This window comes from Triticum aestivum, chromosome 5A (assembly GCF_018294505.1).
Source record: "Triticum aestivum cultivar Chinese Spring chromosome 5A, IWGSC CS RefSeq v2.1, whole genome shotgun sequence".
In the NCBI taxonomy this organism is placed as follows: Eukaryota; Viridiplantae; Streptophyta; class Magnoliopsida; order Poales; family Poaceae; genus Triticum; species Triticum aestivum.
This window is the reverse complement of record NC_057806.1, coordinates 40,360,747-40,432,835: the sequence shown is the minus strand read 5'-3', so window position 1 is coordinate 40,432,835 and position 72,089 is coordinate 40,360,747. Positions and strand designations below refer to the sequence as shown.

Sequence of the window (72,089 nt, the reverse complement as noted above, 5' to 3'; positions counted from 1 at the left end):
GGGCAGGAGTAAGAAAGAATGGGCGCCCACATGAAAAATGGCTAAGGACTCAAAGCATAAACATAGCTTAAGCCGGCTTTCCAGCCGTTCCTCACCAAACCGACTCCTGACTAGCCGGCCTGCAGTCTTCTATCTGACTTGCTAAGAAAACTCTAGAATGGCTAAGTACTTGCCTTCCCAAAATAGCCAAGTATTTGGTCCAGTGGCAGTCCGCAGAGCGGCTGTCCGACTGGCAAAGACGGCATCTAAGGGAAGGCGGCAAAGGAAAAAGCCAAAAGAGCAGTAAGCAAGAAATGATAAGACTTAGATAAATATTTATATAACATAGGCCCTTGGCCGAATCCTCGAACAGAAGTTCAAAATACACCCCGTGGGTGGAATTGTGCGAATTAACAAAGTTCTTCGAGAAACTACTAAGGCAGATAGATAAAGACAAGGCGGCGGCCTACGAAGCAGCAGATGGGCGTGGAGGCTCAGAGGAGATGGCGGTGTCGGACGTTGGGGCGGCCGGCTGAGCAGTCTCGGCTTGACCGCCTCCGGCGGCAGTCGGCTCGGTTGGGCACGGCTCGTTGCTGGAGGCGCGGTCGAGCTGAGGCTGATCGCCCGCTCCGTCCTCTGGCGCCTCCATCTTGCCTTCGACCTCCGCCTCGTCTCCTTCCTCGGCACTGGAGCCGATCAACTCCGCCGAGTCCTTGTCATAGTCCGGGTTCATCCCAAACCACTCCGGCGGAGCTTCCTCGCCGTTCTCAGCTCGCTCAGGAACAAAGACGTTGGTATCGGCGTACTCGGCAATCGCCGCGGCGCGCTTGGCAAGGGCGTCCTCCATGGCTGCCAGCTTTGGCTGGGCCTCGGCCCGGAGCGTGGCCAGCTGGTCCAGGTTCAGGTCTGGATACCACGCCTTGACAAACTCCAAGGCTTGACGCGCTCCAGCCCGTGCCGAGGAGCCCTTCCAAGCCTCCAGACGGCCTGTTGCGACCTCCAGCCAGTCGACAGTCCGGCTGGGAGTGCGCAGAATCAGCATGTCTGGCCACAAGGCAGCAATCGCCTGGGCGCCAACGCGTTGAAGCCGGCGCAGCATCCAGTGAGCCGGCCGCAGGCGAGCCTCGACGCTTAGAAGCTGCTCATCAAGGGTCCGGGGGGCATTGGCGGCAACCTCCTCGCCAACTGCCCTCCGTGCCTCACGACCGGCCTCGATGGCTTGAGTGGCAGCCTGCGTATGGCCCAGGAAGAAGTTTGCCAAGACAAAAAAGAAGTAAGTTAGAAAAAGCAAGAGTCGGCCCGACCTGCAGTCGGCGGCTCAAAGAAAGAGAGTAAAGGAAACTCACCATCAACGATATCCTTAATCTCGTGGAAGCCGGAGGTCAGCATTGCCTCCTTATCGGTCCAGGAGGAGTGCTCGGTCTCGAACTCGGCCATGAGTTCAGTCTCCTTCCCCTTCGCCTCCTCCTGCGCCTTCTTGAGCAGCTCCTTCTGCTCCGCCAGTTGCGCAGCCAGCAGGTCGCGCTCTGTGATGAGCTTGCTGCACTCCACCTCCTTGGCACGCAAGGCGGTGTTGGCCGCGCCCAGCTGCTCCTGAAGAACGGCGTTGGACTCTGAAGAAAAAGAAAAAAGATGTAAGTCGTCAAACAAGAAGGTCGCCAGGAAGATCCAGCCCGACTGCGCAGCAGTCGGCCCGAATCTCGGGGACTACAGCCCGCGGGTGCGCCAGCGCGCCCCCACGAAGAAGGAAACTCACTCCGACTCTCCGAAAAATCGGCGGTCCACTTGCCCAGCTCCTCAACGTTGCGGTTGAAGACGGTGACCCGGAGGTTGTGGTAATCCTGTGATAAGCATTTCAAAACAAGAATAAGCATTTGGAACTCGCCAATAGAGTTCCAACCCGCCTGCTCAGCAGCCGGCCCGGAACTCGGGGACTACACCCAGTGGGTGCGCTGGCGCGCCCCCACAGAGAAGAACAAGAAAAAACAAGTTAGAAGAAGACATACCCGGACGGCCGCTCGCGATGCCAGATGCGCCTTGGTGCAGTTCTGGATGGCGTCGCCTTCGGCCCGCAACTTCGCCTGGACGTCCAGGAGCGCCTGGTTCAGCGGGCCTGTGCCGCCTCCTTGCACCCACCCGATGGGCGCAGCGCTTGTCGCCTCGACGTCTAGGATGGCCGAGCTAGCTGCGCCAGTCTCCAGAGGGCATGGCGCTGAGATTGCCTTCTCCAGACGGCGGCGCGTTGGCGAGGCGACTTGGAGGAGTAGGTTCGCCATGGCTTCGTCTGTGGTCGGCGGCACCGGCGGTCCGCCGGCTGTTCGCCTCGCACGCTCCCAGACGGCGGCGGAGGCGGTGGTGGCGGCACGGCCGTGTCCGGCACGGGGGCCTTGCCGCCCTCCCTCTTCATGATGGGATGCTCGCCGCCGACCTCCCCAGTCCGCTCCGTGAAATCTGGAGGCGGCCGCGCCGAGTTCAGTGGGATGACAAGCAGGGCCGACTGGCGGCGCGCGGCTTCCTCTGCTTGCCGCCTTGCCGCGATGGCAGCCTCAGAGTCATCCAGCTTCTTTTGGGCGGAGGCGGCCGCCTTGTCGGCCTCCGCCTTCTCTTGGCGGGCGGCTTCGTCCTCGTCGCGCTTCTCCTGCGCGTTCCGCTCTGTCGCCTCCCGGAGGTCGGCGGCGGGGTCGATGCGCCGAGTGGTGGCGGACGACTCTGCCGACCCCCTGATGGAGGCGGCGGTGACCCTCCCAAGGGTGAGGGGGGCTCTGGAGCAAGGAAAGCGTGTAAAAGATTTGGACAAAATCCACCAGATGATAAAACAAGACAAAGATAGAAGCGCTTACCCAGAGGATAGCGGCAGCTTCTTCACCTCCTTGCGGTAGCGGTTGGCGTTCGTGACCGCCCCTTCCCGCTTGGTCGCCGCGGCCGCCCCCTTGAACTTCTTCTCCCGGCCACCAAGAGAACTCGGCCCGGCCCGGCGCTTCCTCGCGCCGCCTAGCCCGCCCAAGGCGGCGGACGAGATCGCTCCGTGATGGCCGGCTCTTGATTGGCGGCGCGGGGCGACTTCCCCGTCATCATCGACGAGCCAGTCGGCGAAGGTGGCCGAGGGCCTGAGGCCGCCTTCCTCCCCTCCGCCGCCTCCGTCGGCATTGGCCTCCATAGCCGCCGCCCCCAAGTCGGGGTCGTCGACGTCGCTCTCCGCTCGGTCGGGGACGAACAGGCGGGGCGGCCCCGCGGTGCCGGCCGAGGGCTGGACGAGAGGGTTCTGATTCGAAAAAACAAGAAAAGATTAGCAGTCGGATTCGATTGCCAAGGAAACAGAAGAAAAAGAAGACAACTTACAACCGGTGGGGGGTTGGCGCGTGAGTATTGCTCCATGCCGAACTGCCGATCCTCCGAGAGGCCGCAGTTCGCGATGAAATTCACCGTGTCCGCCACCTCCGCGTGGGGCATGTACTTGGTGCACATCCGACTGGGGTCCCGGTGGCCGCTCATCTGACAGATCAGATGAGGCCGGCCTTGGAGCGGGAGGACTCGGCGCGCCACGAAGGCGGCCAGCAAGTCGGCCCCAGTCAGACCCTCCGACTGCGTCAGCACTCGGAGTCGTGCGACGGCAGCGACACCAGCCGGAGTCAACGTCTTGGCTCGGTAGGACCAGCTGGGTTGCCTCCCGGCCGGTGCGCCGACTTTGTAAGCCGGTAGATTGACCCAGTCGCCCTCCAGGGCGACGCTCTTCACATAGAACTAAGAGCGCTGCCACATCTTCACCAACTTGATTAGTTGAATGGCGGGGAATGGATTGTCGGCCGTCGTTCTCCGCATCGCGATGAAGGCGCCGCACTGGGCCGGCACACCAGCGACGTGCGTGCCGAGCTTGGACTGAAAGAATTCCCCCCACAGCTCGATGGTGGGGAGAACGCCGAGGAAACCCTCGCACAAAGTGGTGAAGGCCGCCAGCAGCACCACCGTGTTTGGGGTGAGGTGGTGCGGCTGGAGGCCGTGGAACTCCAAAAACGAGCGGAAGAACCTGCTCACTGGCAGCCCCAGGCCACGCATGAGGTGCGAGCGGAACATGAGCTGCTCGTCCTCCTCCGGCGCTGGCGTCACCTCCTTCGCCGACGGAGCTCAGGCCCGCACGAGGTTCGCGCCGGGAAGGCGGCGCGTCTTGCGGAGGAAGTCAATGATGTCGTCATCAATCTCAGAGCCGTCTCACACGCCGGAGCGAACGGCGGCGGGCGCGGCGGCAGAGGATGAGCTCATCGCTGCAAGCGAGGACGCCCCACCATTGGCGTCGCCCCTCGGAGTTGAGGCGGCCGCGGGGCTCGACGCCGTTCATGGAGGCGACCTGGTCGGCGTGGCGGTGGCTAAAGTACGCCGTCCATATGTGTGGCTGTCGGGGGCGTACCTCGGATGCTGCTGCGCCTGCTCCGGCAGCGACGATCAGATGCAAGTGATCTCGACGCGCCAATCAGCACCGGCGGGCAGCAGTGGCACCGGGACACCATCGGTGCTGAGCCTCTAGGAGCTCGACACCCACATGTCCGGCGGCACCGGGTAGTCTGCCTCGTGTAGGTGGCGGCGGTCGTAGCCATTGGCCGCCGCTCCATTGCCGGGGTAGCGCTCGGCCATGGTCGTCGGATGAGGGGCATCGGCTGGGAGAGAGGGGAGAGGGGCATCAGCGACGAGAGGGCGAGAGGGACGTCTTCGAGAGAATGGGGAAAGGGGCTGTGTGTGCGGCCACCAGCGAGGGAGGGGGCGGCTTTTATAGCGGCAGGTGGGCGGCAAGCGGGAGGCTGCCGTGTGTACGCGTGGCGGGAGGGGGCGCGATGCGCGTCAGTGCACCTTCACTGCGCCGCCCGTGAGGAATCAATGGAAGGCTGACCGGTGACAGCCTTCGATTGATTCCCCGTGGAAAAACGAGGCGATGAGGACGATGAACGCGCCTAGTCGCTGCTCAGTGGGTCCACCAGGCTTTCGCGCCAAAAATGTTTCCCCCGGCGCCTGGGCGGCCCTAGCACGCCAGGTTCGGCCTGGGTCCGCCGGCGCCAAATTCGGCCCTAACGGGCAAAAAGTAGGCTTCCGGGGGTGCGACTGAGCCGTTTTTTGCACGCCGGCGATAAGAAAGGGCCTTGGAGGCCTATTGGGAGGGGGGGCGAGTGGAGATGCTCTTACAACGACGCGGCTCGGCTGCACACTACAAACATATCCTAAGTGCATGCTGTGCCACTTAGGATGTGTTTGTAGTCTGCGTGGATTAGTCAAGGTAGGCAAAAAAAAAGTTAGGCTCTGCACGTACTTAGTTTGTCTGCATCTCATTCACCTTCAATCTGATTGAGCAAACACACATCCCAGGGTGTTTGGTTGCAAGACTGTCCTATGCAAACACATAGTGTCGCTGTTTGGTTACATAAAAAATACATGTGGTCTAGCTACCTCTTATTGAAGTGGTGAGGTTATCATCACACGCAGGCGCAATATATGAACATACACAACATAGTCATAGTCGCCAAGGCCTGCTAGACTTATAGGGTGTGTTTGGTAGCTATTCCCACCCTAGCATAGTTGTTCCCCTTTAAGACATGCTTATTCTAGACATGCTGAGTACATGCAACTGCAAATGTTTGGTAGCAATGTATGTACTGATGCATGCTGAGCTGAGACTGTGTTTCTCTGTACAGCAACAAGGGCTCTTCCCTGTTCAAGGTCGGGAGCTGAGGCAGGAAGGACAGGGGTAGGGGAAGGAAGAGAGGAGGAAGGCGGGGGAAGGGAAGGAAGGGGCGGATCTGCTACCTCTCCCGTGTCAGGATCTACTCTTGCGGCGGCAGCGAGTTGAGGACGGCGAGGAGCAGGGGTGGGCTGGCGATGAGTGGAGGACCGGCCAGGCGCAGGGGCGGGGCGGCAGCGAGGTAGACACCTTCAGCACGTCGAAGGGGGATTGAAGAAGGAGGGGACCGGCGGCGGGGTAGCGTGAGGGGACTGACGGTGGGCGGGCGCTGGCGGCAGGTCAGGATGGGGTCGCGCGAGGGGAGGGGGGAGGGGGTCGCGAGAGGGCAGGGGCGGGGTGGTCGTTCGAGGAAAGTGGGTCGGGAGGAGATTTTTCTCCTGTGTGGTCTCAGCCTCGCTCGACCCAACAGGCCTGTGTGGGGTGCTTCGACTCAGCTATACGGAGGCCCTTTTTTGCATCAGTTCGACTTTGCCCGAGGGAGCCCATACAGTCTATCAATCAAAGAAAAGTGGTTCAGATAGGGAACTTTTGGGCCTATACACTCTCCATGCCTGCTACCAAACACACCCATACTGTATTGGTCAGCGCCGCCGGAGAACAAAACAACTCTATCAGAGGACGGTTCATTTTCGGCGCTTGATGGCATGGCAGCTACATGTATGGTATTAAGGAGACATGACGGGATTGTCATTTTTGCAGCTTACAAATTCTTGTTCTGATGTCTACTACACAACCTTCTTCTTGTAGATGTTGTTGGGCCTCCAAGTGCAGAGGTTTGTAGGACAGTAGCAAATTTCCCTCAAGTGGATGACCTAAGGTTTATCAATCCGTGGGAGGCGTAGGATGAAGATGGTCTCTCTCAAGCAACCCTGCAACCAAATAGCAAAGAGTCTCTTGTGTCCCCAACACACCCAATACAATGGCAAATTGTATAGGTGCACTAGTTCGGCGAAGAGATGGTGATACAAGTGCAATATGGATGGTAGATATAGGTTTTTGTAATCTGAAAATATAAAAACAGCAAGGTAACTAATGATAAAAGTGAGCGTAAACGGTATTGCAATGCGTGGAAACAAGGCCTAGGGTTCATACTTTCACTAGTGCAAGTTCTCTCAACAATAATAACATAATTGGATCATATAACTATCCCTTAACATGCAACAAAGAGTCACTCCGAAGACACTAATAGCAGAGAACAAACAAAGAGATTATGGTAGGGTACGAAACCACCTCAAAGTTATTCTTTTCAATCAATCTATTGGGCTATTCCTATAAGTGTCACAAACAACCCTAGAGTTCGTACTAGAATAACACCTTAAGACACAAATCAACCAAAACCCTAATGTCACCTAGATACTCCATTGTCACCTCAAGTATCCGTGGGTATGATTATACGATATGCATCACACAATCTCAGATTCATCTATTCAACCAACACATAGAACCTCAAAGAGTGCCCCAAAGTTTCTACCGGAGAATCACGACGAAAACGTGTGCCAACCCCTATGCATAGGTTCATGGGCGGAACCCGCAAGTTGATCACCAAAACATACATCAAGTGAATCACGTGATATCCCATTGTCACCACAGATACGCACGGCAAGACATACATCAAGTGTTCTCAAATCTTTAAAGACTCAATCCGATAAGATAACTTCAAAGGGAAAACTCAATCCATTTCAAGAGAGTAGAGGGGGAGAAGAAACATAAGATCCAACTATAATAGCAAAGCTCGCGATACATCAAGATCGTGCCAAATCAAGAACACGAGAGAGAGAGAGAGAGATCAAACACATAGCTACTGGTACATACCCTCAGCCACGAGGGTGAACTACTCCTTCCTCGTCATGGAGAGCGCCGGGATGATGAAGATGGCCACCGGTGGGGGCTCCCCCCTCCGGCAGGGTGCCGGAACAGGGCCCTAATTGGGTTTTGGTGGCTACAGAGGCTTGTAGTGGCGGAACTCCCGATCTCTTCTCGTCTTCGGAAGTTTTAGGGTACGTGGGTATATATGGGTGAAAGGAGTACGTCGGTGGACCTTCGGGGGGCCCACGAGGCAGGGGGCGCGCCCTAGGGGGGGCGCCCCCACCCTCGTGGCCACCTCCCTCCTTTCCTGACGTGCACTCCAAGATTTTCCGGTAGCTTTCCTTCCAAAAATAACTTCTCCAGTTGATTTCATTCCGTTTCGACTCCTTTTGATATTCCTTTTCTTTGAAACACTGAAATAGGCAAAAAAACAGCAATTCTGGGCTGGGCGTCCGGTTAATAGGTTAGTCCCAAAAGTAATATAAAAGTGGAAAATAAAGCCCAATATTGCCCAAAACAGTAGATAATATAGCATGGAGCAATCAAAAATTATAGATACGTTGGAGACGTATCATGTTCCACTGCAATGACGCTCTCGAAGCATAAATGCATGCAATGGTGCAAGGGATGGCCCTTGCAATCCAACACACTGACCTCCCTATAATCGTCCAGTCGGATTCGTCGACGACTCTTTCTATATTTTCCGGAGATTCACTGGATCGCTCTGCCTGCATATGGACACTTGGCTTTGGAGGTCAAGTCTTTACTGGTAGATCCAGAGTTTATTCCCCAGAAAGTTCACCGACACCAAAATAGAGTTGCATATTGTTTGGCAAGATATAGTCGTACTGAAAGTAGCACAGTTGTTTGGCTACATAGAGGGCCCCATGTATGGAGGATTTATTTCCTCTTGGCTATAACTCTATAATTTTCGAATAAAACTCCCTTTTTACACCGCATTTTTTTAACAAGCATAACATAATCCGGAGTCTTAAAAAGTAGTTACGGACAGTTAAACCAACACACACTTGCAGACAAAGTGTTTTAACCATAGTCTTAAACCAACCATCCACACACAAAAAATTAAACTAACAAGCCGTGTGATGACCCACATGTATAAGGAACCAATCATAGTCCTTTCGATAAGTAAGAGTGTCGAAGCCAACGAGGAGCAGAAGGAAATGACAATCGGTTTTTAGCAAGATATTTTCTGCAAACACTGAAATTATCGGTAACAGATAGTTTGGTGGCAATGTAATTTGTAACGGGTAACAAGTAACAAGTGTAACAAAGGTGAAGCAAGGTGGCTCAATCCTTTTTATAGCAAAGGACAATCCTGGACAAACTCTTATATGAAGTAAAGCGCTCCCAAGGACACATGAGATTTATCGCCAAGTTAGTTTTCATCACGCTCATATGATTCACGGTTGCTACTTTGATAATTTGATATGTGGGTGGACAGGTGCTTGGCTGCTGCCCTACTTGGACAAGCCTCCCACTTACGATTAACCCCTCTCGCAAGCATCCGCAACTATGAAAGAAGAATTAAGATAAATCTAACCATAGCATTAAACATGTTGATCCAAATCAGCCCCTTGCGAAGCAACGCATAAACTAGGGGTTAAGCTTCTGTCACTCAAGCAACCCATCATCTACTTGCTACTTCCCCATGCCTTCCCCTAGGTCCAAATCATGGTGAAGTGTCATGTAGTCGACGTTCACATAACACCACTAGAGGAAAGACAACATACATCTCATCAAAACATCAAATGAATACCAAATTCACATAATTACTTATAACAAGACTTCTCCCATGTCCTCAGGAACAAAAGTAACTACTCACAAATCATATTCATGTTCATGATCAGAGGGATAATAAATATCATTAAGGACATGAACATATGATATTCCAGCAAGTAAACCAACTAGCATCAACTACAAAGAGTAATCAACACTACTAGCAACCTACAGGTACCAATCCGAGGTTTTGAGGCAAAGATTGAATACAAGAGATGAACTAGGGTTTGAGATGAGATGGTGTTATTGAAGATGTTGATGAAGATTGATCCTCCCATGATGATAGGATTGTTTGTGATGACGATGGCTTCAATTTCCCCCTCCCGGAGGGAAGTTTCCCCGGCAGAATTGCTCTGCCGGAGCCCTAGATTGCTTCTGTCCAGGTTCCGCCTCGAGACGGTGGAGTTTCATCCCAAAAGCCTCCTTATGATTTTTTTCTAGGTCAAAACACTTCATATAGCAGAAGATGGGCACCAGACACTGGCCAGGGGGCCCACAAACTCGGGAGGCGCGCCTTGGGAGGGTAGGGAGCGCCCCAGGCTTGTGGCCACCTGGTGGGTCCCCTCCTGGTATTTCTTCGCCCAATATTTTATATATATTCCAAAATAATTCTCCATAAAATTCTAGGACATTTGGAGTTGTGCAGAATAGGTATCTCAAATTTGTTCGTTTCCGGTCCAGAATTCCAGTTGCCGGCATTGTCCCTCTTGTGATAAACGGTGAGGGGCCCAACCCTTATCGAGGGTGAGCATATTTTTCACCCGGACTGTACCCTCCAGAGGCATCCGGTGTACGCCCTCGGCATAAATTCCGATGAGATGATAGTCAAGCAATCTGGTGTTCGGCCTTGGCACAAATTCCAGTGAGATGATGGTCAAATTACTTAGTGATGTGACTGTATAAGGTACAACACAAAAAGATTAGAACCTTTTATATGTCTAACAAATGTTGAAGAAGGAAGCACCGATGAAGAAGAAGAAGTAGAAGGCAAGGCCACCGACGATGGGGAATAACCCCACTATCTATCTATCTTAGCGTGACGGGTGTAGATTCATCGAAGAAGCAAACTCACTATCTATCTTAGGGTGGCGGGTGGGGTGCTGCTTCGCCGGAGATTTTTTTTGGGTGGTCGTCAGGCTTAGAGGGATGGTCGGGGGGCGGCAACAAGACTGACGATGGGGGGAGTGATACGTCTCCAACGTATCTATAATTTTTGATTGCTCCATGCTATATTATCTACTGTTTTGAACCACACTGGGCTTTATTTTCCACTTTTATATTACTTTTGGGACTAACCTATTAACCGGAGGCCCAGCCCAGAATTGCTGTTTTTTTGGCCTATTTTAGTGTTTGGAAGAAACAAAATATCAAACGGAATGAAACCTTCGGGAACGTGATATTCTCACCGAACATGATCCAGGAGACTTGGACCCCACGTCAAGAAAGAAGGGAGGTGGCCACGAGGGTGGGGAGCGCGCCCACCCCCCTAGGGTGTGCCCCCTACCTCGTGGGTCCCCCGTTGCTCCACCGACGTACTCCTTCCTCCTATATATACCTACGTACCCCCAAACGATCAGATACAGAGCCAAAAACCTAATTCTACCGCTGCAACCTTATGTACCCACGAGATCCCATCTTGGGGCCTGTTCCGGAGCTCCGCCGGAATGGGAATCCACCACAGAGGGCTTCTAGATCATCACCATAGCCCCTTCGATGAAGTGTGAGTAGTTTACCTCAGACCTTCAGGTCCATAGTTAGTAGCTAGATGGCTTCTTCTCTCTTTTTGGAGCTCAATACAATGTTCTCCCCCTCTCTCGTGGAGATCTATTCGATGTAATCTTCTTTTTGTGGTGTGTTTGTTGAGACCGATGAATTGTGGGTTTATGATCAACATTATCTATGAACAATATTTGAATCTTCTCTGAATTCTTTTATGTATGATTGGTTATCTTTGCAAGTCTCTTCGAATTATCAGTTTGGTTTGGCCTACTAGATTGGTTTTTCTTGCAATGGGAGAAGTGCTTATCTTTGGGTTCAATCTTGCGGTGTCCTTTCCCAGTGACAGTAGGGGCCGCAAGGAACGTATAGTATTGTTGCCATTGAGGATAACAAGATGGTTTTTTTATCATATTGCATGAATTTATCCCTCTACATCAAGTCATCTTGCTTAAGGCGTTACTCTGTTTTCTTGAACTTAATACTCTAGATGCATGCTGGATAGCGGTCGATGAGTGGAGTAATAGTAGTAGATGAAGGCATGAGTCGGTCTACTTGTCTCGGACGTGATGCCTATATACATGATCATACCTAGATATTCTCATAACTATGCTCAATTCTATCAATTGTTCAACAGTAATTTGTTCACCCACCGTAAAATACTTATGCTCTTGAGAGAAGCCACTAGTGAAATCTATGGCCCTCATGTCTATTCTCATCATATTAATCTTCCTACGCTTTATTATTGCTTTGCTTTTACTTTAGCTTTTATTTTACTTTGCATCTTTATCACAAAAATACCAAAAATATTATCTATCATATCTATCAGATCTCACTCTCGTAAGCGACCGTGAAGGGATTGACAACCCCTATTCGCGTTGGTTGCGAGGAGTTATTTTCTTTATGTAGGTACAAGGGACTCACGCGTAGCCTCCTACTGGATTGATACCTTGGTTCTAAAAAACAAAGGGAAATACTTACGCTACTTTGCTGCATCATCCTCTCCTCTTCGGGGAAATCCAACGCAAGCTCAAGAGGTAGCGAGAATAATTTCTGGCGCCGTTGCCGGGGAGGTCTTCGCAAAAGTCAACATACCAAGTACCCATGACAATCCCTTATCTCTCGCATTACATTATTTGCCATATGCCTCTCGTTTTCCTCTCCCTCACTTCACCCTTGTCGTTTTATTCGCCCTCTCTTTTCCGTTTGCCTTTTTCTCGCGTGCCTTTTTGTTTGCTCGTGTGTTGGTTTGCTTGTTTGTCTCAATGGCTCTACCTAGATTTGGTGATCTTCACCTTAAAAGGTTAGAAGAGATCGAAAGCAATGTCAGGAGTTTTATGGTTTTGCAATTTGAGCATAATAATTTTTTCAGAAATGAGCTTAAGGAACAAAAAAGTTTTATGAATTATATGAATAAAGAGCTCGATGATATGTCTAAAGAATTCGATGGTTTAAGATCCCAAATTGCTCGCCTTGAGAAGTTGACTACTGAAATATCGGATAAACAAACTACCTTAGTCAATAAGATGGCCGCTAAACCGGATTTCCATGAAAATAAAGATGAATATCTAAAAGTTATTGATGTGTCCCCTATTAAATCTTTGTTTTGCAATATGAGTCTTGATAATGATGGGACTGAATATGATCCACCTTTACCTAGAAGGCGTTCCAAGAATTTGGAGTTTTTAGATTATGATACTAAAATTGATAAAAGTGGGATTGAAGAAAGCAAAACCCACTATTTTGGATTTCAAGGAATTTAATTACGAAATTTGCTCTTTAATTGATTGTATTTCCTTGTTACAATCCGTGCTAAATTCTCCTCATGCTTATAGTCAAAATAAATCGTTTACTAAACATATAGTTGATGCCTTGATGCAATCTTATGAAGAAAAATTTGAGTTGGAAGTTTCTATCCCTAGAAAACTTTATGATGAGTGAGAACCAACTATTAAAATTAAGATTAAGGATCATGAATTTTATGCTTTATGTGATTTGGGTGCTAGTGTTTCCACTATTCCCAAAACTTCGTGTGATTTGCTAGATTTCCGTGATTTTGATGATTGCTCTCTAAACCTGCACCTTGCGGATTCCACTATTAAGAAACCTATGGGAAGAATTAATGATGTTCTTATTGTTGCAAATAGGAATTATGTGCCCGTAGATTTTATCGTTCTTGATATAGATTGCAATCCTTCATGTCCTATTATTCTTGGTAGACCTTTCCTTAGAACGATTGGTGTAATTATTGATATGAAGGAAGGGAATATTAGATTCCAATTTCCATTAAAGAAAGGCATGGAACACTTCCCTTGGAAGAAAATAAAATTATCATATGAATCTATCATGAGAGCCACTTATGGATTGCCTACCAAAGATGGCAATACCTAGATCTATCCTTGCTTTTATGCCTAGCTAGGGGCGTTAAACCATAGCGCTTGTTGGGAGGCAACCCAATTTTATTTTTAGTTTTTTTGCTTTCGCTTTTGTTTAGGAATAAATAATCCATATACCTTCTGTTTAGATGTGGTTTTATGTTTTAGTTAGTGTATGTGCCAAGTTAAACCTATAGGATCTTCTTGGATGATAGTTATTCGATCTTGTTGCAATTTCCAGAAACTTTCTGTTCACGAAAACAATTGTTAAAAATCACCAGAACTTGATAAAATAGTGATTCAAATTGATGCTGATCAATAAACAAATTTCCTAGGTCTTCCTATTTTGAATTAATTTTTGGAGTTCCGGAAGTTTGCGTTAGTTACAGATTACTACAGACTGTTCTGTTTTTGACAGATTCTGTTTTTCGTGTGTTGTTTGCTTATTTTAATGAATCTATGGCTAGTAAAATAGTTTATAAACCATAGAGAAGTTGGAATACAGTAGGTTTAACACCAATATAAATAAATAATGAGTTCATTACAGTACCTTGAAGTGGTCTTTTGTTTTCTTTCGCTAACGGAGCTCACGTGATTTCTGTTGAGTTTTGTGTTGTGAACTTTTCAAGTTTTGGGTGAAATCTTTTGATGGATTATGGAATAAGGAGTGGAAAGAGGCTAAGCTTGGGGATGCCCATGGCACCCCCAAGATAATATAAGGACACCAAAAATTCAAAGCTTGGGGATGCCCCGGAAGGCATCCCCTCTTTCGTCTACTTCCATCGGTAACTTTACTTGGAGCTATATTTTTATTCACCACATGATATGTGTTTTGCTTGGAGCGTCTTGTATGATTTGAGTCTTTGCTTTTTAGTTTACCACAATCATCCTTGCTATACACACCTTTTGTGAGAGCCATCCATGAATTGGAATTTATTAGAATACTCTTTGTGCTTCACTTATATATTTTGAGCTATATAGTTTTGCTCTAGTGCTTCACTTATATCTTTTAGAGCACGGGAGTGGACTTTTTTTATAGAAACTATTGATATCTCATGCTTCACTTAGATTATTTTGAGAGTCTTAAATAGCATGGTAATTTGCTTAAAAATCTTAATATGCTTGGTATTCAAGATTTGTAAAACTTTCTTTTGAGTGCGTTGAATACTAAGAAAAGTTTGATGCTTGATAATTGTTTTGAGATATGGTGGTGATAATATCAAAGTTGTGCTAGTTGAGTAGTTGTGAATTTGACAAATGCTTGTGTTGAATTTTGCAAGTCCCGTAACATGCACGTATGGTAAACGTTATGTAACAAATTTGAAACATGAGGTGTTATTTGATTGTCCTCCTTATGAGTGGCGGTCGGGGACGAGCGATGGTCTTTCTGAAGGAAATATGCCCTAGAGGCAATAATAAAGTTATTATTTATTTCCTTATTTCATGATAAATTTTTATCATTCATGCTAGAATTGTATTAACCGGAAACATAATACATGTGTGAATACATAGACAAACAGAGTGTCACTAGTATGCCTCTACTTGACAAGCTCGTTAATCAAAGATGGTTATGTTTCCTAGCCATGGACAAAGAGTTGTTATTTGATTAACGGGATCACATCATTAGGAGAATGATGTGATTGACATGACCCATTCCGTTAGCTTAGCACATGATCGTTTAGTATGTTGCTATTGCTTTCTTCATGACTTATACATGTTCCTATGACTATGAGATTATGCAACTCCTGTTTACCGGAGGAACACTTTGTGTGCTACCAAACGTCACAACGTAACTAGGTGATTATAAAGGTGCTCTACAGGTGTCTCCGAAGGTACTTGTTGGGTTGGTGTATTTCAAGATTATGATTTGTCACTCCGATTGTCGGAGAGGTATCTCTGGGCCCTCTCGGTAATGCACATCACTTAAGCCTTGCAAGCATTGCAACTAATGAGATAGTTGCGGGATGATGTATTACAGAACGAGTAAAGAGACTTGCCGGTAATGAGATTGAACTAGGTATTGAGATACCCACGATCGAATCTCGGGCAAGTAACATACCGATGACAAAGGGAACAATGTATGTTGTTATGCGGTCTGACCGATAAAGATCTTCGTAGAGTATGTGGGAGCCAATATGAGCATCCAGGTTCCGCTATTGGTTATTGACAGGAGATGTGTCTCGGTCATGTCTACATAGTTCTCAAACCCGTAGAGTCCGCACGCTTAACGTTTCGATGACAGTTATATTATGAGTTTATATGTTTTGATGTATCGAAGGAGTTCGGAGTCCCGGATGAGATCGGGGACATGGTGAGGAGTCTCGAAATGGCCGAGACGTAAAGATCGATATATTGGACGACAATGTTCGGACATCGGAAATGTTCTGAGTGATTCGGGTATTTATCGTAGTACTGGAGAGTTACGGGAATTCGCCGGGGAGTATATGAGCCTTATTGGGCCATACGGGAATAGAGGAGAGAGGCCAAAAGGAAGGAGGCGCGCGCCCCCCCTCTTTGTGCGCCCTCCTCCTAGGCCGGCCGCCTCCTGTGACGCCTGGATAATCAAGCTACAGTAACCTCTGCTAATGATGTCACGTCACTTCGATTACTGTTGCTAATCTCGCATCAGTTCGAAATTGATTAAAATTCAAATTCAAAATTTGGCAAATAATAAAAGTTTTCAAACATTGAAACAAAATTGTTCGGAGTGTGCAGTTAAATGCCTAGGTAATTATAGTGCAGAAAACACCTTTTTAGAAAATGCCTAAATACATTAAAATGAAAGAAAACAAAATTAGACAAATAAATAAAAAGTAAAAGAACAAAACACCCCCCCACTTGTTTTCCCTGGGCCTTAACCCACCGCACTGGCCCAGCCCACCTCCCCAGCTCCTTCCTCTGTTCACAGAAGCCTCGTGGGCAGAGGAGGCGCGTCCATGGCCAGGGATCGCCACGCGCCGGCCATCCGAGCTCCCCGGCGAGTATAAGACCGTCCCTGACGCCCTAGGGTTCAGCCTCGTCCACTCTCCCTCGCGGTTCTCCCCCTCTCGCCCCAGATCCGCCACTCCGCTCGCAACCGCCGCCACCATCGCCATGGCCAAGCTAGTTCTCGCGGCCACCGTTGTCCCCGCAGGCTGAGTCAACGTCAGGGACTCCTCCGGCCACCTCTACTTTGACTACACGGAACAGATCAACCCGGGAAGCCCCTGCTATGCCGGATCGAGGCCTTCTTCCTCCTGCTGCCACCGGCGAACTTCGTCGAATCCGGCCACCATCTGCGCTACTAAGCTATCACCGAGCCTCCTTGTGCTCCCTCGGTGAGCTCCGCTTCTTCCCCCTCTCTTTCTCCGCGGATCCGCACCCGTAGCCGTAGTCGCCGCCGTGCCATGCCTCGCCGCTCGCTCCTAGCTGTGCCCTGGGACGCGCCTCCGCGTGCGAGGCCATCCCCCGGCCGAACCACCCGCACCATCGGCCGCGCCCCTACTCACCGTACCCGGCTTCGCTCCGGCCTCCGCCTGCTCCGCTCGCGCGTCGCCGCTGCCTCTCTGTTGCCGCCATTGCACACCGCCCATGCTCACCGCCGCTGCGCCCGCCCATTGCGCGCGAGTGCCCACGCAGCCCCGTGCCCGCGGGTGGCCTCGCCGTTGCTGCCGTGCTCGCATGCTGTCACTGCTGCCTGCTGTTGGCCATGGCTGCGCCCGCCCGCCTGCACTACAGCGCCCGCCGCGAACTCGCTCGCCCCGCCGTCCACCGGAGTCCTCGCCCCCGCACACGCCGCACCGCAGCCACCCGTCGCTGCACTCTACTGCTGCTCTGCTACAGTAACATTCAGTTACTGTAGCAGTAGCTAGCTTTTGTGCTGCTACGCCATTTAGCTCTCAGGACAGCCCCTAAACAATAGCTAATCAAGTGCTAACATGAGTAAAAATAATATGTGAAGGAAGTACACTTGACAATCTTCATTTTACCCCACTGGACCAAATCCATTTGATGCGCAGATTAAATCCTATGAAATTCAGAAAATGCTAAGTTCTGTTAGCTGAAAAACTGATAAACAGCTTTATTTTTATAGCTACTTTAGAGCGGTTGATGATCAAGCAAATGAACATTTATATGGAGGAAAGTGTTACTAACATGTAGATCGCAGAAAAATGCTCACAATTGATATATGGCACAAAATCATAGGATGTACAGAACAATAGCTATAGCCTCCGGAAAACAGCTAAGTGATGTTTAAAAACTGAGCAGTTCACAGACTTAGCAGAAATTCAGAGTTACCGGATATTGATTAAACTTCGGAAATTCTTAGTAATTCATCCGTAGCTCGGATGGAAAAACATTGTACATGAAAGTTGCTCAGAACGACGAGACGAATACGGATATGCAGTCGGTTCGTCTACCACACATCCCTAGCATAGTGAACATGCAACCTTCCCCCTTCGGTCCGTCTGTCCGAAAATGCCAAACACCAGGGATACATTCCCGGATGTTTTCCCCCTTCACCGGTAACACCTCCTACTGCGTTAGGTCACCTCTAGCACCGCGTATTGCCATGTTACGCTTTGTGATGCTTTGATTGCTCTGTTATTTATTGTGTTCCCCCTCCATTACTTCTTTTCGGTAGACCCCGATGGCTGCCGGTGAACGCCAGTTCGACTACGGTGTTGACGACCCGTCCTTCTTGCCAGAGCAACCAGGCAAGCCCCCCCCCCCCTTGATCACCAGATATCGCCTACTCTCCTATATACTGCTTGCATTAGAGTAGTGTAGCATGTTACTGCTTTCGTTATTCCTATCCTGATGCATAGCCTGTCCTTGCTACTACTGTTGATACCTTTACCTGCAATCCTACTTGCTTAGTATAGGATGCTAGTATTTCCATCAGTGGCCCTACATTCTTGTCCGTCTGCAGTGCTATACTATCGGGCCGTGATCACTCGGGAGGTGATCGCGGGTATATACTATGTACTTTATACATGATACATGTGGTGATTAAAGACGGGTTGGCTCGTAGGAGTACATGCGAGTGGATCTTTGAGGCGGAGCGACAGGGCAGGTTGAGACTACCTGGGTGAGAGGTGGGCCTGGCCCTGGTCGGCGTTCGCGGATACTTAACACGCTTAATGAGATCTGGGTATTTGATCTGAGTCTGGCCATTTGGTCTATACGCACTAAGCATCTACGCGGGAGTAGTTATGGGTATCCCGGCGTCGTGGTATCAGCCGAAGCCTCCGTGACGTCAGCGACTGAGCGGCGCGTGCCGGATTGGACTGGAACGCCACTAGGCTAGGTCTGATTCCGGCCGCGTACGCAACGTGCAGGTGTGCTATGGGTGATGGGCCTAGACCCCTATGCGCTTAGGTTTAGACCGGCGTGCTGACCGCTCTGTTGTGCCTAGGTGGGGCTGCGACGTGTTGATCTTCCACGGCCGGGCATGACCCAGAAAATTGTGTCCGGCCAAATGCGATCAAGCGTGTTGGGTTATGTGGTGCACCCCTGCAGGGAAGTTAATCTATTCGAATAGCCGTGTCCCTCGGTAAAAGGACGACCCGGAGTTGTACCTTGACCTTATGACAACTAGAACCGGATACTTAATAAAACACACCCTTCCAAGTGCCAGATACAACCCGGTGATCGCTCTCTAACAGGGCATCGAGGAGGGGATTGCCGGGTAGGATTATGCTATACGATGCTACTTGGAGGACTTCAGTCTACTCTCTTCTACCTGCAGCAAGACGGAGGTGACCAGAAGCATAGTCTTCGATAAGACTAGCTATCCCCCTCTTATTCTGGCATTCTGCAGTTCAGTCCACTGATATGGCCCTTTACACATATATCCATGCATATGTACTGTAGCTCCTTGCTTGCGAGTACTTTGGATGAGTACTCACGGTTGCCTTGTTCCCCCTTTTCTCCATATCTCTACCCGATTGCTGCGACCAGACGATGGAGCCCAGGAGCCAGACGCCACCGTCGATGACGACTACTACCCCGGAGGTGCCTACTACTACGTGCTGCCTGCTGACGACGACCAGGAGTAGTTAGGAGGATCCCAGGCAGGAGGCCTGCGCCTCGTTCGATCTGTATCCCCGTTTGTGCTAGCCTTCTTAAGGCAAACTTGTTTAACTTATGTCTGTACTCAGATATTGTTGCTTCCGCTGGCTCGTCTATGATCGAGCACTTGTATTCGAGCCCTCGAGGCCCCTGGCTTGTATTATGATGCTTGTATGACTTATTTATGTTTTTGAGTTGTGTTGTGATATCTTCACGTGAGTCCCTGATCTTGATCGTACACATTTGCGTGCATGATTAGTGTATGATTGAATCGGGGGCGTCACAAGTTGGTATCAGAGCCGACTGCCTGTAGGAATCCCCCTTCCCCACTCCTTGGCCAAAGTTGAGTCTAGACATTACAAAACTTTTACTAACATTGTTGTGTGCCTTACGGGCCCACGTCGCCATTCGGGTGATATTAGGATCTTTTACTCCTCGATCTTTACTCTGGGACTCTGATCTCTCTTCCCTTTGGGTTAAACGATTTTACTAATGCCGACTCTAGGTTCTCATAACTACTTCACCCGGAGAGCCCCTTACTCCAGATGATTACTTGGTCCACCAAAGGATTTCGAAGATACTCTCCGATGTTCTCTCGAGACTTTGAGCTTGTTGCTTTTGCAAGTCCCTACCACCAAAATATCCCTATGGATAATTACATACACTTGCCGTTCTTACTTTCATTCCCAGTTGGTCTTGATATTACAAGATACCCCGAAATACTCATCCTTGTTTCGATAATCCTTTGAGCTTACCACCTTGCTGTTCTTTGTCACCTGAATACCCCTACGGATAATTCTCGCACTTATCGAGTATCCGCTCATCCCCCAGTTGTTCATGTGTTTCACAATGGTCTTCGAAATACTATTCGATCCTCCAAAAATTCTTAGTAGCTTATTGCTCTGCAATACTTGTCTGCTTGCATGATGGATGCTTTCCATATGTCTGGCAATATTCGTTAGTATCCTTAGGCACCGTCATCTTGATCCTTTTGATTCAACATGAGTGCGAATGCACGCAATCATCAGTTGATCCTTTTAAATTATCATTCCGGCTCAGACGTCATTTTAAACATGAGCTGGTTCTCAACCAATCCAATTACCGTCGATTGTACCCCTTAGGTCTATTGAAGTTATCCACCTTTGATCAGAGCGTCTGCTTCTGATCCTTCGAATTGAAAATCACAATACCTCTGATTCTAAGCATCGAATCAGTCAGTTGTTTTTATAATCCAATGCCTTTGCATTGTTACTTCCTCTGGCTGTGTGCCGATGCTCACAACAGCTCTGTTATTGACCGGCAGATCCTTTAATGTATTTTATCCGCCAGTGTCCTTCATATTCAATAACTTTGTGAGTCTTTTCTCGGATACATAATGCCTTTGGTAAATTGTGTCCTCTGCTTTGTCAACCATGCTCTGCTTTCGAGCTTGTGTTATTTACTCTTGAAGTTTGTGGTATCTGTTCCTAAGAGGCCCTGATGGGTTGGACATATGCCTTTTCTAATCTGTGTGAACCCGGAAACTACTACGGGTCATACTCTACTGGTGTTATGTCAGATAAAATTTCAACACCAACTTCGTTGAAGGCAAGAAGTGAATGAAAGGTTATGCATTGAAGATGTGGGAGTCAACCTTGAACTTTGTGTTCATGCCCATGGACACGATGTAGATCCTATCATGCAAACTTCTTGTAATAATAACTATTTCCTTGATATAATATCATCTGATATCGGTGAATTGACCCTTTGCAGTCGTGGTCCTGACCATGTTCTCCTTTAAATACCATTTCTTAGGCAAGTGAAAACACTTGTCTTCTGCAGATCAATACATCTCCGCAACCCCTATGTCGATCTTCCTTCGAGTAATACCCTCTAGTATCTCGAGAATATCAAAAAAACTGTGTTGCTTCCAATGAGTCTTCATCTAGTATTGCTTCTCACTGATTTCAGATTTCCCTCGGGTTCCGAGTTAATAGTCACTCGAGAACACCGATATGTGAATCGATTTTGCAATCCGATTCAATAACTCTAAGTAATTTTCGTTGCTTACGAGTTTAAAAATCCTTCAAGTCATTCCTAGCCTGATCAACTATATCAATATCGTGCAACTTTTCAACTGTGTGCTACCTGGTCCTTATTCCCAGAGCACAACTTTCGACGATGAGCTAATCTTACGTCGATCTTCCTCGTCATATCATTTCTCCTTGAACAACAAACTTGATTTCGAGTTTGTGTCGTACCCATGGTTCCAGTAACCTTTTGCTTCACCATTCCCTTGGTGTGATATCGTCGCTGATCGATTACATCTTCTTGAAACCTCTCGATAATTTTGTCGTGATCATCATCAACATTTTAACTTCTTCCGAGACGTACATTGAGTTCCTGATGAGAAATTCCATGCTTGCCCCCTCGATGATTTGTGTTAACGTCGACAACATTCTTGATTTCCCTCTCAACACAAACTTGTTCGTGTTTTGTGTTATACCTTGAGATCCTTGCTACCCAGCATTTGTTCTTCTTTACCTTGGAAGTATTACCATCTTTTATGTCAAGAAAGTTGTGAGGATTGCTCCATCTCTTAAGAATTCTTGCTATAATGATACTTCTCACCATCATCATTATTTCTTGGTCCTCGTGTTGATTCCAACCGGGGTACCCACAAGTGAACGGTGTTGTTTGGATTCTACCCTTCTAGCAACCCTAGTGCTTTGAAGTGAATGGTCGATAGTTTCATTCTAATTCTTTTGTTCATTAAGTCACCATTCTAACATTGTTCGTGCGACCCAACCCATATTTCGGGTGCACCTTTCAATCAATGTTTAATTGTGTATGCTTTCCTCGACCATACACCATTATATCATTTGATATGACAAATGTTATCTCCTTGTTCACATGGTTGAGGAAGCCCATCCTTTTGGAAATGTCAATGGATTGTCGCTGAGTCAATCAGCCACCTCCTCATCCTCTCCTTGGTTTACCAATGAAATCTTGTTTCGGAACTCGCTTCCATAGTTCATTGCCCGAGAATGTTATAATGTCATCCCGTCAATTTGTGTTGCACCTTTTCTTCTCAGGCATCCTAAGACTGAGGTATCTGACATGAATCGGATCCGAACCTCGGTCATGTATGATGGTTGGAACATTTTCCAAGCATTATAACATTGGTCTTCATGTGACCTGGTAAGGTGATGTCATGCCTAGCACACCTGGCCGGAGGACCTATTGTTATAGTTTCCTTTTCTGCAAGATTATCCATTCTTCCATGAGGAAATTGTAAGACTTATTCTATAAGTTGTCCTTGATGGATCCTTTGTGTATCCAAAGTATGATCTTTGCTTGAAGACCATGTCAATGCTATCTCGAAGCATGTCTGTGGTACTCCATTTTTCAACAAGAACATTTGAAGCCCAAAGTTAAATGTTTCCTGCTCAATTATCCAAACACCACTGTATGGGTAATGTCATGAAATTTCTCTCCCTTTACCTAAAGAGTTTTCTACGTTATATCCTCTCATGGATATCGTGCTCTGCTTGTCCTTGGGAAGGATATTCCCCTGAAATATGTGTTTAAACACATTTTTTCCTTTCCATTGTTCTGTTTAATCTGATAATCATATTTTCCTTTCCATTGTCTGGTTTAACCTTTCTTGTGATCTATATGATCTAAGAAGTAATAACTCACTGCTTATGTAAACCCCTCGATGTACACCTCTGTCAGTAAGATCCTGTTACTATTGTTGATGACATTACGGTAGCCACCGATGGACGAGAACTTTGCCTATTGGTCCACCTTGTTCAACGAGCAGGAAAATGGTTCTCTTCGTCCCTCGCCCTTGGTATCGACGTTGTTGCCGACATAATCGATAGGCTACCCTCTGACATGCCTTTCCTGCATGATCACGCAAGACGTCTCCGCCCTTCCTACTTTTAACCCACATGGTGGGCCATAACCCCTAGTTCCACAGGATCAAAACCTGACTCTCCTGTACAACCCTGTTTCTAATGGTTGTTCCTCGCACCTGGCCTCGTATGTAATTCACGAGCCACCTTCCGTGTGATCCTCAATTCTGGTACTAAACACAATACTTGTTTCCGTTGCTTTGAACCCCTTTCACACTCCGTTTCAGGCAACGAGCGATTGCCTACCCGCTTGAAACTTCTGATGGTACCTCCTTACCTTACTCTCGATATTTTCTAAAGTTTTAGTTCGAGAGTTACTTTCCGCCACCTTCCCCGATGTTAGCTACCAGATAGTCAACCTTGCAGAGGTCCGTTCTCCCGGAATATACCCACCCTTTATTCTTTCGTAAGTACGATAGAGTTCCCGAAGAAAGGAAGCCGACTTCATCATGATGACCTGGAGTAGAGAAATAAAGACATCATGGTGACCTCTTCGAGAAGAACAACCAACACCGAGAAGACCCGTTAGAATTTCGTAACCAAATCCCTTCCCCCTTACTTCCACTCTTAAATCTCAGGATGAGATTTCTTGTAGTAGAGGAGATTTCTTGTAGTAGAGGAGAATCTCGGGACGAGGGGTGCAGCCCCTTTTCCTTCTTCCTCTCCCCCTCTTTCCTTCTCTCCTACTCCAACAAGGAAAGGAGGAGTCCTACTCCCGGTGAGAGTAGGACTCCCCCCTTTGTGCGCCCTCCTCCTAGGCCGGCCGCCTCCTGTGACGCCTGGATAATCAAGCTACAGTAACCTCTGCTAATGATGTCACGTCACTTCGATTACTGTTGCTAATCTCGCATCAGTTCGAAGCCGATTAAAATTCAAATTCAAAATTTGGCAAATAATAAAAGTTTTCAAACATCGAAACAAAATTGTTCGGAGTGTGCAGTTAAATGCCTAGGTAATTATAGTGCAGAAAACACCTTTTTAGAAAATGCCTAAATACATTAAAATGAAAGAAAACAAAATTAGACAAATAAATAAAAAGTAAAAGAACAAAACACCCCCCCCCCACTTGTTTTCCCTGGGCCTTAACCCACCGCACTGGCCCAGCCCACCTCCCCAGCTCCTTCCTCTGTTCACAGAAGCCTCATGGGCAGAGGAGGCGCGTCCATGGCCAGGGATCGCCACGCGCCGGCCATCCGAGCTCCCCGGCGAGTATAAGACCGTCCCCGACGCCCTAGGGTTCAGCCTCGTCCACTCTCCCTCGCGGTTCTCCCCCTCTCGCCCCAGATCCGCCACTCCGCTCGCAACCGCCGCCACCATCACCATGGCCAAGCTAGTTCTCGCGGCCACCGTTGTCCCCCCAGGCTGAGTCAACGTCAGGGACTCCTCCGGCCACCTCTACTTCGACTACACGGAACAGATCAACCCGGGAAGCCCCTGCTATGCCGGATCGAGGCCTTCTTCCTCCTGCTGCCACCGGCGAACTTCGTCGAATCCGGCCACCATCTGCACTACTAAGCTATCACCGAGCCTCCTTGTGCTCCCTCGGTGAGCTCCACTTCTTCCCCCTCTCTTTCTCCGCGGATCCGCACCCGTAGCCGTAGTCGCCGCCGTGCCATGCCTCGCCGCTCGCTCCTAGCTGCGCCCTGGGACGCGCCTCCGCATGCGAGGCCATGCCCCGGCCGAACCACCTGCACCACCGGCCGCGCCCCTACTCACCGTACCCCGCTTCGCTCCGGCCTCCGCCTGCTCCGCTCGCGCGCCGCCGCTGCCTCTCTGCTGCCACCGTTGCACACCGCCCACGCTCACAGCCGCTGCGCCCGCCCGTTGCGCGCGAGTGCCCACGCAGCCCTGTGCCCGCGGGTGGCCTCGCCGTTGCTGCCGTGCTCGCATGCTGTCACTGCTGCCTGCTGCTGGCCATGGCTGCGCCCGCCCGCCTGCACTGCAGCGCCCGCCGCGAACTCGCTCGCCCCGCCGTCCACCGGAGTCCTCGCCCCCGCACACGCCGCACCGCAGCCACCCGTCGCTGCACTCTGCTACTGCTCTGCTATAGTAACATTCAGTTAATGTAGCAGTAGATAGCTTTTGTGCTGCTATGCCATTTAGCTCTTAGGACAGCCCCTAAACAATAGCTAATCAAGTGCTAACATTAGTAAAAATAATATGTGAAGTAAGTACACTTGACAATCTTCATTTTACCCCACTGGACCAAATCCATTTGATGCGCGGATTAAATCCTATGCAATTCAGAAAATGCTAAGTTCTGTTAGCTGAAAAACTGATAAACAGCTTTATTTTTATAGCTACTTTAGAGCGGTTGATGATCAAGCAAATGAACATTTATACGGAGGAAAGTGTTACTAACATGTAGATCGCAGAAAAATGCTCACAATTGATATATGGCACAAAATCATAGGATGTACAGAACAATAGCTATAGCATCCGGAAAACAGCTAAGTGATGTTTAAAAACTGAGCAGTTCACAGACTTAGCAGAAATTCAGAGTTACCGGATATTGATTAAACTTCGGAAATTCTTAGTAATTCATCCGTAGCTCGGATGGAAAAACATTGTACATGAAAGTTGCTCAGAACGACGAGACGAACACAAATACGCAGTAGGTTCGTCTACCACACATCCCTAGCATAGTGAACATGCAACCTTCCCCCTTCGGTCCATCTGTCCAAAAATGCCAAACACCAGGGATACATTCCCAGATGTTTTCCCCCTTCGCCGGTAACACCTCCTACTGCGTTAGGTCACCTCTAGCACCGTGTATTGCCATGTTACGCTTTGTGATGCTTTGATTGCTCTGTTATTTATTGTGTTCCCCTTCCGTTACTTCTTTCCGGTAGACCCCGATGGCTGCCGGTGAACCCCAGTTCGACTACGGTGTTGACGACCCGTCCTTCTTGCCAGAGCAACCAGGCAAGCCCCCCTCTTGATCACCAGATATCACCTACTCTCCTATATACTGCTTGCATTAGAGTAGTGTAGCATGTTACTGCTTTCGTTATTCCTATCCTGATGCATAGCCTGTCCTTGCTACTACTGTTGATACCTTTACCTGCAATCCTACTTGCTTAGTATAGGATGCTAGTATTTCCATCAGTGGCCCTACATTCTTGTCCGTCTGCTGTGCTATACTATCGGGCCGTGATCACTCGGGAGGTGATCGCGGGTATATACTATGTACTTTATACATGATACATGTGGTGATTAAAGACAGGTCGGCTCGTAGGAGTACCCGCGAGTGGATCTTTGAGGCGGAGTGACAGGGCAGGTTGAGACTACCTGGGTGAGAGGTGGGCCTGGCCCTGGTCGGCGTTCGCGGATACTTAACACGCTTAACAAGATCTGGGTATTTGATCTGAGTCTGGCCATTTGGTCGATACGCACTAACCATCTACGCGGGAGTAGTTATGGGTATCCCGGCGTCGTGGTATCAGCCGAAGCCTTCGTGACGTCAGCGACTGAGCGGCGCACGACGGATTGGACTGGAACGCCACTAGGCTAGGTCTGCTTCCGGCCGCGTACGCAACATGCAGGTGTGCTATGGGCGATGGACCCAGACCCCTGTGCGCTTAGGTTTAGACCGGCGTGCTGACCGCTCTGTTGTGCCTAGGTGGGGTTGCGACGTGTTGATCTTCCGCGGCCGGGCATGACCCAGAAAAGTGTGTCCGGACAAATGGGATCAAGCGTGTTGGGTTATGTGGTGCACCCCTGCAGGGAAGTTAATCTATTCGAATAGTCGTGTCCCTCGGTAGAAGGACGACCCGGAGTTGTACCTTGACCTTATGACAACTAGAACCGGATACTTAATAAAACACACCCTTCCAAGTGCCAAATTCAACTCGGTGATCGCTCTCTAATAGGGCATCGAGGAGGGGATTGCCGGGTAGGATTATGCTATACGATGCTACTTGGAGGACTTCAGTCTACTCTCTTCTACCTGCTGCAAGATAGAGGCGACCAGAAGCGTAGTCTTCGATAAGACTAGCTATCCCCCTCTTATTCTGGCATTCTGCAGTTCAGTCCACTGATATGGCCCTTTACACATATATCCATGCATATGTAGTGTAGCTCCTTGCTTGCGAGTACTTTGGATGAGTACTCACGGTTGCCTTGTTCCCCCTTCTCTCCATATCTCTACCCGATTGTTGTGACCAGACGATGGAGCCCAGGAGTTAGACGCCACCGTCGATGACGACTACTACCCCGGAGGTGCCTACTACTACGTGCTGCCTGCTGACGATGACCAGGAGTAGTTAGGAGGATCCTAGGCAGGAGGCCTGCGCCTCGTTCGATCTGTATCCCCGTTTGTGCTAGCCTTCTTAAGGCAAACTTGTTTAACTTGTGTCTGTACTCAGATATTGTTGCTTCCGCTGACTCGTCTATGATCGAGCACTTGTATTCGATCCCTTGAGGCCCCTGGCTTGTATTATGATGCTTGTATGACTTATTTATGTTTTAGAGTTGTGTTGTGATATCTTCCCGTGAGTCCCTAATCTTGATCGTACACATTTGCGTGCATGATTAGTGTACGATTGAATCGGGGGTGTCACACCTCCCCCCTTGATCCTTTATATACGGGGGCAGGGGCACCCCATAGAGACAACAATTGATCATTGATCTCTTAGCCGTGTGCGGTGCCCCCCTCCACCATAGTCCACCTCGATAATACTGTAGCGGTGCTTAGGCGAAGCCCTGCGTCGGTAGAACATCAACATCGTCACCACGCCGTCGTGCTGACGAAACTCTCCCTCAACACTCGGCTGGATCGGAGTTCGAGGGACGTCATCGGGCTGAACATGTGCTGAACTCGGAGGTGTCGTACGTTTGGTACTTGATCGGTCGGATCGTGAAGATGTACGACTAAATCAACCGCGTTGTGCTAACGCTTCCGCTTTTGGTCTACGAGGGTACGTAGACAACACTCTCCCCTCTCGTTGCTATGCATCACCATGATCTTGCGTGTGCGTAGGAATTTTTTTGAAATTACTACATTCCCCAACAGTGGCATCCAAGCCAGGTTTTATGCGTATATGTCATATGCACGAGTAGAACACAAGTGAGTTGTGGGCGATATAAGTCATACTGCTTACCACATGTCATACTTTGGTTCGGCGGTATTGTTGGATGAAGCGGCCCGGACTGACATTACGCGTACGCTTACGCGAGACTGGTTCTAGCGACGTGCTTTGCACACAGGTGGCTGGCGGGTGTCAGTTTCTCCAACTTTAGTTGAACCGAGTGTGGCTACGCCCGGTCCTTGCGAAGGTTAAAACAACACCAACTTGACAAACTATCATTGTGGTTTTGATGCGTAGGTAAGAACGGTTCTTGCTAAGCCGTAGCAGCCACGTAAAACTTGCAACAACAAAGTAGAGGATGTCTATCATGTTTTTCCAGGGTATGTTGTGATGTGATATGGTCAAGACATGATGCTAAATTTTATTGTATGAGATGATCATGTTTTGTAACCGAGTTATTGGCAACTGACAGGAGCCATATGGTTGTCGCTTTATTGTATGCAATGCAATCGCCCTGTAATGCTTTACTTTATCACTAAGCGGTAGCGATAGTCGTAGAAGCATCAATATGATGACTACTTGATAGTTTAGTGCACCATGCTTAACGGCTTAGAATCGGGACTTCAAAGACGTTTTGAACGTCATGGACCATATGAGATGTTCCAGGAGTTGAAGTTAATATTTCAAGCAAATAACCGAGTTGAGAGATATAAAGTCTCCAACAAGTTCTATAGCTAAAAGATGGAGGAGAATAGCTCAAGCAGTGAGCATGTGCTCAGATTGTCTGGGTACTACAATCGCTTGAATCAAGTGGGAGTTAATCTTCCAGATAAGATATTGATTGACAGAATTCTCTAGTCACCATCACCAAGTTAATAGAACTTCGTGATGAACTATAATATGCAAGGGATAACGGAAACGATTCCCAATCATTTCGTGATGCTGAAATCAACGAAGATAGAAATCAAGAAAAACAACAAGTGTTGATGGTTAACAAGACCACTAGTTTCAAGAAAAGAGCAAAGGGAAGAAGGGGAACTTCAAGATGAACGGCAAGCAAGTTGCTGCTCAAGTGAAGAAGCCCAAGTCTGGACCTAAGCCTGAGACTAAGTGCTTCTACTGCAAAGGGACTAATCACTGGAAGCGGAACTGCCCCAAGTATTTGACGGATAAGAAGGATGGCAGAATGAACAAAGGTATATTTGATATACAAATTATTGATGTGTATTTTACTAGTGTTTGTAGCAACCCCTCGGTATTTGATACTGGTTCAGTTGCTAAGAGTAGTAACTCGAAACGGGAGTTGCAGAATGAACAGAGACTAGTTAAGGGTGAAGTGACGATGTGTATTGGAAGTGGTTCCAAGATTGATATGATCATCATCGCACACTCCCTACACTTTCGGGATTAGTGTTGAACCTAAAATAAATGTTATTTAGTGTTTGCGTTGAGCATGAATATGATTGGATCATGTTTATTGCAATACGGTTATTCATGTAAGTTAGAGAATAATTGTTGTTCTGTTTACATGAATAAAACCTTCTATGGTCATACACCCAATGAAAATGGTTTGTTGGATCTCGATCGTGGTGATAAACATTTTCATAATATTGAAGCCAAAAGATGCAAAGTTAATAATGATAGTGCAACTTATTTGTGGCACTGCCGTTTAGGTCATATTGGTGTAAAGCGCATGAAGAAACTCCATGCTGATGGACTTCTGGAATCACTTGATTATGAATCCTTTGATGCTTGCAAACCATGCCTCATGGGCAAGATGACTAAGACTCTGTTCTCCAGAACAATGGAGCGAGCAACTGACTTATTGGAAATAATACATACTGATGTATGCGGTCCGAGAGTGTTAAGGCTCACGACAAGTATCGTTATTTTCTGACCTTCACAGATGATTTGAGCAGATATGGGTATATCTACTTGATGAAACACAAGTCTGAAACATTTGAAAAGTTCAAAGAATTTCAGAGTGAATAAAGTTTCTACGGTATGATCGCATAAGTAAAACATTTGAGTTACGAGTTTGGCCTTCAGTTAAAACAATGTGAAATAGTTTCACTACTCACGCCACCTGGAACACCACAGTGTAATGGTTTGTCCGGACGTCATAACCGTACTTTATTAGATATGGTGCGATCTATGTTGTTTCTTACCGATTTACCACTATAGTTTTGGGGTTATGCATTAGAGACAGCTACATTCACGTTAAAAAGGGGCACCATCTAAATCCGTTGAGACGACACCGTATGAACTATGGTTTGGCAAGAAACCAAAGTTGTCATTTCTTAAAGTTTGAGGTAGTGATGCTTATAAGAAAAAGTTTCATCCTGATAAGCTCAAACTCAAATCGGAGAAATGTGTCTTCATAGGATACCCAAAGGAGACAGTTGGGTACACCTTCTATCACAGATCCGAAGGCAAGATATTCGTTGCTAAGAATGGATCCTTTCTAGAGAAGGAGTTTCTCTCGAAAGAAGTGAGTGGGAGGAAAGTAGAACTTGATGAGGTAATTGTACCTTCTCTCTAATTGGAAAATATCTCATCACTGAAATCAGTTCCAGTGATACCTACACAAATTATTGAGGAAGTTAATGATGATGATCATGAAACTTCAGATCAAGTTACTACCAAACCTCGTAGGTCAACCAGAGTAAGATCCGCACCAGAGTGGTACGGTAATCCTGTTCTGGAAGTTATGTTACTAGACCATGACGAACCTACGAACTATGAGGAAGCGATAATGAGCCCAGATTCCGCGAAATGGCTTGAGGCCATGAAATCTGATATGGGATCCATGTATGAGAACAAAGTGTGGACTTTGGTTGACTTGCCCGATGACCGGTAAGCCATAGAAAATAAATGGATCTTCAAGAGGAAGACAGACGCTGATAGTAGTGTTACTATCTAAAAAGCTAGAATTGTCGCAAAAGGTTTTCGACAAGTTCAAGGTGTTAACTACGATGAGAGTTTCTCACTCGTATCTATGCTTAAGTCTGTCCGAATCTTGTTAGCAATTGCCGCATTTTATGAAATCTGGCAAATGGATAAACAAAACTGCATTTCTTAATGGATTTATTAAAGAAGAGTTGTATATGATGCAACCAGAAGGTTTTGTCAATCCTAAAGGTGCTAACAAAATATACAAGCTCCAGCGATCCATCTATGGACTGGTGCAAGCATCTCGGAGTTGGAATATATGCTTTGATAAGTTGATCAAAGCATATAGTTTTATACAGACTTGCGGTGGAGCCTGTATTTACAAGAAAGAGAGTGGGAGCACTACAACATTTCTGATAAGTATATGTGAATGACATATTGTTGATCAGAAATAATGTAGAATTATTCTGCAAAGCATAAAGGAGTGTTTGAAAGGAGTTTTTTCAAAGAAAGACCTAGGTGAAGCTGCTTACATATTGAGCATCAAGATCTATAGAGATAGATCAAGACACTTGATAAGTTTTTTCAATGAGTATATACCTTGACAAGATTTCGAAGTAGTTCAAAATGGACCAGTCAAAGAAAGAGTTCTTGCCTGTGTTACAAGGTGTGAAATTGAGTAAGACTCAAAGCCCGACCACGGCAGAAGATAGAAAGAGAGTGAAAGTCATTCCCTATGCCTCAGCCATAGGTTCTATAAAGTATGCCATGCTGTATACCATATCTATTGTATACCCTACACTGATTTTGGCAAGGGAGTACAATAGTGATCTAGGAGTAGATCACTGGACAGCGGTCAAAATTATCCTTAGTGGAATAAGGATATGTTTCTCGATTATGAGGTGTCAAAAGGTTCGTCGTAAAGAGTTATGTCGATGCAAGCTTTGACACCGATCTGGATGACTCTAAGTCTCGATCTAGATACATATTGAAAGTGGGAGCAATTAGCTAGAGTAGCTCCATGCAGAGCATTGTAGACATAGAAAAATGCAAAATACATAACGGATCTGAATGTGAAAGACCCGTTGACTAAGATTCTCTCACAAGCAAAACATGATCACACCTTAGTACTCTTTGGGTGTTAATCACATAGCGATGTGAACTAGATTACTGAATCTAGTAAACCCTTTGGGTGTTGGTCACATGGCGATGTGAACTATGGGTGTTAATCACATGATGATGTGAACTATCGATGTTAATCACATGGTGATGTGATCTAGATTATTGACACTAATGCAAGTGGGGGAATGAAGGAAATATGCCCTAGAGGAAATAATAAAGTTATTATTTATTTCCTTATTTCATGATAAATGTTTATTATTCATACTAGAATTGTATTAACCGGAAATATAATACATGTGTGAATACATAGACAAACAGAGTGTCACTAGTATGCCTCTACTTGACTAGCTCATTAATCAAAGATGGTTATGTTTCCTAACCATGGACAAAGAGTTGTTATTTGATTAACAGGATCACATCATTAGGAGAATGATGTGATTGACATGACCCATTCCGTTAGCTTAGCACACGATCGTTTAGTATGTTGCTATTGCTTTCTTCATGACTTATACATGTTCCTATACTATGAGATTATGCAACTCCCGTTTATCGGAGGAACACTTTGTGTGCTACCAAAGGTCACAACATAACTGGGTGATTATAAAGGTGCTCTATAAGTGTCTCCGAAGGTACTTGTTGGGTTGGTGTATTTCGAGATTAGGATTTGTCACTCCGATTGTCGGAGAGGTATCTCTAGGCCCTCTCGGTAATGCACATCACTTAAGCCTTGCAAGCATTGCAACTAATGATATAGTTGCGGGATGATGTATTACAGAACGAGTAAAGAGACTTGCCGGTAACGAGATTGAACTAGGTATTGAGATACTGACGATCGAATCTCGGGCAAGTAACATACCGATAAAAAAGGGAACAACGTATGTTGTTATGCGGTCTGACCGCTAAAGATCTTCATAGAGTATGTGGGAGCCAATATGAGCATCCAGGTTCCGCTATTGGTTATTGACAGGAGATGTGTCTCAGTCATGTCTACATAGTTCTCGAACCCGTAGGGTCTGCACGCTTAACGTTTCGATGACAGTTATATTATGAGTTTATATGTTTTGATGTACCGAAGGAGTTCGGAGTCCCGGATGAGATTGGGGACATGACGAGGAGTCTCGAAATGGTCGAGATGTAAAGATCGACATATTGGACGACTATATTCGGACATCGGAAAGGTTCCGAGTGATTCGGGTATTTATCGGAGTACCGGAGAGTTACGAGAATTCGCCGGGGAGTATATGGGCCTTATTGGGCCATACGGGAATAGAGGAGAGAGGCCAAAAGGAAGGAGGCGCGCACCCCCCTCTGGTCCGAATTGGACGAGGGGTGCAGCCCCTTTTCCTTCTTCCTCTCCCCCTCTTTCCTTCTCTCCTACTCCAACAAGGAAAGGAGGAGTCCTACTCCCGATGGGAGTAGGACTCCCCCCTTGGTGCGCCCTCCTCCTAGGCCGGCCGCCTCCCCCCTTGCTCCTTTATATACGGGGGCAGGGGGGCACCCCATAGAGACAACAATTGATCATTGATCTCTTAGCCGTGTGCGGTGCCCCCTCCACTATAGTCCACCTTGATAATACTGTAGCGGTGCTTAGGCGAAGCCCTGCGTCGGTAGAACATCAACATCGTCACCACGCCGTCGTGCTGACGAAACTCTCCCTCAACACTCGGCTGGATCGGAGTTCGAGGGACATCATCGGGCTGAACGTGTGCTGAACTCGGAGGTGTCGTACGTTCGGTACTTGATCGGTCAGATCGTGAAGACGTACGACTACATCAACCGCGTTGTGCTAACGCTTCCGCTTTCGGTCTACGAGGGTACGTAGACAACACTCTCCCCTCTCGTTGCTATGCGTCACCATGATCTTGCATATGCGTAGGATTTTTTTTGAAATTACTACGTTCCCCAACACTTTTCCTACCAATCTATCCCCCTAGGAGCATGTGCGTAGTGCTTTGGTTTTTGATGGCTTGTAGATTTTTGCAATAAGTATGTGAGTTCTTTATGACTAATGTTGAGTCCATGGATTATACGCACTCTCATCCTTGCATCATTGCTAGCCTCTTCGGTACCGTGCATTGCCCTTTCTCACATTGAGAGTTGGTGCAAACTTCGCCGGTGCATCCAAACCTCGTGATATGATTCGCTCTTTCACACATAAATCTCCTTATATCTTCCTCAAAACAGCCACCATACCTACCTATTATGGCATTTCCATAGCCATTCCGAGATATATTGCCATGCAACTTTCCACCATTCCGTTTATCATGACATCTTCATCATTGTCATATTGCTTAGCATGATTATGTAGTTGACGTAGTATATGTGGCAAAGCCACCATTCATAATTCTTTCATACATGTCACTCTTGATTCATTGCATATCCCGGTACACCACCGGAGGCATTCATATAGAGTCATACTTTGTTCTAGTATCGAGTTGTAATCATTGAGTTGTAAATAAATAGAAGTGTGATGATCATCATTTAATTGAGCATTGTCCTAATAAAAAAAAGAAGAAAGGCCAAAAGAAAAAAAAGAAGGCCCAAAAAAATATATAAAGAGGGGCAATGCTACTATCCTTTTTTTCCACACTTGTGCTTCAAAGTAGCACCATAATCTTCATGATAGAGAGTCTCTTGTTCTGTCACTTTCATATACTAGTGGGAATTTTTCATTATAGAACTTGGCTTGTATATTCCAACAATGGGCCTCCTCAAGTGCCCTAGGTCTTCGTGAGCAAGCAAGTTGGATGCACACCCACTTAGTTTCTTTTGTTGAGCTTTCATATATTTATAGCTCTAGTGCATCCGTTGCATGGCAATCCCTACTCTTTGCATTAACATCAATCGATGGGCATCTCCATAGCCCATTGATTAGCCTCGTTGATGTGAGACTTTCTCCTTTTTTGCTTCTCCACATAACCCCCATCATCATATTCTATTCCACCCATAGTGCTATATCCATGGCTCACGCTCATGTATTGCGTGAAGGTTTATAAAGTTTGAGATTACTAAAGTATGAAACAATTGCTTGGCTTGTCATCGGGGTTGTGCATGATGAGAGCATTCTTGTGTGACAAAAATCGAGCATGACTAAACTATATGATTTTGTAGGGATGAACTTACTTTGGCCATGTTATTTTGAGAATACATAATTGCTTAGTTAGTATGCTTGAAGTATTATTATTTTTTATGTCAATATGAAATTTTATCTTGAATCTTTCGGATCTGAATATTCATACCACAATTAAGAAGAATTACATTGAAATTATGCCAAGTAGCACTCCGCATCAAATTTTTTTTTAATCATTTACCTACTCGAGGACGAGCAGGATTTAAGCTTGGGGATGCCTGATACATCTCCAACGTATCTATAATTTTTGATTGCTCCATGCTATATTATCTACTGTTTTGGACCATATTGGGCTTTATTTTCCAATTTTATATTACTTTTGGGACTAAGCTATTAACCGGCGGCCCAGCCCAGAATTGCTGTTTTTTTGCCTATTTCAGTGTTTTGAAGAAACGGAATATCAAACGGAGTCCAAACGGAATGAAACCTTCGGGAACGTGATTTTCTCACCGAACATGATCCAGGAGACTTGGACCCCACGTCAAGAAAGAAGGCAGGTGGCCACGAGGGTGGGGGGCGCGCCCACCCCCCTAGGGCGTGCCCCCAGCCTCGTGGGCCCCCCATTGCTCCGCCGACGTACTCCTTCCTTCTATATATACCTACGTACCCCCAAACGATCAGATACAGAGCCAAAAACATAATTCCACCGCCGCAACCTTCTGTACCCACGAGGTCCCATCTTGGGGCCTGTTCTGGAGCTCTGCCGGAAGGGGAATCCACCATGGAGGGCTTATACATCATCACCATAGCCCCTCCGATGAAGTGTGAGTAGTTTACCTCAGACCTTCGGGTCCATAGTAGTAGCTAGATGGATTCTTCTCTCTTTTTGGATCTCAATACAATGTTCTCCCCCTCTCTCGTGGAGATCTATTCGATGTAATCTTCTTTTTGCGGTGTGTTTGTTGAGACCGATGAATTGTGGGTTTATGATCAAGATTATCTATGAACAATATTTGAATCTTCTCTGAATTCTTTTATGTATGATTGGTTATCTTTGTAAGTCTCTTCGAATTATCAGTTTTGTTTGGCCTACTAGATTGGTTTTTCTTGCAATGGGAGAAGTGCTTAGCTTTGGGTTCAATCTTGCGGTGTCCTTTCCCAGTGACAGTAGGGGCAGTAAGGCACGTGTAGTATTGTTGCCATCGAGGATAACAAGATGGGGTTTTCATCATATTACATGAATTTATCCCTCTACATCATGTCATCTTGCTTAAGGCGTTACTCTGTTTTCTTGAACTTAATACTCTAGATGCATGTTGGATAGCGGTCGATGAGTGGAGTAATAGTAGTAGATGAAGGCAGGAGTCGGTCTACTTGTCTCGGACGTGATGCATATATACATGATCATACCTAGATATTCTCATAACTATGCTCAATTCTGCCAATTGCTCAACAGTAATTTGTTCACCCACCGTAAAATACTTATGCTCTTGAGAGAAGCCACTAGTGAAATCCATGGCCCCCAGGTCTATTCTCATCATATTAATCTTCCTACGCTTTATTATTGCTTTGCTTTTATTTTACCTTTTATTTTACTTTGCATCTTTATCACAAAAATACCAAAAATATTATCTATCAGATCTCACTCTCGTAAGTGACCATGAAGGGATTGACAACCCTTATTCGCTTTGGTTGCGAGGAGTTATTTGCTTTGTGTAGGTACGAGGGACTCGCGCATAGCCTCCTACTGGATTGATACCTTGGTTCTCAAAAACTGAGGGAAATACTTACGCTACTTTGCTGCATCATTCTCTCCTCTTCGAGGAAATCCAACGCAAGCTCAAGAGGTAGAAGGAAGTTTCAGAGGATGGTTGTGCGGCGAGGCAGGAGTGCCGTCGGTCGCGGAAGCCTAGGCTAGATCGGGTGAGGTGAGAGAGGAAGAAGAGAAACATCGGCTGGAGATTGAAGATAACCATTGAATTTTGATCCAATGGTTGAGAAAGGAGGGAGATTGACTGGCCCAAATTTTCTTTTAAAAAATTAGACAACTGACATATAGCAAATCCTTTATTCTGTACCCATTCAGGAGGTTTATCCAGTTTTAGTGTCAGAGAGCACATTTGCGTCTTAAGAGCATCTTCAATAAAATGCAAATTTAGAGACGTAAAACTAGGAGATGTAAAATCTACATCACAAAAAGTGCATTTTATATCTCAAAAAAGGCAACTCCAACAAATGACGTAAATTGATGATGTAAAAGTGCAAATGAAGATGTAAAACCTGCTAATGGCCGCGCGGCTGCTGTACGGCCGCTTGAACATTTAAATAGCAATAAATTTCAGATTTCTACCAATAAAAGTGCATCGTATCAATCAGAAGTTTGAAATCCTACGACCAAAAGTGAATTGTCTCAAACAAAGTTCTTGGTCCAACAAATTAAAATGCACATAAACATCAAACATAACACTCAATTTTCGTCCTCTCCATTGTAACTAGCGGCATTGATCATCATTATTAATGGCTTCTTTGTCAACGTTTTCATGAGTTGAAGTCTCGTTGTCGTGAACTCCATTGAAAGCCCCTTCACTGCGACTTCCCATGCCCATGTTGCCGCCGAAGCCATCTCTCATGCCACTCATGTTGCCACAAAAGCCACCTTCATTGCCGCCCGCGTTGCTGCCAAAGCCACCTCCCATGTTGCCACCAAATGCACCATTCATGGCACCTCCCATCATATTCATGTAGCCGCCCATTCCACTCCCATTCCTCCTGTCATGCAGCCTCCCGTTTCTTCCATGGCTCCCATGGCACCTCCCGTTCCTCCTCGCATCATGTTTCTCATGAGCATTTGCTTTTCATGCTCATTTCATCACGACAAAGCTCGACATATGCCTTTGCCTTGGGATCAAGAGTAGATGTGTCCATGAACATAAACTTAAGTGCCTTCTCTTTCACCATCTTGTACTCTTTGGTCGCCGCCTTCCTCTCCTCTAATTCAATCTTTCTCTCCTTGACCGCCGCCAACCTCTCCTCGACCGCCACCCTCTTCTCCCCGCCCGTCGCCCTCCGCCGCTACGCTTCTCCCCTCTCCTCGATTTCTTTTAACTGCAACAATTTTTTTCTTCGGCATTCTCTTTCCTCACAACGAGAATGAAGTCAAACCCTTCTTTAAGATCATTGTCTTTGGCCTTGAAACTCTTCACTTTCTTAGTTCCATCGGGCCTATATGATTTAGTCACTGGATGAGGAGTGGGGCTCCTTCTCTCCCCTCCAGGGCCATCTTCTTCATCCTTCATTATCATGCTTTACTTTTTCGAAGCATCAAAAACTTCTCTAGTTTTCCGCTTCTCCTCATTCTTGAGCTCTTTGTAGCAATGATGGAAAGGGAAAGCCTTTCCTTTATTCTTCCTCTTCTCTTTTTTATTGTTCCTCTCTCAAAATAATCCTTACGCAATCATTTTCTACAAGAATACAATCAAGATGTCATCATCAAATAGGGAGCATCTCAATATTTGCGAAAAGTAGAGAAAGCACACATGTAGCAAATGATTACCAAGTCATATCACCGCAACCACTCGGGTTCATGCGCTCAACATTTGCCAAGCAACTGGCCCACTTTTGGCATTCGGTGTTGATGGTGCCCCAACGTTGATGAATAGCCCCTTGATCGAAAATGGCCGCTAGTGTTGCGCTCATCGAAGTACTCCTCGATGCGTTGCCAATACGTGTTCCCGGCTTGGTCGGTCCCAACGGATGAATCAAGAGAGACTTTTTAGATGCAATGCAAATCAACACATCTTCGGTGTTGGTATAATTTACGGTTCTTCCATTCATAACGAAGCCCTTTTCGCCCATGTCGAGATTATCATCATCAAACTAAGCATTATATTCTTGTGATGCATACTTTTGAGAGAAATAATCATCATTTGACGCATTTGTCGCACGCATGAAAGTTCATCATCAGGACTACAAATCGACGTACACGTAATCAACCTCACATTTTATTCGTGTCCAAAATTGAAAGAACAAACAAGAGCACAAAAAAATCGAATGATTTTTTTACCTTTGCTACATTTTGTCGAACACGTTGGATGCGGTGGTCGTGGGCGTGACCATATCTTCCTCCATGGCCAACTGTGGCGATGGCGAAGGTGGAGGAAGGGCTCCTTGGCCGGAAACGAACGCCAAGGCCGGCGGCGGCAGCTGATTGGTTGACGTAGCCGCGTCCGACATCAAATTCTTGGCCGCCCCATATTGGTCATTCCACATCGGATTGTGCCCCCACGTCGCTGGCCGCTTCATGCCTCCATCGCGGGGCTTGGTTGCCCGCTGCTTCTTCGTTGGCGGGTCGCACGATCGGTCGGGGTGGGGCAAAACCGGGACACCAATATGACGGCAGCGGCATGGAGGCAGACGTTGGATTGGGTAAAGTGGTCGTGCCGGCTGCGGTGGAGACGACGGGGTCATCGGCGTTGGCCATGCCGTCGGCGGCCGGCCAAATGAATGCAGTTGTGCAGTTGACACACACCCGCTTATTCTACATCTTCCGTAAATGGAGATGTAAATTTGCATCTCCAGGTGTTTGTGTTTTACATCCTCAAATTTGCATCTACAAATTCTACATTATCTGTTGGAGATAGGTTTTACATTATATGTAAATTTGCATCTCCAGCTGTTTGTGTTTTACATCCTCAAATTTGCGTCTACATTATCTGTCGAAGATATATGTTTTACATTATATGTAAATTTGCATCTCCAGGTGTTTGTGTTATACATCCTCAAATTTGCATCTACATTATTTGTTGGGTGCATCTACACTACATTATCTGTTGGAGATAGGTTTTGCATTATATGTAAATTTGCATCTTCTGGTGTTTGTGTTATACATCCTCAAATTTACATCTACATTATCTGTTGGGTGCATCTACATTATCTGTTGGAGATAGGTTTTACATTATATGTAAATTTACATCTTCAGGTGTTTGTGTTATACATTCTCAAATTTGCATCTATATTATCTGTTGGGTGCATGTATGTTTTACATTATCTGTTGAAGATGGTGTTTGTGCTATACATCCTCAAATTTGCATGTACATTATCTGTTGGGGCATTATCTGTTGAAGATGGTGTTTGTTATCTTTTAAAGATGGTGTTTGTGTTATACATCCTCAAATTTGCATCTACATTATCTGTTGGATGCATCTACATTATCTGTTGATATAATTTTGCATCTCCAAGTGTTTATGTTATACATCCTCAAATTTACATCTACATCATTATCTGTTGGGTGCATGTATGTTTTACATTATCTGTTGAAGATGGGTTACACATCTACATTATCTGTTGAAGATGGATTTTACATTGGGTGCATGATCAAGATGGGTTTTACATTGGGTGCATGTATGTTTTACATTATCTGTTGAAGATGGGTTACGCATTTACATTATCTGTTGAAGATGGGTTTTACATTATCTGTTGAAGATTGGTTTTTTGGTCTTGGAGAAGTGCAAGTTAGTTCTACATTATCGGTTGAAGATGAATTTTGGGCCTGAAACAAAAATTGCATAAACTCCACACTATGTTCACGCTTAACCTCCGGAAACAAAAATTGCATAAACTCTGCTACGCAACATAGTGTGGGTTTTTGGGCCAGAAGAGGCACCACCTGTTCACGTTTAACCTCCGGAAACAAAAATTGCATAAACTCTGCTCCGCAACATAGCGTGCCCTTGCTCATGCAGGCTTCTCAGACACAACATTGCATCTCACGGCAGAACACTACTCCAGCAACTCTATCCTCATCTAGACATCCATACGGTCATAGAGGATTCGAGGTCTCAAACTCGTGAGCATAGTGCCATAAATAGAACACATAGAGCAAAGGGAACAAACATTACATGAGAAATTCTAACGAAATTCGGACTTGCTTGGTGGCAGGACTAGCTAGCAGATGGGACAGAGCGCACAAACTGTCAAAGGTACATGGAGAAATTAAGGGAAATACAGTACTACGTTTCAAGTGTTGCTCCAAATTTCTTAGCCCTCGCCCCACGTTCCGCTGCTTAGAATATGCCGGAGAGCATGGTCGCCGCGCTCGACAGTGCGGCTCCGGTGATGGCGAAATGAACGACGTGGTCGGAGTGCCCGTTGTCCCCGGTCAGGGCGACTGCCGCTCCGGCGATCGCCCCTGCTATCGCGCTGTTCTTCTGCAGCAGCACCATCAGGTTAACAAGCACAAGTTAGTTAAGCAGCCAGTTAATTCTAAAGCTGATCTGAAACAGCAGGTAGAAAAATAATTTGGAGATCGAGAAACCAACCCAGTCATGGTGTCCTCTGGCCTCTCTCAGGCCGTACGTTATCCCAGAGTAGACTCCGGCTGCCAATCCTACCGGAAGAACGATACATATTATAAGGTGTGCTATAAAAGAATATGTTCCGAGCTAAAATAGTTAGTTGGTGGCTTGGTGCCAAAATGAATACTAACCCCACTGGATGGCCTCCTTGCTTGCCGATTTAACCTGCAAATCAAGGTGCGAGCTAGTGGTCAGAGGGAGAAGAACCAGCTATCGAAACAGATAATTTGAGCCTTGAAAAGCAAGCCTTGCAGCTTACCACTGCATCGAGCGACTTCTGGCCGTCATCCCCTGTGGAGAGTCGAGTTCATCAGCTCAGGCTTAACGGAAACAGAGAGAAAAGAGGTACTGTCCAGGAGAAAAGAGGTATTACCTCTGGCGCTCGAGAAATGGCTCCTCTTGGCGGTGCTGTCCAGCCCCGTCGAGTCTCCTCCCATCCCTTCGACGGCGACGAAGTATGCCTCCCGCGACACAGCCCTCGCCGCTCCGACCTGCCATCATACCAGCCCGGAGCAGTCAGATCGGTTAAACACGAGACGAGCAGGAGAAAAACGATGGAGCAGAGCACGCGTGTACGGTGGTTGGAGAAAAAAAGGCACGTACTCCGGCGGCGCGGATGAAGCTGTCGGCGACGCGGTTGAGCAGCGGGTGGCCGAGGTCGAGGAGCGGGCGCCGGTCCATGCTCGCCACCTCGTCCTTGAGCGTGCGCGCGTCAAGCCTGCTGCCCATCTCTCCCTCACAGCCGGTCTTCTCTCTTCTCTTGCTTGCTATGGACTGCGTGCTGCACTGGCGATGCGATAGAGAGGTGCCGAGCGGTGGAGTCGACGGCCTCGGTTTTATGAACGGGGCCGGGGAGGCGCGCGCGGGTACACGCGTGGGGCGCCGCGCGGCGACGTGTCCGTGCCGCTCCTCGTGGCGGGCTGTGCGCGCCCATGGCGCAGGCGGCAGAGCGTTCGGGAAGATTCTCCATGCGCTACGAGGTAGAGGGGCGCGTGGCAGGAGAACGTTGGGCCGAGCTGAGGGGGTCACCGCACTACGAGAGACCTCCTTTTCCCTGAGGCAAACTACGAGACCTCCTGTTTGGCGTCAGACCAGTGGCGTGAGTGTTTTTTCCTTTTCCTTTTTTTTATTTTCTTTCTTTTTCATTTTTTCCTCCTTTTCCCTAAGACAAACTACGAGACCTCCTATTTTCTTTTTTTCTTTTTTTTTTTTGCGAATCAACTGTGGTTGAGTTGGTTATAGGTGGACAGTGGTATCCCCAGTCCAGTAGGGTTCAAATCCTTGTGCTCGCATTATTTCTGGATTTATTTCAGGATTCCGGCGATGTGCTTTCAATGGGAGGAGACGTTTCCGCCAATGACGAGGCGCCTACAGTGACTTCGTAAATCTCAAGATGATATGCCGACTCAGTCTCTCGAAGGTGCTTATAGGGGTAGGGTGTGCGTGTGTGCGTTTATAGGGGTGAGTGTGTGCGCGTGTATATGAGCGCTTGTGGCTGTACTGATGCTCAAAAAAAGTGGCGTGAGTGTTTTTTCCTTTTCCTTTTTTTATTTTCTTTCTTTTTCATTTTTTCAAAATGTTGGGATTTTCAAAAGGATTCATGAATTAAAATAAAATTGATTTCAATAAAATATTTTAAAATAAAACAATTCATAACTTTTTGTTTCGATTTTTTTCGAATTTGAATAAAAATAATAATTTTAAAATGTTCATAAATTTGAAAAATATTGGTGAATTTAAAAAAATCATTTTCAAAAGGTATTCATGAATTAAAATCCCTGTTAAAAATATTTTAGAATTGTTCAGCTTTAGTTTTGAAAAAAAGTTTATACCAAAAATATGTTCATTGTATATTAATTGTTTTCACTATGTATTAGAAAAATGGTTAGTGTGTATTGAAAACATGTTCAACATATATTAAGAAAATGTCTACTTTGTATTAAAAAATCATTGTATATTAAAAATTGTTTATCGTGTATTAAAAAAATTTGTTCATCATGTTTTAAAGAGGGAAAAATCAAACATTTTCTGAAATTGAGATCCGAGTGGTGCACACGAGGACGATTAACTCAATTCAAGCCATCAGATTGAGGTAATACACTACATCCTGCTTCTCCGTATTGATGATTCAAGCACCGTATGAGAATTATGGTTTATTTCTACAAGGGTGATGGTGTCCTGGACTAGGGGTATTCATCACGTCATCTCCCGACCAGTGGGTCGGGCCGAGGACCCCATGACGATTCACTAATGTGCCACTTCGGGCAGCCCATGACGTATACAAGGAAGATTCCACAAGACTTAATGATCAAGAGAAGGATCCCTCTCCACCGACATATCCAACTAGGAGTCTTGTTATCCTAGGCCTCCGGTACATTATATAAGCCAAGGCCAAGCTAGTCAATAGATCATTATGACATTTACCATCTTCATACCCCTAGGGTTTAGACCACAACTTATGATCTCGAGTTAGATCAACTCTGTACTCGATACGTCATCATCAATATAAACAAGAGCAGGACGTAGGGTTTTACCTCCCTCGAGAGGGCCAGAACCTGGGTAAAAACATCGTGTCCCTCGTCTCATGTGACCCATCGATCCGATCTCATAGCTCGGGCCCCCTACCCGAGATCTGCCGGTTTTGACACCAACACTGGTGCTTTCATTGAGAGTCCACTGTGTGATCGCAAAGAATCGATGGCTTATCTGCAGACCGTGCAGTTTTTCTGGATAGCGGGTTCGTGCTCACCAACACCGCTTCCTCGAGCGTTGCTTTGAAGAATCCTTGATGAAATTGTGTGGAATTGAGTCTATAATGACCCCGTAAAATTTCGTCGTATTCCGATGGAGGAATCTCCAGCGATCTACAATATACCAGAGCTCTGTCAAATTTGAAAGTGAATCCGGCCGAGTTTAGGGCGAGGAGTCCAGCGTCCAGGCCGGACATACTTTGAAAGATCCAACCGTTTATCAGCCGCAGAATTAGTATATCGATCACCCCTCAATTTTTCAGCTCAGTCCGACTGTCCAAACTTCGGGAACGGCTCGAGGAGTGCGTCTATTTTCAGATCTGTTTCCTGCGCGAAAACAAATCTGACCCGAATTCATCTTTTTTCATGAATGAGATATTGGACATCTTTTTGGAGGAATTTCCTCTTTCTAGGGTATTGTGTGTTGTTCTCAAACACGTGCCTACATATTTTGATTCTTTTGCGAGGCAATTTTTACCGTTGTGCCGATGTCAAACCGGTCCGACCACGTTGTTCCATGGTTGCCGACCTGTGCCAGCATCGACTGCGCCGTCACTCCATCAAGCCGACGACAACCACCTTTGATCATAACCTCAGCGAACCGACCAAGAGTTCGGCATCACGTGTCAATACAACATAACCACCCCATGGAGTGCACGGGGCTGGCATGCTGGCATCGCCGCCCGGTCACTTCATCAAGCTGGCATCGACCACAAATTTTGACCCGCGCCAGCATCGCCGTGCCGCCTCTTCTTCAAGCCAACATCCAACACGCAGACCTGCTTCGACACGTCGGTTGACATGGAGGCTTCGACATCTCTCCGCCGACCTGCTCCAACACCCTGGCTAGACCAGGGGCTTCGCCATCGCTTCATCGACATACTCCGAGGACTTCTGTGTCGCCAGCCGACCAACTTCATCATGTTAGCTGGACTAGGGGCTTCGCCTCGCGACATCAACTGTGCGACATCGCCACTTTGTCAATCCAAGATCTTCATTCGGGCACCTCGGGACCGGTTTGAGGGTTGGGACCTTGACCTACGGCAAGCTCGGCCCACGTCGTCAATGTCGTGCACATTAACCAGTTAAGTCGCTTTCATGCTCAAATTTTTTAAATGTTTAATTTTTGCTCGGCTCGACCACACATTATATTTGTGTTAAAAAATATGTTTGTCAAAAACTTAGTTTCTTAAAAACACTTGTTTTTCCCATGTTAATTGTGGGCTCTTAAATTTATATGAGCCGTTTTATACTAAATGTTTTCTTCTTAGTCGTTGCAAAGTCTTTTTTACTACTCTGGTTTCCGACGCGAGTGTGCGGTCAATATCCGGATAGCCTGGTTTCTCTCTAAAGCTGCTCGAGTTTAGTTCGCTAAACTGGCCTGAGAAACACTCCGCCTTCGGGATAGGAGGTTGAAACTAAAGGCTGACCAACTTGAAGTTTGGAGATCGGATGTATGATGTTAAAGCATGACAAAAGCTCAAATTCATTTTAAAGACCAATTTCGGATTGGCACCAAGAAACTTGATTTAGTTCGGACGTAAAGTTTTTACTAAAGTTTTTTGGTTTCCTGAGCTTATGGCACCTTTAACGTACTTATATGTTTTCCTTTCAGGAGGCGGGACATCCTTTTGATCGAGGTGTTCTGCGCGATGGTTTTGCTCGAGAAATCTTTTTTGACCCACAGTTTAGCACCTTTCCTGTCGAGCTGCACCTCGGCGTTGTCAAAACTGTAAGCCTCGCAGTACAATGCCGGATACCTTTAAAGCATATGCAATTTCAACGGGGGGCTGCGACTAGAGCCGAACCCACCAAAAGCCAAGGTACTCCATGGAGTCCTCGGCAAAACGTTCTTGGATATTGCTTTATATGCATCAGTTTTGAATTGTGTCTTCAGCAATACTTGGGTTGCTCGGCTCCTGTGCTTGCCTCCTACGTCCCACTTTGTTCGGCTAGGTGTGCAAAGGAAGAACCACTGCGACTGTACTTCTAATTTAACTGATAAAGTATCTCAGTGGAGGAAGCCAAAAACTGACTGTCACAATGAGAGCAAACAGGTCAGCGATCCGATGACTGTGTCAAACTATAGATCGACTAAGGTTACCCCATGGGCCTTTCATAAAATTGGTCGAAGTGTTAATGGCTTGACCTCGGCTGACGTTGAACACTAACAAGAGCCTGGTAACTGGCCTCCCAACTTTAAGCTCCAATGACTAAGTGAAAGTTATAAAGCCTGCATATCTGATTGCCTCATTTCCACTAACATAACCGCCTCCGGGCACTGAGACGTTGACTAAGGGTTGTCTTGTTAGTACGAAAACAACCTGCGTAGCATCTACAAAGGGGTGGAAGCCGGCAATGGGCCACTTTCAGATTATAAACTGTCGCAATGGAGTAAAAATAAACCATACCAAGGGCTCCTTGAGGCACCTCGGCACGGTTACATCGGGACTCCTGGAGAGCCCAACGTACCATCAATGTTTGTATTTAATATACGAGCGCTGCCTTCCATAATCATCATTATAAAGCCATAAATATGCATCAATTTGATTTAAGATTTTGGCCAAGCCAGGTTGCCTGGCTCCTGTGCTTACCCCCTACGTTCCCTATTGTTCGGCTAGAGGGTAAAGGGAGCACCTCTGTGATTATTACTACCAGGTCATCCGGGTTTGTACCTCAGACGGGTGAAGCCGAAAGCTAGCTGTCTTAAGAATATAATTGTTCGGCAACGACAGAAGTGAAAATTTATGTTCATTAAGACCATAGAGTTCAGGAACTTTCCCCGAACTAAATCCTCAATATTTTCCTCCCACATTGATCGGAGGTGAGGTTCCATGATCATGGTCATATGATAGCCTGGGAAAAGTAACTTATAACAGAACTATTTTTCCCAGAAGATGTTTTTACGTTAAATAGTAATATAACATATCTCTCAGCGTACCTTTGTTTATAAAACCATATGGCCGGATTGCCTTGTTTTCCATAAATCTTTGGCCTTATAAAGGCTTAATAAAATTGGAAAACACTCTTTGGCTACTGGCCAAGGAGGTTGAAGCCGATGGTCGGTCAAGAAAGTTTTGTACAATGCGGATCTGAGCATTAATGATGTAAAGTACTTGGATACATAGAATCATTACACATATATTGTGATTAAAATCAATTTACTCCAGATATCGATCCTTAAGTCGGCCACCCTTGCCAAAATTAAGGCTCGGGGGCTACCAGGCTTCGCACTTCTCACTTAAAAGACATTAACGAGTTACATCGATCCCCTGTTCTGGTGTTGCCACCTGACCAGTGGCTCGGGGGTACTACATTGATGATTCAATGCAGACAATTTACAAAGTGCAAAAAAGTTTTCGAGGAGATTACGATCCTCAGGTTGGTCGGCCGCACCCAACCTGAGTCTCGAGGACTATGCACACCATGTCTCCATTGCTAAAAGTATGTTGCCGAGCAAGGAATCGATCCTTAGGTCGATTTTGCAAATCGAACTAAGTCTCAGGGGCTACTGGGATCAACGGTTTATGCTATCTTTTAGGTGCATGCCGGACATTGAGCGGACATACACCTTGAGGGCTACTGGCTATATATCCCGGCCAAGGTGGTGCACCACCTCGGAAGAAGTCCGGCATAAAGATCAGATGCAAGTGGCTAGCTCCATAGAGGGCATCTCCAGCGTTAACCTCGGTTGAACCCCTTCAACTTTTTCAAGACCGAAGTAATCTATGACACCTCAGATATAGTCCGACGTTGGTGCTAAGCTGCGAGATGACACCTCAGATGCAGTCCGTCGTTGGTGCTCGGCTGTGAGAGGACACCTCGGATGCAGTCCAGCGTTGGTGCTCGGCTGTGAGAGGACACCGCCGCATGGGAAACTTTGAACCCGAGGTGTGGAGTTAAATAACAAGGCATTGATAAAGGCCGAGAACTTAAAGGGGCTCCTCGAATACCTGACATATGAAATCTTCAGACATACCTCGGCGATCATCAAGATCAGAGATGGGAAGATTTGTTGAACCAGTTTTCAAGACCGACCACCGAATACGAAGAACAGTTTGGAAGAATCAAGTAGCGTCCCCAACTTGAAGACCGGTTCAGGGGGCTACTAATGGTGTCCTGGACTAGGGGGTACTCACCACGTCATCTCCCAACTAGTGGGTTGGGCCGATGACCCCCATGGCGAATCACTAATGTGCCACTTCGGGCAGCCCATGATGTATACAAGGAAGATTCCACAAGACTTGGTGATCAAGACAAGGACTCCTCTCCACCTACGTACCCAACTAGGACTCTTGTTACCTAGGCTGAACCCGTTTTCAAGACCCACGACCGAAGACGAAGAACAGTTCGGCAGAATCGAGGAGCGTCCCCAACTTGAAGACCGGTTCATGGGGCTACTGATGGTGTCCTGGACTAGGGGGTACTCACCACGTCATCCCCCAACCGGTGGGTCGGGCCGATGACCCCCATGGCGATTCACTATGTGCCACTTCGGGCAGCCCATGACGTATACAAGGAAGATTCCACAAGACTTGGTGATCAAGACAAGGACTCCTCTCCACCGACGTACCCAACTAGGACTCTTGTTATCCTAGGCCTCCGGTACATTATATAAGCCAGGGCCAAGCTAGTCAATAGATCATTATGACATTTATCATCATCATACCCCTAGGGTTTAGACCACAACTTACGATCTCGAGGTAGATCAACTCTGTACTCGATACATCATCATCAATATAAACAAGAGCATGACGTAGGGTTTTACCTCCCTCAAGAGGGCCCGATCTTGGGTAAAAACATCGTGTTCCTCGTCTCTTATTACCCGTCGATCCGATCTCACAGCTCGGGCCCCCTACCCGAGATCTGCCGGTTTTGACACCAACCAAGGGGTCGATTATAAAATCATATAGGGACTATCACTTCACATGTCCGGATGTGCATAAATATGTAGAGATACCGGTAAGGAGGCCCCTACCTCCCTTATATAGGTGGACAAAAGGTAGGGTTACAAGAGTCCTGGTCGATTTTAAAGGTATCCTAGTCGATCTACAACTACTTATTTGGGGGAGTCTTCATTTTGTCCCCCAAGGTGGTGTTGGACTCTGAAGAGTTGGTGGACGTATAGTTGTGGGTTTGAGCTGCTCAATCGCCGTTGTGCCTCTTCTGTCCTTCGTTGCTATACCTGATAGTCATGGCACCGTGAGTAGCCCCCGAGTTCATCAAGGTCTTGGTTGTTGATCCTTCTCGTTCCAGAATGATGTTCTTTGAGATGATGACTGGGTCAACAACGTCTTGCCATACTTGACCACTAGGCCTGGCTTGATGAGTTCAAAAGTACCTAAAATAATATTTGACAAAAATATTTGAGCCTGAAAGGCCTTCTGTTTGCGCGGTAGGTGAATTCTATGACCATTGTTAATGTAATAGGTAAATTTTGGTGATGTTTATCCTTTGCCTATTTCGGCTGAAGTTTGCCTATGTCTGTCTGTTGGCACATCATAAATTCAGATGAAGTTCTTCATACATCACCTAGTGCAGGTATGATCAGGTACTACTAGTAGAGCCCATCAGAGGTATATCTTTTGAAGTCTTCGTCTAAACCAAAATGAAACTGATAGTTACAGAGCATGGCTTGTTTCTTTAACGTGAGTTCGTGTAATTCTGATGATGCCTGGCTTTTTACCAGGCCTACAGAAGTCAGCTTGAGGTCGTTTAATTGTCACATCATAACATCACACTATAACTCATTAAGGTATTGCATATGATCTTGTCTGTTTTGCTAGTTTGTGCTCAGTCATGGAGTACGAGAGAGTCTATTTTTCCTAAACTAGAATAAACCTAGAATACCTTCAATTGACTAGAGAAACTTTCACCTGACTCATACCTGCATGCGGGGTAGTGATAACTGATACATCTCCAACGTATCTATAATTTTTGATTGTTCCATGCTATTATATTATCATTCTTGGATGTTTTATAATCATTTTATAGTCATTTTATATCAATTTTTTGTACTAACCCATTGACATAGTGCCAAGTGCTAGTTGTTTTTTTGCATTTTTTTACATCGCATGAAATCAATACCAAATAGAGTCCAAATGCTGCGGAACTTTTTGTGGATGTTTTTGTACCAGAAGACATCCAGTGGGCCGAAGAAGCACCTGGGGGTGCTCCGAGGGGAGGGAGGGAGTCTTGGATTAGGGGGTCCCTGGGCGTCCGGGCTATGTGATATGGGCCGGACTGATGGGCCAAGAAGATACAAGATAGAAGGCCTTCCCTTGTGTCCGGATGTGACTCTCCTTTGCGTGGATGGTAAACTTGGCGTTCGGATATGAAGATTTCTTTCTCTAAAAACCAACTCTATACAACCCTAGGCCCCTCCGGTGTCTATATAGACCGGAGGATTTAGTCCGTAGAGGCAATCATAATCATACAAGCTAGACATCTAGGGTTTAGCCATTACGATCTCGAGTTAGATCAACTCTTGTATCCCCTATACTCATCAAAGTCAATCAAGCGAGAACTAGGGTATTACCTCCATAAAGAGGGCCCGAACCTGGGTAAACATCCTGTCCCCTGCCTCCTGTTACCTTTGATCCTCAGACACACAGTTCGGGCCCCCTACCCGAGATCGGACGGTTTTGACACTGACATTGGTGCTTTCATTGAGAGTTCCTCTGTGCTGTCGACAGAAGGTTCGATGGCTCATTCGATCATTCACAACGATGCCGTCTCGGGGGAGACTTTCCTCCCCAACCAAATCTTCATATTTGGCGGCTTCGCGCTGCGTGCCAACTCGACTGGCCACCTTGAGCAGATCGACAGCTACGCCCTGGTCATGAGATCGGTTTTGGAAATCTGAACCATGTCGATGATATCCGAGGAGGCTTGATCTTCGAAGGGTTCGCAACCCGGACCGCCGCCTCTGGCCTTCGATCCAGAGCAGATTACCAGGCCCGAGGACGGGAGTTTAGAGCCCGCCGGACTCCCTACAATTATGGAACTTGCTACCGGAGATTTGGAGGGGACTGCGACATTGGCAAAACCGAAGACGAACCGGGCTCCCCTTGTCGCTAAAGTGCCGGACTACCCCTCGGACTCTGGATCCGAATTCTCGAGGTCCGTGTCAAGCAAGCGTGGCCAGGAGGCTCTCACCCGAGCCACCCCCGCCGACTATCGCTTCCCTGTCCAAACCTCGCTCCGAAACGAGGCTCTGGACTTGATGCGATCCCTCGCCATTACAGAGGAATCACTTCCGAATTACGCCCAACCCGGACTAGGGGCTGAGAGTGGGGAATTTTATGTTCCACCCACCACCCACTTCATAGCCACTGTCGAAGACTTAACCGACATGCTGGATTACACCTCCGAAGACATCGACGACATGGACGACGATGCCGGAGACAAACAAGGCCAAGACCCTCCATTTACTGGAGATGGATGGCCACCTCCACATACGACATGTACATGGTAGACACACCCAAAGAGGACGACAACGATGGCAAGAAGGATCCGGTTGAGGACAAGCCTGCTGAAGCACCTCCAAAGCATCGACGTCAGCGGCGCCGCTCAAAATCGCATCACGAAAAGGACAGCAATACCGACACTGGAAACGATAACACTCCGGAGAATGCCGAAGACCCCGAAGCCCCTGTCGAGCCAACGTCCGAACATGATGATTGGGAGGATGGGAAAGTTAACCCCGATGATCCAGTCGGGAACGAGGACTCAGAGGATAGTAACTACTTACCAATCTCTGAAGAGGATGTGAGCCTCAGTGACGAAGACTTCACCATGCCGGAGGAACCCCTCGAACAAGAGCGCTTTATGCGCCGGCTAATCGCCACCACAAGAAGCCTAAAAAAGAAGCAACAGCAACTCTAAGCCAAACAGGATACACTCAATGATAGATGGACTAAAGTCCCGGCAGCCGAGGAATATGGCCTCGAACGCCCAACCAAGAGCTACCCGAAGCGCAAGATGCTGCCACAATTTGACGATGAGGCCCTTGAGCCAATACCGCCAAAGTATAAACCTGCTGACGAACCTGATCGACCACCACGTGGATGGGACGGACCAGCTACTTACGCCAAACACCAGCCCGTGCCACCCTGCCCTCGAGGCAAGGAGGCAGCAACCCCGGGCTATACTATGACCTATGCAAGGACCTGGACAATAGAGCCGGTCAGACAAGATCTATCTATGGGTTAAGGGGGCATGCTCCAACACGAGAGGACGACCATCAGGCTTCAACAGGCACAACCTCACCTGGGCCGAAAACCACACTCAGACTTCATCCGAACTGCGCCGTGACATCGCCCGATACAGAGGCACTGCACACCCCTTATGCTTCACCGATGAGTTGATGGAGCACCAGTTCCCAGAAGGGTTTAAACCCGTGAACATTGATTCATACGATGGTACGACGGATCCCGCTGTATGGATCGAAGATTTTCTTCTCCACATTCACATGGCTCGCGACGATGACCTCCATGCCATCAAGTACCTTCCCCTAAAACTCAAGGGACCAACACAACACTGGTTAAACAGCCTCCCAGAAAACTCTATTGGCAGCTGGGAAGACTTGGAGGATACCTTTAGAGACAACTTCCAAGGAACCTATGTTCAGCCTCCAAACGCTGGCGACCTTAGTCACATAGTCCAGCAACCTGGAGAATCAACACAAAAGCTATGGACCAGGTTCTTAATTAAAAAGAACCAAATTGTGGACTATCCATACGCCGAAGCCCTCACGGCCTTTAAACACAGCTCCCGAGACGAGTGGCTCGCCCGACACCTCAGCCAAGAACAACTGAAGTCCATGGCAGCCCTTACCACACTTATGACCCGCTTTTGCGCGGGAGAAGATACCTGGCTAGCTCACAGAAGCAATAGCACCAGCGACCCTGGCACTTCCGAAGCCAGGGATGGCAACGGCAAGCCATGACGCAACAAACACAAGTGTCGAAGCAATAACGAAGATACTGAAGACATGGTGTCAACGCCAGATTCAGTGGATCCAAACCCGGTCAGCGGAAGAAGCCATTCAAAGGAAACAAGGATGGTCCATCTAGTTTGGACAGAATACTCGATCGGCCTTGCCAAATTCATGGCACCCATGATAGGCCTGCTAATCATACCAACAGGAATTGTTGGGTCTTTAAACAGGCCAGCAAGGTAAACGCCGAACATAAGGGGAAGGGGCCGCCCAGCGAGGATGACAATGAAGAGCCTCGTGCACCGAACACAGGGGGATAGAAGAAATTACCCCCGAGGTAAAAATGGTGAATATGATATACGCTACACATATCCCCAAAAGGGAGCGCAAGCGCGCACTAAGGGACGTCTATGCCATAGTGCCAGTCACCCGAAAATTCAATCCATGGTCAGCCTGTCCGATCACTTTCAATCGCAGAGATCATCCGACCAGTATCCATCATGGAGGTTCAGCAGCATTGGTCCTCGACCCAATTATCGACGGATTCCATCTCACACGAGTCCTTATGGATGGTGGCAACAGCCTTAACCTGCTTTATCAGGACACAGTCTGCAAATGGGCATCGATTCATCAAGAATCAAGCCCACCAAAACCACCTTTAAAGGAGTAATACCTAGCGTTGAAGCCCGCTGCATGGGCTCGGTAACACTGGAAGTGGTCTTTGGTTTGGCGGACAACTTCCGAAGCTAAGAGTTGATCTTCGACGTCGTCCCTTTCCGCAGCGGTTATCACTCACTGCTCGGAAGAACCACCTTCGCCCGCTTCAACGCGGTCCCGCATTATGCTTACCTAAAGCTCAAAATGCCTGGACCTCGCGGCGTTATTATAGTCAATGGGAACATGGAGCGCTCCCTCCGTACTAAGAGCATACCGCGGCTCTCATAGCTGAAGCACAGGCTGGCCTTATCAAGCAGAATATTACCCCGGTAGTCAAGCCCCCGGACACTCTCAAACGAGTGTGGTCTACCCCACAGAATGACTGCCCGGCTCGTCTAGAGCTAGATTAGCAATCCCGCCTCTATCATAACCCCAGCTAGATGGCGGCATACGTACCGCGCATACATAACTATGCACTAAAGATACCATGGGCATGGACGGAGGAATACGGAAAACACGGTCCACGGGCACGGCTCGACCCTATCCAGACCTTATATTTTTCCATCTTTTTCTTCTAGTTTTTCTTTTTCAGGTTCTTTACAACCCACACCACTCTTCGATGGTACTTAGGGTCCTTTTCCAGGCCCCTTATCTACACTCGATCGTTGATCCTCTCAAAGGACCATACACTATGGGGAAAAGCGGCGTAGACGTGTGGCAGAGTGTCCAAAGGATCTTCAAGATCATCTTTTCAAATTTAGGACGTGCATACAACTTTCCCTCGTTCTCGGCATGTAAAATGGCCTTGACGCTTATGGAATTTTCTGTAAAAATACGTTTTGGCGTACCAATCAGACTATAAATGGAAACAGTTTCGCCCAACCTTGTTCGGTATTAGCTTATTTCTTAATACGTCTTCCCACTTTACGTCCGAATTGGCATATACACCTTGGTACGACTTAAATCGCCAGGGGCTCTATTTCAAACCATATATATATTCTCAACAATAGAAAGTCTGAACACTCTTAGAGTACACTTCGGCGTCCCGAATACTGCATTATATGCATCAGATCCGAATCACATCTTTGATCAATAGTTGGGTTGCCCGGCTCCTGTGCTTGCTACCTTACGTTCCATTTTTTCCGGCTAAGCTAGTAAAGGGGGAACTACTGTGATTGTGTTTCCGGCTGGCCTGGTCAAACACCTTAGTAGATAAAGCTGAAAACTGACTGTTGTGATGCAGCGAGAGCTGGTCAGCAATTCGATGACTTACTAAATCTCTAGCGATTTCTTCCGTATTACACGAAGGGCTGGCTTTTTCCAGTCAAGCGCTTAAGGCATCTAAGTTTGATAGCCGCATACGCACCAGGGGCTACCCTATAGTCCCATTGTCAAACTCCTATGGCTAAGTGAGAATGATAAAACTGTGTAGTTCGATTGCCTGGTTGACCGTGCTACCACCTCCTTTACGGACCAAGACGTTGGGTCAAAGTGTGGTCACGCGCCATCCCGAGCACCCCCGTAGTATCTACGTGGGGGCTGAAGCCGACAACTGGTAAACTCTCAAGAATTATAAATGGCCGCACAGGGGGAATAACACTTTAAGATAAATGCATACAATATATTACACAACCTGGGTTTATAATACATTGTCCGGGTAGCCCGGATACATTTACTCGAACATGATATCCTTCGAGCACTGACCCTCTATCAAACAGGCACCCTCGAGGACGTCTTCGAAATAGTGCTCCGGCTTGCGGCGGTCCTTGCCTCTAGGCAGACCCTCAACCGCCACGTCAGCGACCTTCATCTTCGCCCAGTGCATCTTAACACGGGCAAAGGCCATCCGCGCACCTTCTATACACGCTGAGCGCTTTACGGCCTCTACTTGGGGCAGGGCATCACCAAGCCGCTTGACCAAGTCGAAGTAGATGCTCGGAATGGGTCCGGCTGGCCATAGCCGGACTATGATGTCCTTCATGGCCAAACCAAACATCCTATGCAGCTCTGCCAGCTACATCATCTGATTGTTCAGCAGCGCTGGTCGCTCCAGCGCCAAGTACTGCAACCAAAAGAGCTTCTCCGCCGCGTTCCCTTCTTGGGCCCGGAAATACTGGGCGGCGTCGGCAGCACTCCTCGGGAGATCCGCAAAAGCGTCTAGAGCACTCCACAGTCGATTTAGCAAAGCATATCTTAGACCGCCTAATATACTCTATAAAAGAAAAGGCTTACCAGCCGCTATCTGTCCGGCTTGCTTGATCTCCTCGCGAGTCGCCCGGGACTCGGACCGCGCCTCCTTCGCAACTTGAAGAGCCTTGGTGAGTTCGGCCGCTTCGGCCTTGTTACTCTCCTCCAAGGACTCACACTTGTTGGTGGCTTCCTAGAGCGCTTGCTCTACTTCAGTCACCCTTGCCTCATACTAAAGGCGGGCGGCCTTTTCGGCCTCTACATCTGCAGCCGCTTTCTCTGCGGCCACTTTGCTCGCCCTCGCCTCCTCCTTGGCTTCGGCAAGGGCACTCTTGAGGGCCTCGACCTTGGCCGCGCTACCTACAATAATTTACATAGTAGCGCATGAGCTTAAACTCTGTGTTTGCATTAAAATTTAGGCTTGTAAAGGGATCTTTTCAAAAAAAGCCATACCTTGGGCCTCATCGAACCGCTTGTTAATACAATCAATCTCATCGTCAGCCAGCTTCAGTTTTCTCTGGAGTTCGGACACTTCAGCATCCTTAGCTGAAGCCGTCAATAGTGAAGCCTGTTTATCAAAATAGATGAACGTGTTATCTCCGGGGACTATTTGATCCTCTATCTGGCTCTTTTTTCCAAAGACCCAAACAGAGTCTCAAGGGCTACTATCTATATACATGCATATTCTTCCAATACGAAAAGCGGCTAAAAGCATGTTATATCACGTACCTCAAAACCTGTTAACAGGCTAGTGAAAGCTTCGTTCAGACCGCTTTTGGCGGACTGAACCCTCTCAACCACCGTACCCATCAGGGTACGGTGCTCTTCCACGATGCTACCTCTTGAGCACTGCGTTGGTTTTCCCCGAAGAGGAAGGGATGATGCAGCAAAGTAGCGTAAGTATTTCCCTCAGTTTTTGAGAACCAAGGTATCAATCCAGTAGGAGGCTACGCGCGAGTCCCTCGTACCTGCACAAAGCAAATAGCTCCTCGCAACCAATGCGGTAAGGGGTTGTCAATCCCTTCACAGTCACTTACGAGAGTGAGATCTAATAGATATGATAAGATAATATTTTTGGTATTTTTGTGATAAAGATGCAAAGTAAAATAAAAGCAAAGGAAATAACTATGTATTGCAAGATTAATATGATGAAGATAGACCCGGGGGCCATAGGTTTCACTAGTGGCTTCTCTCAAGAGCATAGGTATTTTACGGTGGGTGAACGAATTACTGTTGAGCAATTGACAGAATTGAGCATAGTTATGAGAATATCTAGGTATGATCATGTATATAGGCATCACATCCGAGACAAGTAGACCGACTCCTGCCTGCATCTACTACTATTACTCCACTCATCGACCGCTATCCAGCATGCATCTAGAGTATTAAGTTCATGAAAACAGAGTAACACCTTAAGCAAGATGACATGATGTACAGGGATAAACTCATGCAATATGATGAAAACCCCATCTTGTTATCCTCGATGGCAACAATACAATACGTGCCTTGCTGCCCCTACTGTCACTGGGAAAGGACCCCGCAAGATTGAACCCAGAGCTAAGCACTTCTCCCATTGCAAGAAAGATCAATCTAGTAGGCCAAACCAAACTGATAATTTGAAGAGACTTGCAAAGATAACCAATCGTACATAAAAGAATTTAGAGAAGATTCAAATATTGGTCATAGATATACTTGATCATAAACCCACAATTCATCGGTCTCAACAAACACACCGCAAAAAGAAGATTACATCGAATAGATCTCCACAAGAGAGGGGGAGAACATTGTATTGAGACCCAAAAAGAGAGAAGAAGCCATCTAGCTAATAACTATGGACCCGTAGGTCTGAGGTGAACTACTCACACTTCATCGGAGGGGCTATGGTGTTGATGTAGAAGCCCTCCGTGATGGATACCCCCTCCGGTGGAGTTCCGGAACATGCCCCAAGATGTGATCTCATGGATACAGAAAGTTGCGGTGGTGGAATTAGGGTTTTGGCTCCGTATCTAATCGTTTGGGGGTACGCAGGTATATATAGGAGGAAGGAGTACGTCGGTGGAGCAACAGGGGGCCCACGAGGGTGGAGGGCGCGCCTGGGGGGGGGGGAGGCGCGCCCCTACCTCGTGGCCTCATCCTTTGTTTCTTGACATAGGGTCCAAGTCTCCTGGATCATGTTCGGTGAGAAAATCACGTTCCCGAAGGTTTCATTCCGTTTGGACTCCGTTTGATATTCCTTTTCTTTGAAACTCTAAAATAGGCAAAAAAAACAGCAATTCTGGGCTGGGCCTCCGGTTAATAGGTTAGTCCCAAAAAATATAAAAGTGGATAATAAAGCCCAATAATGTCCAAAACAGTAGATAATATAGCATGGAGCAATCAAAAATTATATATACGTTGGAGACGTATCAAGCATCCCCAAGCTTAATTCCTGCTTGTCCTCGAGTAGGTAATGATAAAAACAGAATTTTTGATGCGGAGTGCTACTTGGCATAATTTTAATGTAATTCTTCTTAATTGTGGTATGAATATTCAAATCCGAAAGATTCAAGAAAAAAGTTCATATTGACATAAAAATAATAATACTTCAAGCATACTAACTAAGCAATTATGTCTTCTCAAAATAACATGGCTAAAGATGTATGTATAGTATCTTCAAATACTTACCATTCGGCCGGGGTCTTCGGCCCGAGGTGCCGCTCGAGGATGACTTTGGTGTCCGAATCCGAATCATCCGAAAGGGAAATCTTCCCCTTCTTGGACGCCTCTACTTCAAGGTCCACGGACGCCGCCCTTTTTTCTCTCCCTTGAGGGGTGAATTGGTCTCCTCCTCTTCCTCATCATCTTCATCTCTCTAGTGGGAGGAGAGAACCTCGGTGTCTTCGGACGCGATGTTCTAAGTACCTTTACGGTGGAGGCCACTTCTGGCCTCCTTGTCCTTCGTGGGCTTCTTCTCCGGCGCCTGATATGACGCCGGAACCAACATCTTCGTTAGCAGAGGGATAGATGGGTCTTCGGGCAGCGGAGCCGGACATTTGATCCGCTCCGCTTTCTTCGTCCAGACCTGAAGGAGGAAAGGAAGGCTTAGCATACTCCTCAAATCTACAAGTAGAGCTTATGTTTGGAAATCTGAAAACATACTAGAGTGGCAGGGTGAGGGCAGTCGAGGCCGAGGTCTTCGGTCGTCCCCGGCCACGACTTTTGGGCCTTGAAAAGCAGCTTCTAGATTTCTTTGTGCATCGTGCCGAAGAATTGCTGCAGGGTCCGAGGGCTGGCCGGATTGAACTCCCACATATGGAGAGTTCGGCGCTGGCAGGGGAGAATTTGGCGAAAAAGCATCACCTAGATCACATTGGCGAGGCTGGCGGTCTTCTCTATCACGCCCTTGATGCACTTCTGCAGCGTCATCACCTCATCGGATGATGCCCAGTCCAGGCCCTTTTTAACCCATGATGTGAGCCGCATTGGAGGCCCAGATTTAAACACAGGAGTGGCGACCCATGTGGCGTCGCGAGGTTCTATGACATAGAACAAGTCCTGTTGCCATCCCTTCACGGTTTCCATGAAGGCCCCCTAGGGCCAAGTGACGTTGGGGAGCTTGCTCACCATGGCGCTGCCGCACTCCGCGTGTTGACCATCGACCACTTTCGGCTTCACATTGAAGACCTTGAGCCATAATCCGAAGTGGGGGGGGGGATGCAGAGGAACGCCTCACACACGATGATGAATTCCGAGATGTGGAGGAAGGAATTTAGGGCTAGATCGTGAAATTCTAGCCCGTAATAGAATATGAGCCCGCGGACAAAAGGGTGGAGAGGAAACCCTAGTCCGCAGAGAAAGTGGAGGATAAATACTACCCCCTCATTGGACTCAAGAGTGGGGATGATCTGCTTTTTGGGAGGAAGCCGGTGGGCGATTTCCGTGGCCAAGTACCCTGCTTCCCGGAGTTCCTTGATGTTCTCCTCCGTGACGGAGGAGGCCATCCACTTGCCCCGAGCACCAGATCTGGACATGGCTAGAGTGTTTGCTGGGGACGGAAAGAATTGAACTCGGGCACTGGAGCTCGAGGGCGGATGGGCTGAGGAGGAAAAGGCGTGGGGGTAAAAAGACGGGTCCTTATCTTCTTATAAAGGCAGTGAATATCAAGCGTCCCTCCCACGAGCCTTAAAGCTCGCCTATTCCCAAGGGGTCGTGCAAACGACACGGTTGGATTACCGAAACCCGTATTGATGAGAATCCCACAATAAGTGGACACGATATCTGCTTTGACAAGACGTGTCATGAGGACTGCGCCTCGAAATTCGAAGCAGGAGGCTAAAAAGGGTTCGAAATAATAAAAAGGCCAGAACATAACGTCTTGCCGAAAAAGCTGTCAATAAACACAACTTATTTTGTCTAAGTATTCTGACCTTGTGGTTCAGGGTTGTGACGTTTATGTAGAGCCGAACATAGTTCTTTTGACCAACTGCTTTGGAGTATTCGAAGGAGGAACCAGTCTTGCAATGCCGAAGACAATCCGCGCTGAACACATCGTCATTGAAGCGTGGTTTAGGGGCTACTAAGGGAGTCCTGGATTAGGGGGTCCCCGGGCGTCCGGGCTATGTGATATGGGCCGGACTGATGGGCCAAGAAGATACAAGATAGAAGGCCTTCCCCCGTGTCCAGATGGGACTCTCCTTTGCATGGATGGCAAGCTTAGCGTTCGGATATGAAGATTCCTTTCTCTGTAAACCGACTGTGTACAACCCTAGGCCCCTCCTGTGTCTATATAAACAGGAGGGTTTAGTCCGTAGAGGCAATCATAATCAAACAAGCTAGACATCTAGGGTTTAGCAATTACGATCTCGAGGTAGATCAACTCTTGTAACCCCTATACTCATCAAAGTCAATCAAGCAGGAAGTAGGGTATTACCTCCATAAAGAGGGCACGAACCAGGGTAAACATCGTGTCCCCTGCCTCCTGTTACCTTCGATCCTCAGATGCACAGTTCGGGACCTGATACGTCTCCAACGTATCTATAAATTTTGATTGTTCCATGCTATTATATTATCCACTAGGATGTTTTATATGCATTTATATGCTATTTTATATGATTTTTGGGACTAACCTATTAACCTAGAGCCCAGTGCCAGTTTCTGTTTTTTCCTTGTTTTTGAGTATCGCAGAAAAGGAAAACCAAACGGAGTCCAATTGACCTGAAAATTCACGGAGATTATTTTTGGACCAGAAGAAGCCCACAGAGTACCGGAGATGGGCCAGAAGAGTCCCGAGGCACCCACGAGGGTGGGGGGGGGGCGCCCTACCCCCCATGGGCGCGCCCCTACCCCGTGGCCATCTCGGGGACCCACCTGACTTATTCCCGATGCCAAAACCTCTTATATATACCCAAACTTCCAGAACATAACCTAGATCGGGAGTTCCACCGCCGCAAGCCTCTGTAGCCACCAGAAACCAATCTAGACCCATTCCGGCACCCTACCAGAGGGGGGAATCCCTCTTCGGTGTCCATCTTCATCATCTCGGCGCTCTCCATGACGAGGATGGAGTAGTTCACCCTCGGGGCTGAGGGTATGTACCAGTAGCTATGTGTTTGATCTCTCTCTCTCTCTCTCGTGTTATTGATTCGAAACGATCTTGTTGTATCACGAGCTTTGCTATTATAGTTGGATCTTATGATGTATCTCCCCCTATACTCTCTTGTAATGGATTGAGTTTTCCCTTTGAAGTTATCTTATCGGATTGAATCTTTAAGGATTTGAGAACACTTGACATATCTCTTGCATGTGCTTATCTGTGGTGACAATGGGGTATGACGTGATCCACTTGATGTATGTTTTGGTGATCAACTTGCGAGTTCCGTGACCTTGTGAACTTATGCATAGGGGTTGGCACACGTTTTCGTCTTGACTCTCCGGTAGAAACTTTGGGACACTCTTTGAAGTTCTTTGTGTTGGTTGAATAGATGAACCTGAGATTGTGTGATGCATATCGTATAATCATACCCCACGGGTACTTGAGGTGACATTGGAGTATCTAGGTGACATTAGGGTTTTGGTTGATTTGTGTCTTAAGGTGTTATTCTAGTACGAACTCTAGGATAGATCGAACGGAAAGAATAGCTTCATGTTATTTTACTACAGACTCTTGAATAGATCGATCAGAAAGAATAACTTTGAGGTGGTTTCATACCCTACAATAATCTCTTCGTTTGCTCTCCGCTATTAGTGACTTTGGAGTGACTCTTTGTTGCATGTTGAGGGATAGTTATATGATCCAATTATGTTATTATTGTTGAGAGAACTTGCACTAGTGAAAGCATGAACCCTAGGCCTTTTTTTCCTAGCATTGCAATACCGTTTTTTCTCACTTTTATCATTAGTTACCTTGCAATTTTTATATTTTCAGATTACAAAAATCTATATCTACCATCCATATTGCACCTGTATCACCATCTCTTCGACGAACTAGTGCACCTATACAATTTACCATTGTATTGGGTGTGTTGGGGACACAAGAGACTCTTTGCTATTTGGTTGCAGGGTTGTTTGAGAGAGACCATCTTCATCCTATGCCTCCCACGGATTGATAAACCTTAGGTCATCCACTTGAGGGAAATTTGCTACTGTCCTACAAACCTCAGCACTTGGAGGCCCAACAACGTCTACAAGAAGAAGGTTGTGTAGTAGACATCAAGTTCTTTTCTAGGTCCTTTGCCGGGGTGGTTAGCGCTTGAAGGTATATCTTTAGATCTTGCAATCGGATCTTTTTGTTTCTTGTTTTATCACTAGTTTAGTCTATAAAATAAAACTACAAAAAAAGGAATTGAGGGTACCTCATATGCTTCATATTTTAAATATCTTTCACGAAAATAGGGATTCCGATAATTGTGCCAAAATGCTAGAAGAAGAATGCATTAAAATGTTTGGCACCAAAACTTTGAATGATGAGCATGATTGCAATGTTGTTAGTACTAACTCTTTGAATATCCATAGTACTAATGATGATTGCACTAGTCATGATGAAAATGTCTCTTATAAGCATGTCAATTTCTGTGGAGTGCATAGGTTTGAAAGTACACACCAAATAGGGAAGATAGATTTGGCAAGAGGCATAACTATTTAGAAACTAAGTGGTTGCAAGAAAGGCTAGATGTTTGTGCTGAAAATTTGAATTTTTCTTAGCCATCCTTGTGAACTTTGCAATGAACGTGGTCATTTAAATATCCAATGCAAATTGTTTCATGATCGAATCGTGTCCAAAAATTGTCATGACTTGATTTCCCTTGCGCATCATAATGAACTTAGTTTGCTTCTGGGTTATGAAGAAATGAAACGTATAACTAAGGATATTCCAGAATTTGCCCTTGATAAAGTTCTTGATTTTGATCTAGAGGAAATTTATATGTATTGTGCGGTGAATTGCATTGAAAACCTTAGATTACCAATTACATAAAGTCAGGAAAACAATTAGAAGATGAAGAGAATACTAATGAAATGGAAGAGATTTCCCAATATCCTCCTATTTTTTCTTATGATGAATCAGGTAACGAGGAGGAGCCTTCTATCCAACAAATCTCATTAATAAGGAGCTCCAAAAAGAGGGTTAACCCACACATGATGTGAAGAATAAAACGAAAAGATGTAGAAGCAAAGGTAAAAAGGTATCCCTCCCAAATGATGTTGCTCCTATTACTCATTATGATGATGATAATTGCTATACTATTGGTGCTATCCATACTATTAATGATGAGAGTGATTATGCTTATGATATGAAAAGGACCAAGCTTGGGGATGCTATGTTTGATGAAAATGTTTGAGAATTTATTTGATGCAATTAATGTTTTTCCCAAGCTTGGGGATGCTATGTTTCATGAATATGATATATTTAACCTCCCAAATTTTGATATGCAAATTTATTATGATGATAGCATGCCTGCTATTTATGATGGTTATATTGATGAAAGTGGGTTTGGAAGAGTGTCAAATTTATGAAGTAATGGTCCAACTATTTTGGAGGATGTTGAATCTTATTGTGATAATTATAGAAGTGGATTTGGAGAGGTCATGACTTTATTTAGTGATGAATCCACTATTTCGGAAGAGGTTCCAATTGATTATGAGAACAAAGTTGCTATCTATGATGATTATTGTGGTGACATGTATGCTATAAAGAACAATAATAACCATGAAATTTGTCATCTTGATTTTAATTTTCAATTGGATTATGCCTCACATGATAGTTATTTTGTTGAGTTTGCTCCCACTACTATTCATGAGAAGAAATTTGCTTATGTGGAGAGTAATAAAAATTCTATGCTTGTAGATCATGAAAAGAATGCTTTTATGTGATAGTTATATTGTTGAATTCATTCATGATGCTACTGAAAATTATTATGAGGGAGGAATATATGCTTGTAGGAATTGCAATAATATCAAGTTTCCTCTCTATGTGCTTAAAGTTTTGAAGTTGTGCTTGTTTTGCTTTCCTATGCTAGTTGATTATTATTCCCATAAATTGTTTGCTCATAAAATACCTATGCATATTAAGTGGGTTAGACTTAAATGTGCTTGTCATATGCTTCATGATGCCCCCGTTATGTTTCAATTCTTATCTTTTATGTGAGTATCATTGAAATCATCATGCCTAGCTAGGGGCGTTAAATGATAGCGCTTGTTGGGAGGCAACCCAATTTTTTTGTTCCTTCCTTTTTGTTCCTGTTTAGTAATAAATAAATCAACTATAATCTGTTATGATTGTGTTTTTATGTTTTAATTAGTGTTTGTGCCAAGTAAAGCCTTTAGGAACTTCTTGGTTGATTGTTATTTGATCTTGCTGTAAAAAACAGAAAGTATGCGCTCACGAGAATAATTTTCATTTTTTACTATAGAACGATAAAATACCAATTATACCTGCAGTAGATTAATAAACAAATTTCCTAGGACTTCCTAATTTCTCAGGATTTTTGGAGTTACAGAAGTATTCAAATACTACAGATTACTACAGACTGTTCTGTTTTTGACAGATTCTGTTTTCTATTTGTTGTTTGCTTATTTTGATGAATCTATGAGTAGTATAGGAGGGTATGAACCATAGATAAGTTGGAATACAGTATATATTAGACCAATATGAATTTAGGATGAGTTCACAATAGTACCTAAGTGGTGATTTATTTTCTTATACTAATGGAGCTTACGAGTTTTCTGTTAAGTTTTGTGTTATGAAGTTTTCAAGTTTTGGGTAAAGATTCGATGGACTATGGAATAAGGAGTGGAAAGAGCCTAAGCTTGGGGATGCCCAAGTCACCCCAAGGTAATATTCAAGGATAACCAAGAGCCTAAGCTTGGGGATTCCCCGGAAGGCATCACCTCTTTCGTCTTCGTTCATCGGTAACTTTACTTGAGGCTATATTTTATTCACCACATGATATGTGTTTTGCTTGGAGAGTCATTTTATTTTCTTTTGTTTTGATTTCTATTTGAATAAAATACCAAGATCTGAAATTCTTAAATGTTAGAGAGTCTTCACATGGTTGGATAATTATTCAACTACTCATTGATCTTCACTTATATCATTCGGAGTAGTTTGTCGTTTGCTCTAGTGCTTCACTTATATCTTTTAGAGAACGACGGTGGTTTTATTTTGAAGAAATAGATGAACTCTCATGATTCACTTATATTATTTTGAGAGTCCTAAACAGCATGGTAATTTGCTTTGGTTATGAAACTAGTCCTAATATGATGGGCATCCAAGAGGGATATAATAAAAACTTTCATATAAAGTGCATTGAATACTATGAGAAGTTTGATGCTTGATGATTGTTTTGAGACATGAGGATGTTGATATTAGAGTCATGCTAGTCAAGTAGTTGTGAATTTGAGAAATACTTGTGTTGAGGTTTGCAAGTCCCGTAGCATGCACGTATGGTAACCGTTGTGTGACAAATTTGAAGCATGAGGTGTTTCTTTGATTGTCTTCCTTATGAGTGGCAGCCGGGGACGAGCGATGGTCTTTTCCTACCAATCTATCCCCCTAGGAGCATGCGCGTAATGCTTGGTTTTTGATGACTTGTAGATTTTTGCAATAAGTATGTGAGTTCTTTATGACTAATGTTGAGTCCATGGATTATATGCACTCTCACCTTTCCATCATTGCTAGCCTCTTCGGTACTGTGCATTGCCCTTTCTCACCTCGAGAGTTGGTGCAAACTTCACCGGTGCATCCAAACCCCGTGATATGATACGCTTTATCACACATAAACCTCCTTATATCTTCCTCAAAACAGCCACCATACCTACCTATTATGGCATTTCCATAGCCATTCCGAGATATATTGTCATGCAACTCTCCACCATTTCATTTATTATGACACACTTCATCATTGTCATATTGCCTTGCATGATCATGTAGTTGACATCGTATTTGTGGCAAGGACACCATGCATAATTTTTCATACACGTCACTCTTGTTTCATTGCCCATCCCGGTACACCTCCGGAGGCACTCATATAGAGTCATATTTTGTTCTAGTATCGAGTTGTAAATAAATAAAAGTGTGATGATCATCATTAATAGAGCATTGTCCCAAAAAAGGGAGAAAGGCCAAAAAAAGGGGAAAGGCCAAATAAAAAAAATAAAAAAATAAAGGCCAAATAGAAAAGGGAAGGCCCAAAAAAAGGGGAAAGAAGGGACAATGCTACTATCCTTTTTCCACACTTGTGCTTCAAAGTAGCACCATGATCTTTATGATAGAGAGTCTCTTATTTTGTCACTTTCATATGCTAGTTGGAATTTTTCATTATAGAACTTGGCTTGTATATTCCAACAATGGGCTTCCTCAAATGCCCTAGGTCTTTGTGAGCAAGCAAGTTGGATGCACACCCACTTAGTTTCTTTTGATGAGCTTTCATACATTTATAGCTCTAGTGCATCCGTTGTATGGCAATCCCTACTCCTAGCATTGACATCAATTGATGGGCATCTCCATAGCCAGTTGTTAGCCGCGTCAATGTGAGACTTTCTCCTTTTTTGTCTTCTCCACACAACCCCCATCATTATATTCTATTCCACTCATAGTGCTATGTCCATGGCTCATGCTCATGTATTGCGTGAAAGTTGAAAAAGTTTGAGATTACTAAAGTATGAAATAATTGCTTGGCTTCTCATCGGGGTTGTGCATGATGACAGCATTTTTGTGTGACGAAGATGAAGCATAGCCAAACTATATGATTTTGTAGGGATGAGCTTTCTTTGGCTATGTTATTTTGAGAGGACATAATTGCTTGGCTAGTATGCTTGAAGTATTATTGTTTTTATGTAAATATTAAACTTTTGTCTTGAATCTTATGGATCTGAATATTCATGCCACAATAAAGAAAATTACATTGACGAACATGTTAGGTATCATTCCACATCAAAAATTCTGTTTTTATCATTCACCTACTCGAGGACGAACAATAATTAAGCTTGGGGATGCTTGATACGTCTCCAACGTATCTATAACTTTTGTTTGTTCCATGCTATTATATTATTCATCTAGGATGTTTTATATGCATTTATATGCTATTTTATATGATTTTTGGGACTAACCTATTAACCTAGAGCCCAGTGCCAGTGTCTGTTTTTTTCTTCTTGTTTTTGAGTATCGCAAAAAAGGAAAACCAAACGGAGTCCAATTGACCTGAAAATTCACAGAGATTATTTTTGGACCAGAAGAAGCCCACGGAGTATCGGAGATGGGCCAGAAGAGTCCCGAGGCACCCATGACGGTGGGGGGCATGCCCTACCCTCTTGGGCACGCCCCCCGACCTCGTGGCCGCCTCGGAGACCCCCCTTACTGTTGGGGAAAATTGCAGAAAACAAAATTTTTTCCTACGTTTCACCAAGATCAATCTATGGAGTCAACTAGAAACGAGAGGAGAGTGCATCTACATACCCTTGTAGATCGCGAGCGGAAGCGTTCAAGAGAACGGGGATGATGGAGTCGTACTCGCCTGATTCAAATCACCGATGACCAAGTGCCGAACGGACGGCACCTCCGCGTTCAACACACGTACGGAGCAGATGACGTCTCCTTCTTCTTGATCCAGCAAGGGGGAAGGAGAGGTTGATGAAGATCCAGCAGCACGACGGCGTGGAGGTGGATGCAGCAGTGAACGCAGCAGGGCTTCGCCGAGCTTCTGCGAGAGGGAGAGGTGTAGCAGGGGAGAGGGAGGCGCCAAGGCTTGAGGTGAGGCTGCCCTCCCTCCCCCCTTTATATAGGCCCCCTAAGGGGGTGCGCCGGACCTAGGGGATGTGATCTCCTAGGGGGGGGGGGCGGCCAAGGGGTGGAGTAGCCCCCAAGGCAAGTGGAGGCGCCCCCTTCCCTAGGGTTCCCAACCCTAGGCGCATGGGGGGGGGCCAAGAGAGGGGGGTGCACAAGCCCACTATGGACTGGTTCCCCTCCCCACTTCAGCCCATGGGGCCCTCCGGGATGGGTGGCCCCACCCGGTGGACCCCCGGGACCCATCTTGTGGTCCCGGTACAATACCGGTGACCCCGAAACTTTCCCGATGGCCGAAACAATACTTCCTATATATAATTCTTCACCTCCGGACCATTCCGGAGCTGCTCGTGACATCCAGGATCTCATCCGAGACTCCGAACAACTTTCATATTACTGCATACTCATATCTATACAACCCTAGCGTCACCGAACCTTAAGTGTGTAGACCCTACGGGTTCGGGAGACAAGCAGACATGACCGAGACGACTCTCTGGTCAATAACCAACAACGGGATCTGGATACCCATGTTGGCTCCCACATGCTCCTCGATGATCTCATCAGATGAACCACGATGTCGAGGACCTAATCAATCCCGTACTCAATTCCCTTTGTCAATCGGTACGTTACTTGCCCGAGACTCGATCGTCGGTATCCCAATACCTTGTTCAATCTCGTTACCGACAAGTCACTTTACTCGTACCGTAATGCATGATCCCGTGATCAACCACTTGATCACATTGAGCTCATTATGATGATGCATTATCGAGTGGGCCCAGAGATACCTCTCCGTCATACGGAGTGACAAATCCCAGTCTTGATTCGTGCCAACCCAACAGACACTTTCGGAGATACCTGTAATGTACCTTTATAGTCACCCAGTTACGTTGTGACGTTTGGCACACCCAAGGCACTCCTACGGTATCTGGGAGTTGCACAATCTCATGGTCTAAGGAAATGATACTTGACATCCAAAAAAGCTACAGCAAACGAACTACACGATCTTTGTGCTATGCTTAGGTTTGGGTCTTGTCCATCACATCATTCTCCTAATGATGTGATCCCATTATCAATGACATCCCCATGTCCATAGCCAGGAAACCATGACTATCTGTTGATCAACGATCTAGTCAACTAGAGGATCACTAGGGACACATTGTGGTCTATGTATTCACACATGTATTACGATTTCCGGATAATACAATTATAGCATGAATAATAGACAATTATCATGAACAAGGAAATATAATAATCATTTTATTATTGCCTCTAGGGCATATTTCCAATAGTCTCCCACTTGCACTAGAGTCAATCATCTAGTTACATTGTGATGAATCGAACACCCATCGAATTCTGGTGTTGATCATGTTTTGCTCTAGGGAGAGGTTTAGTCAACGGATCTGCTACATTCAGGTTCGTATGCACTTTACAAATCTCTATGTCTCCATTTTGAACACTTTCACGAATGGAGTTGAAGCGACGCTTGATATGCCTGGTCTTCCTGTGAAACCTGGGCTCCTTGGCAAGGGCAATAGCTCTAGTGTTGTCACAGAAGAGAGTCATCGGGCCCGACGCATTGGGTATGACTCCTAGGTCGGTAATGAACTCCTTCACCCAGACTGCTTCGTGTGCTGCCTCCGAGGCTGCCATGCACTCCGCTTCACATGTAGATCCCGCCACAACGCTTTGCTTGCAACTGCATCAGCATACTGCCCCACCATTCAATATATACACGTATCCGGTTTGTGACTTAGAGTCATCTAGATCTGTGTCGAAGCCAGCGTCGACGTAACCCTTTACGACGAGCTCTTCGTCACCTCCATAAACGAGAAACATTTCCTTAGTCCTTTTTAGGTACTTCAGGATATTCTTGACCGCTGTCCAGTGTTCCTTGCCGGGATTACTTTGGTACCTACCTACCAAACTTACGGCAAGGTTTACATCAGGTCTGGTACACAGCATGGCATACATAATAGACCCTATGGCTGATGCATAGGGGATGACACTCATCTCTTCTATATCTTATGCCGTGGTCAGACATTGAGCTGAGCTCAATTTCACACCTTGCAACACAGGCAAGAACCCCTTCTTAGACTGATCCATATTGAACTTCTTCAATATCTTATCAAGGTATGTGCTTTGTGAAAGACCTATGAGGTGTCTTGATCTATCTCTATAGATCTTGATGCCTAATATATAAGCAGCTTCTCCAAGGTCCTTCATTGAAAAACTCTTATTCAAGTAGGCCTTAATGTTGTCCAAAAGTTCTATATCATTTCCCATCAAAAGTATGTCATCTACATATAATGTGAGAAATGCTACAGAGCTCCCACTCACTTTCTTGTAAACGCAGGCTTCTCCATAAGTCTGCATAAACCCAAACGCTTTGATCATCTCATCAAAGCGAATGTTCCAACTCCAAGATGCTTGCACCAACCCATAAATTGAGCGTTGGAGCTTGCACACCTTGTCAGCATTCTTAGGATCGACAAAACCTTCCGGCTGCATCATATACAATTCTTCCTTAAGGAAACCATTAAGGAATGCCGTTTTGACGTCCATTTGCCATATCTCATAATCATAGAATGCGGCAATTGCTAACATGATTCGTACGGACTTCAGCTTCGCTACAGGTGAGAAAGTCTCATCGTAGTCAACCCCTTGAACTTGTCGATAACCTTTAGCGACAAGCCGAGCTTTATAGATGGTCACATTACCATCCACGTCTGTCTTCTTCTTAAAGATCCATTTATTTTCTATGGCTCGCCGATCATCGGGCAAGTCAGTCAACGTCCATACTTTGTTTTCATACATGGATCCTATGTCGGATTTCATGACTTCCAGCCATTTGTCGGAATCCGGGCCCACCATCGCTTCTTCATAGTTCGAAGGTTCACCGTTGTCTAACAACATGATTTCCAAGACAGGGTTGCCGTACCACTCTGGTGCGGAACGTGTCCTTGTGGACCTTCGAAGTTCAGTAGGAGCTTGATCCGAAGTATCTTGATCATCATCATTAACTTCCTCTCTAATTGGTGCAGGCACCACAGGAACATTTTCCTGAGCTGCGCTACTCTCTGCTTCAAGAGGTAGTACTTCATCAAGCTCTACTTTCCTCCCACTTACTTCTTTCGAGAGAAACTCCTTCTCTAGAAAGTATCCATTCTTGGCAACAAAGATCTTGCCTTCGGATCTGAGGTAGAAGGTATACCCAATAGTTTCTTTAGGGTATCCTATGAAGACGCATTTTTCTGACTTGGGTTAGAGCTTTTCAGGTTGAAGTTTCTTGACATAAGCATCGCATCCCCAAACTTTTAGAAACGACAGCTTAGGTTTCTTCCCAAACCATAATTCATACGGTGTCATCTCAACGGATTTCGACGGAGCCCTATTTAAAGTGAATGCGGCAGTCTCTAAAGCATAGCCCCAAAATGATAGCGGTAAATCGGTAAGAGACATCATAGATCGCACCATATCTAATAG

The 72,089-nt window shown here is 46.2% G+C and overlaps 1 protein-coding gene across 1 annotated transcript; it reads right to left on the bottom strand.

The window, feature by feature from the left end:
• Positions 1–41,285: 41,285 nt before the first annotated feature.
• Positions 41,286–42,642, bottom strand: LOC123106491 (outer envelope pore protein 16-2, chloroplastic). The gene is made up of 6 exons (XM_044528641.1): positions 42,419–42,642; positions 42,189–42,306; positions 42,075–42,106; positions 41,947–41,980; positions 41,780–41,847; positions 41,286–41,668 (listed from the first exon to the last, which is right to left on the bottom strand). The coding sequence occupies exons 1-6, from the start codon at positions 42,542–42,544 to the stop codon at positions 41,525–41,527; spliced, it is 522 nt and encodes a 173-aa protein (XP_044384576.1). The 5' UTR covers positions 42,545–42,642; the 3' UTR covers positions 41,286–41,524.
• Positions 42,643–72,089: the final 29,447 nt, after the last annotated feature.

Excerpts from the sequence above, each read along its gene's own strand:
- LOC123106491 (XM_044528641.1), bottom strand. The coding sequence starts at position 42,544 with ATGGGCAGCAGGCTTGACGCGCGCACGCTCAAGGACGAGGTGGCGAGC. Across the intron at positions 42,307-42,418 it reads GCTTCATCCGCGCCGCCGGA|GTCGGAGCGGCGAGGGCTGT; the intron begins GTACGTGCCTTT and ends GTATGATGGCAG. Across the intron at positions 42,107-42,188 it reads CCATTTCTCGAGCGCCAGAG|GGGATGACGGCCAGAAGTCG; the intron begins GTAATACCTCTT and ends GACTCTCCACAG.